General features: G+C 38.0%; 2 protein-coding genes across 4 annotated transcripts in view; one reads left to right on the forward strand and one right to left on the reverse strand.

Moving 5' to 3' along the window:
- Positions 1-3,050: 3,050 nt before the first annotated feature.
- On the forward strand, positions 3,051-34,570 carry TM7SF3 (transmembrane 7 superfamily member 3). The gene is made up of 12 exons (XM_019668057.1): positions 3,051-3,559; positions 11,330-11,484; positions 14,879-15,032; positions 17,769-17,889; positions 19,068-19,239; positions 23,132-23,309; positions 25,658-25,744; positions 27,004-27,084; positions 27,738-27,890; positions 30,960-31,057; positions 32,049-32,211; positions 33,776-34,570. The coding sequence occupies exons 1-12, from the start codon at positions 3,469-3,471 to the stop codon at positions 34,036-34,038; spliced, it is 1,716 nt and encodes a 571-aa protein (XP_019523602.1). The 5' UTR covers positions 3,051-3,468; the 3' UTR covers positions 34,039-34,570.
- Positions 34,571-40,725: 6,155 nt separating this feature from the next.
- The window catches only part of FGFR1OP2 (FGFR1 oncogene partner 2), a 25,803-nt gene continuing 13,956 nt past the window's right edge, over positions 40,726-52,572 (reverse strand). For 2 of the 3 annotated variants that reach the window (XM_019668033.1, XM_019668034.1), the window contains exons 2-7: positions 51,029-51,177; positions 50,078-50,195; positions 48,686-48,828; positions 46,238-46,351; positions 43,477-43,590; positions 40,726-42,039 (exon numbers count right to left, since the gene is read on the reverse strand). In XM_019668033.1, coding sequence (XP_019523578.1) covers positions 41,902-42,039; positions 43,477-43,590; positions 46,238-46,351; positions 48,686-48,828; positions 50,078-50,195; positions 51,029-51,163 — 762 coding nt within the window. In that variant the 5' untranslated portion in view covers positions 51,164-51,177 and the 3' untranslated portion in view covers positions 40,726-41,901. The remainder of the gene's footprint in view (positions 42,040-43,476; positions 43,591-46,237; positions 46,352-48,685; positions 48,829-50,077; positions 50,196-51,028; positions 51,178-52,572) is intronic. The other variant, XM_019668035.1, reaches the window with a different exon arrangement.

Here is a 52,572-nt window from a genome sequence, read left to right on the forward strand (position 1 = left end):
TGGGGTTAACATACGGTTCTCCAGGCTCCTAGGTGTTAAACACTTTATGGAGGTTGTTGGATTCTGAGATTTTGAAGAGTGAATTTCGCCAACCCTCCCATGTATGTATTCATTCAGCAGGACCATAAAATATATACACAACAAGCAACTCAAGAATACTTGAGAGTTGGGGAAGGGGGGGTTATCACTTTGCGAGGGGTGTAAATGCCTAACTATTGCATTGTTATGTACATCTGAAACTAATAATTAAAAAAAGAGACTACTTGAGAGTCACGTTTTATTTAAAAAAAAATCCAAATTAAAATTCAGGCAATCAGGAAGGGCTGGGTGCGTATCCTCCTGTTGCTTTTGGGTGCAGAGGGCCTTACCCAAGTGAGGAGTGGGTACGTGCTTTAATCTGAGTGTGGGTGCGCTGGGAAAGCTGACACATGTGAGATATAAAGCATTAGAAATTAAGTACTAAAATGAGCTGTATTGACTGTGTTGGAAAAGAAGGGAGGTCTTAGTGGGCAAAGGTGAAAAGAACACTTGGAGTTAAGAGGTAAGACATGAACCTAGGCAACTGATAAACATCTCTTGTTTGTATGACAGTGAGGAAAAAGAGTGAGGAACAAAGAGAATTACTGGAGAGGACAGGGGAGGTGTATACTGTGTAGTCGTAAGAGAGGAGGTTCCTGGAAAATAAGCCAGATGATAGGAAGGGCAGGTTCAATTTTTAGAAGGCTAAGTAAGCTGTGCAATTTAGATTTAGAGTTGGGACCTATTGAGAGTTTAAGTGTGAAGACAAATAGTATAAACTTTGTATTAAGGAATGTTATCCTGGGGGTAGTCTGGAAAGAAAAAAGCCTGAAATCAGCAAACGACTGATTTGTAGACTTGGAAGAACTCATATACACTCTTTCTCAGGCTGATTATCCCCAACTACCCTCCTAGGGTTGGGGGAGGGTGGAGGAAACTATACTGGCTTGTTGGGTTTACCCCAACCCTCCCTAGCTGGGAAGCTCCACTTCTGCTTCATAACCCCTGCCCCCTTCCCAAACAATACCTGCTGGGGCCTAATTTGCAACCTTTCTAGGTTAGGTACCTTCCTCCCCCCCCCCCCAGCGCTCCCCATAACAGGATTAATAAGCGATAACTTCAACTTGTTTTATCTGTAATTTGGTGTGATCTGTGACCTCACACCCCTAGTTGACACTGTACTTTATTTATTGAATGCCTACCACGTGCCAGGAAGTATGTTGAGTCATAGGTTTGCACTAGAGATGAATAAACCAAGGACTCACTAGGTGAAGGGTCTTACAGTTATCCAAGAATGAGATGGGTTTGGCTTAGATTAGGGTGTTGACCCTGATAAGAGAAGAAAGGCTATTTTTTTTAAAGATTTTTTTTTTTCATTGGGGAATCAGGGAAGGGGAACAGACAAGTTGCGGTCCTTCTGTTTTTCAGTCTAGTTGTGGAGGACGTCGCTTCACTGGCACAAGTTGGTATTATCATTGCGCTCTCCCCTGGTGAGGCAGTCGCTCACCGGCCATTGGAAGGCCGCTCACAGTGGTTATTGGCAGCTCATGCTGGCTACCAGCCTCTCACGCTTGGCTGCCAGCCACTCACGGTAGCTTCACGGCAGCCCACTGCAGCCTACGCTGTCTCCAGCGACTCACAGCAGCCCAGCTCCAGGTTGAGCTGCTGTTCACCAACTTAGCTGTAGAGGGCAGTGTCACTGGCCCTCATGTGGGATCCGAACCCGGGCTCTGCTGCTCAGAGCAGGCATCCCAAGCCAACTTCTAACCAATGCGCCACTTGGCAGGCCCAGTCCTACTGTTTTTTTAAATGAGAACTACCATTTTCTTTATGGCTTCCTCTTTTGCTTTTTTATTTAGAAAGTTCCTCCCCTGAACCCTTTAAACCACTTCCAATTTGTTACTGCCAGATTCCAATTGACTTTTGCTCAAACTCTTAAAATTTAAATCAAGAAAAATAACCATTCAGAGATCAATTTTTTTCCAGAGATCGATTTTTTACAAAACATATTTCTTCTAGCTTTTATGGTTTTATTTATTATTATACTTTGGGATTTCATTTTGACAGTGTGAGATAGAGTTCTATATAATATTCCCTCTCCAATATCAGAACACATTTTATTTAATAATCCATCACTGATTCACATGCTACCCTTATAATCTCCCCTATCATCTTCCTAGGATTTCACCTGAGAGTTACAGGAATGGGCATCTGGGAGAGTGAATAAACATCATAGGAATAGACAGCGCTACTAAAAGTGTGAAAATTCGGCTCAGGCAGAGGGAGAACAGGAAAAAAAGGAGTGACTGTTAACATATGGTGATTGCTATAGATTTTTAGCTTAACAGTGGATTAACTGAATACTGTAATTTTCAAGATAGTTGCTCATTAAAATACATAAATGGAAAATTTAAAGAGCAGGAAAAAGAAAGCAGGGCAATCTTCCCCAAATAATTTTGTCTATAAATCTAATTCCACTATCATCTCACCTGTTATATGGACTATTGTCCTTTAAACAGCACTCAGGTATGAGATTTGAGAAGAGGTCAGATTACGGTCTTGCGTCTTCGAGGATATTTTGCTTAGAGAAAACGAAACTTTACTGGTATTTTTAAATGTGGTGCTCCTCACCAGTAGTAACCACCACAGAAACTGCATTACCCCCGCACTTTCATACGAACATCAGCCTGCGAAGCTAAGGCAATTACTACGGGGAAAACAATCACTTGTTCTTGCGTTTTGAACACCAGTTTTTTTTGTTTTTTTTTTTCAAGGGACCGTTAAACTTGGTAGCAGGAGCCTGGAGACGTTAGGCCGCAACAGAAAGAGTTATTTTTACCCTAACGGTGTTTTTCGCAAATGGGAAAGATACAAAAGGGAGAAGTACAGGTTACACCACAGAACTTCCTGGGGTCTCCTCCGGGCCCCGCGCACGAGTCCCGAAGAGTGCCGCCCGCGGAGAGCCTGCCGTGCGCCAGAAGGAGGCGCACGCCGCACGAGGTACGCCGCGGTGTCGTAAAAGGGGCGGGGCGGAGGCGCAGTGGAAGGCTGCGGGGAGTCATTACCGGGAAGGAATCCTCTTGCTGGAGCTGGTGAGTGCGGCTGAGGTTGTAAGCCAGCACGGCGGACCTGGCAGGTGTGCAGGACGAGCACCTGGCGGCCGATGGCGCCGGGCACGAGCAGCTGGCGGCCGATGGCGCCGGGCGCGAGCAGCTGGCGGCCGAAGACGCCGGGCGCGAGCAGCTGGCGGCCGAAGACGCCGGGCGCGAGCAGCTGGAGGCCGAAGACGCCGGGCGCGAGCAGCTGGCGGCTGACGGTGCCCAGCGTGAGCACCTGGCGGCCGATGGTGCCCGGCGCGAGCGCCCCGGGATAGCGAGAGCGAGGAGGCTCCGCGGCCCTGCGCTCGCCCCTCTCCGACCGAGGCGTTTGTTGCGCCAGGCCCAGGCAGCTATGGAAGTCTTTCGGGTCCTGGCCCTGACGATGATGGCGTTGCAACCAGGGGTGGCTGGTGGAGCCGAGATCGTCGGGAACTCCAGCGTGGGTAAGGTCGGCGCGCCTCGCTTCTGCAACTGAAGTTGCTTTTTAATTTATCCACTCCGGGGTCTGTCCACCCAGCGGGAGAGTTGGTGAATTAAGATGCACAGGAATGGATCAGGGTCCTTTCCTGCAGAAGGAAACTCCCTTTGCTAAAGAGCCTTACTGCCAGCCTCGTAATTTAGGCTGGTGAAATGGGGAGAGATAACTCAGTTGTTCAGACACATTATCTCCTTCAGAGAGCAGCCATGTTTGTGGGTTTAATTTAATACTCTAAAGCACCTCTTTGCTCCCAAGTGGCGTTATCTGAACCTTTGGCCGGTAAGGCTTGGTGCAGAACTGAGGGCTTTAAGATTGATGGCCCTTCAGGCTGCAGCCGGTTTTTACACTCCAAAATCTAGATGCTTTTCAAATTGGTAAGCTCGACAGAGTTTGAGAGGAAAAGTGAACTCAGAATGGGACGTGAGATTGTGGGTCATGTGCTTGATGAATGGGTTTTCGCAGTACTTTGTGGTTTGTTAATGCATAAACTGTAAAAAGCACTGATTGTGCCAGGCTGATAATCATGTGCTTTTTCTGCGAGGTTAAGCACATTCTTAGTTTTGTTTCGAGCATAAGAGACTAGTTGCAGTACTGAAGCATAATATTTTCTGAGTAACGTGATTGTGTTCTTAAATGGTTATCTCTGAAAAGCTCTTGTACAAACTGAATCCTAGAATGTTTGCATAGGACTTAGGGCCCAAGCTGGAAAGGGCAATTACATGTTTGCAGAAAAAAAAGCTTTTTTTATAATAGGACATTAACACAACATTCACTGCATGCAGAGTGTGCCAGGTGCTTTTCATGGCATTATTATTTAATCTTCATAACCCTATGAAATAATTACAGTCCTCACTTGGCAGAGGATGAAGCTGAGCCCCAGGAGGATGCTTACTACACAAGCAAACAGCTAATAGGGGCACAGGCGACATTTGAACCCAAGTGTGTCTCACTCCAAATTTCATGGTCTTTAAGAAAAACTTGAGAGTTGCATGATCCCCGAAAAACGGCTGAATTTCTATTTGAGGATTCTGATAATTATACAAACTGAAGAAATTGAGCAACTGCTGTGACTTAGGATTTACCCATCTCTTAGCAGGAGCTAGCTCGCACAACTTTAGTGGCTTGAAAACCAAATGAATCTTTGAAGGTGGCAGATCTAGTTCCTAGAATGTCTGAGGAAGGTGCCTTCTGTGACCCACAGAGCACAGGAGGTGCATCATGCATTTAAACGGTTTTCCCTTATCTTGAAGTCCCACTTCTCTGCTGTCTTTAATATCTTTCATTATTGTTTCCGTTTCATACCCCAAAACTCACATGGAATTACGTAGCAATTGGAGTTGAGCAGAAATTCATTTGAGCCTTCTAATGTTTGTACTGCTGCTGTCTGTCAGGTAGCAGGCCCTTCCTCTCAAAAAAACTAGGGGAAAGGTAGTATGTACATTTTTGTGTTTCCTTTCAGCTTTTAGGGCTAATGAAAATTCATAAGAGGATGTGAATGAGAAATAGGGAGGAGCAGTTGAATGCCAACCAGCTCACGTAGCTGAATGAACTTGTTTTTAATATTCCATCTGAAGAGAATTCTGAAGACTCAGCTTTTCAGAGCTGTCCTAGAATTTGGTGGCTGTGCCAAAACATAAACAATGGACGTAAATTTTAGTAAGTTAGTAAAAAGGAAGAGTTGGAAATTTTAAGGTTGCAAGTTTAGGATCTGATTGGGAAAGCAAAGGAAAAGATAAGGATTGGGAAGCTCTTTTCAGAATAGAATTACTGGAAAGAAAAAGTGACTGGGTAGGAATGGAGGGAGGGTATGAAAAACAGAAGGGTCCCCTGCTATGGGGCAGATGGCAAAAATATTTTTGGTAGGAAAAGCCGAGACACTGCTTTTTAGAGGAGAGGCATAGCAAAAATGCTGTGTCCATGTTAGTAGCCATTTGCTCTGTAATATCATTTGATGTGCTGTTTTCTTCCCACTCCCAAAGTCCTGATATCTAATTATGCCTTGTAAAATGTTTCTGATGAATCCTTTTTCAGATGGCTTAGAGATGAAGTTAAGTTCCTATTCACTTCTTCAGGATATATTTTGGAAAGATGTCTTGATTTGCCATGTCTGCTTTTATGAGTAGAAATGAAATACGGATTCTGCTAGGCTGTACTGATAAAGTTGTCTTGACTTTCAGTATTTTTCCTTGTCACTCAATGGAAGTGTCCTTCTCAACTTGATATTTGTGATGAATATGCTGAACATTTATACCTGTTAGTCCTTTTCTTCCCACTAGTTTATTTGTAGGACCAGACAAAATGCCTGGTTTTTGTTTGTTTTGTTTTTTTAAGAAGATGAGCCTCTGAAGCACTGGAAAGCTAATGGAAGTTAATAATGATGCTTTATTGTGTAGTACTGGACAGTTTACAAAAAATTCCCCATTTGTTTGATACTTTCAGCAGCCAAAATGATTTATGCAGCACAATTACCTCCATTGTACCGTGAGGGAACTGAGGCCCAGAGGAAATAAATTGCTCACCTGCGGTCACAAAATTCAAATATCATTCACTAAACAAACATTTACTGTGTGCCAGCTAGGTGACTTGTACTGTACTAGGCTTTTGCACATCAAACATGACAAATCCTTACATAGCCAGGAGTCAAACCATACTGGTTTTTTTAATACGCAGTCTTCTATAAAAACTGTGAAATGGGTATCGGACTGCTAAGGTAACAATGCCAAAGGATTTACCACACAGAAGTTAGGTTAGAGATAACTAAGAATAGGGGAAAATATACTTATCCTTGCCTAGTTCATCAAACATTTTGTTAGGAGTTATCAGACCTAGCTAAACATTAGAATCACCTGGAGAACTTTAAAGAAAAGCATATTGGTGAAGAGAGAAATAGGAATTGAAATTTAAAAGAAAAAGTAAATTTACAGTAGCATCAAGAAACATTAACTATTTAGGGATAATTATCGGATATGTGAAGAGCAGGACAGAAAACTAGACAACATTCCTGAGATAAATTGGGAAACAGTAAATAGAGGGATATCTCAAATTCATAGATTAGAAAATTCTGTTATAAAGATACAATTTCTCCCTAAATTAATAAATTCAGTGCTATCCCTGTCAAAATCCCAGCAGGCTTTTTTTCTGGAAATTGACAAGCTGCTAAGATTTATATGTAAGTGAAAAAAGGCCCAAAATAGTCAAGAGAGTGTTGAAGAGAAAGAACACATTTTGGACAAATTAAGACAGTGTATTATTGGTGTTAGCAGTGACAAATAGATCAGTGAAACGCAAGAGTCCATAAACAAACCCTCACATATGGTCACTTGACTTATGTGAAAGGTGGAATTGCAGAGCAATAGGAAAACTGTGTTTTCAGTAATGGTTGTTACGTCAACTGGATATACATATGGAAAAACGAACCTTGACACCTCCCCCAACCTCCTCTTCCTCACACCATACATAGAAATTAATTTCAACCTCAAATGTGAAAGGTAAAATGAAGTTCTAGAAGTTAACATGGGGAATGTATCTTCATGTTAATGGAATATTTTTGGCAAAGATTTCTTTATAATTATAAAGGAAAAACTTGAAAAACTGGACTACTTTAAAATTAAAACTTTAAAGGTAACAAGAGAGTGAAGAGAGTATTAGAAGATATTTGTAAAACATATCTGACAGAATACTCATATTGATGATGTATAAAGAACTACAATTCAATATGAACAGATAATCCAGTTTTTTAAATGGGCAAAAAGACTTGAACAGGTCCTTTACAAAGAAGATATTCACATAGCAAATAAGACAAAATGTTCTTATTATCATTAATTAGAGAAATGCAAATTAAAATCACAGGGAGACACTATTATGTGTACCCAGCAGAGAAACTGATGATACCAAGTGTTGGTGAGACTGTTGGGCAACTGGAATACTTTGCCCACAACTTCACAGGGGTGTAAATTGGCAAAACCAGGTTGAATAACTGGCATTATCTACGAACATCAGTGCACTCTATTACCTGATCATTCTACTTAAAGGTTCTACCCAATAGAAATGTGTACACATGTGCACCGAAAGACATGTTAAAAAAATGTCTGAATGGAGTTATTCATAATAACTCCAAACTAGGAGTAATCCAAATGCTCTTAATAGTAGAATAAATTGTGGTGTATTTATTTCATGAAATATAATGTTAATTTTTAAAAGGCTAGACGCAGAACATACTGTGATTACACTTAAATATTTCAAAAACAGGATAAAGCCCACCTATGGTGTTAGAAGTTAGGATCCTGGTTACCTTTGGGGAGGAGGGAAAAAGTAGTGATTGGAAGGGGGCACAAGGAGACCTCTAAGATGCTAGAATGCTGTTTCTTGACCTGGCATTGTAAACTTTGTGTACTTCTCTGCATGTATGTTATTTGAATAATTATTTGTTTTTTAAATTGATGCTAGGATCCTAACTAAGCCCAGGGATTGTGATTTACCTGGTTTGGAGAGGGGCCCAGGCAACAATATTTTTTAAAAAGGATATCCAGTTGATTGTAATCCACAGCCAGGGTAGATAACCATTGTATTAGAATTTCTTCCTAATAAGTACACGTCATGAGCACTATAGAAAATTTGAAAAATAAGGAAATGTGTAAAGAAAAGAAAAAGTCATTTAAAGTACACCCCCAGAGGTGCCTGCTTTTAATATCCCTAGTTATTTTGTCAAGTGACCAGTTTTTAAAATAATAATGTACACAGTGTCTCTCTCCTTTATTATCTGGCTTCTGACTAGTTCTTGCTACAATCATTTGACTGGAGAAAGAGGGTTATTGAGGCATGATCTTCCCATAGCTTTTGGAAATTCAGGAAATAATAGATGAAAGTTGTAACTATTTCTGAAATGCCAGGTATTCTTGAAGAAGTCAGAAACAGAGATTGTATAACTCAATGTTTTTGTCCTAATCATTATATATTCTCGCATAGGCTGTTTGTTTTCATTGCTGATTTTTTTTTAAATTTTTTGCATTACTGATTTTCTTAATGAGAACAAGACTTCCTAGGTGGTTTTACCACTTATAATCAAAGGTGATCTGTTATACACTGTCACAACCAATACATATATCAGCAAATAGGTTTACTGGCTGACAGTAATACCTTGGTTTCTGCGCATAATTCGTTCCAGAAACAAACTACTCGTAATGCAAGACATTGCTCATTTACCATGTTAAAATGTATTAGAAATGTTTGCTTGTCTTGGGGAACACTTGCATACCAAGTTACTTGCAGTCCAAGGTTTTACTGTATTTTATTTTATATTTATGCTGGAATCAGCAGCCTATATATTCATGAGTAGGGGATTGGTTAAGTAATTATAGTTATGTACACAGAATGGTAAGCTTTTAAAATTGTAAAGCAAGAATTATGTTGACATGGAAAGATACCTGAGATGTATTAAGTGGGCTGTATCAAATGTATTTATATAATATTTTTATATCTACTTTTCTATCTACATAAAAATACTTACTCTGATACCTAAATCCTGAAAGATGTATACCAAACTGTTAATAGTGGTTATTTCTGTATAGTATACTTGCCAGAGGAATTAACTTCCTTTTCTTATCTTTTTTAAATAAGGATTATATATTAGCTAGGAAAATATTGTCATCTTAAGGAGAAAACAAAGCAAGTGACAGAAGTGTTGAGAGAGTCATCATTTTGTACAAGTAGGAATGTGTCCCTATTTTATAAATTGCAGTTGAAGAGTTAATGAAGAACCTGTGTTTTGAGTTCCATCAGGCATGAAATGGTTTTTTCAAATTGTTCAATTTCTTTCTGATAAGAACACCTCACTTGAGGGAGACCAGCTCCCGCAGGTCCAGGGGTTCCCTCAGGTGGTTCCCTCAGGTGGAGCCGGCGTCAGCGAGGAAAAAGAACGTGCAGAGACACAGGAGCGCTTTCAAGAATTAATGTCTCACTTTATTTTTACAGCATGTCCCTTTTATACTGGGCAGTTGACTATTTACATCATTGAGCTGTTTTTCCCAGAGTTGTTTTTCCAAGTTTAAACCTTTACCCATTAGGAAATTATTTTCTACCTAGTTTCAATGTTCCTTCCTTCCCAGGATCTGTTTTCCTTAGAACTTTGTTTTTCTCAGAGTTTTACTTCCTCACGATGTTTCTGTTACAGGGAACAGCCCGATCTGTTCTATACTAATGACTAACTTATCCTAACTATGTTTCAATTTCTACTGGTAATGGCCAGATAATGGCCAGAGCTGAGTTCCTACCTTGGCTCTTAAAGGATATTTACTACTTAGCAATTGTTTCAAACACTACTGGCTAAACAGGATCTTAAGAATTATAAGGTGCTTAACTTGTCTATCACTAAGAATCTATCACTAAGAAACTAACAGTAAAACAGAATTATTGTAATACGTCCAAAACTCACTTACTTGGTTAAAGTAAATAAAACAATCAATATAAGAAAGGGTGTCAGATCTTTATCCTACTGGGGGCATCCAAAGGGGAATTTAAATTTTCCAAGACATAAAGCAGTATCTGTTTCTCAGTCAGAGCTTCAGAATTTGTCACAATAGCAGTGTGCTAGGCCATGTCAGACACTTGAGGTGCAGCTGGCTCCCAACACTATCACTAGAGAAATTTTATAAACAATGAAATGTGCAAAGAAAAATCACTTGAAATATATTCCCAGGGATACCTATATTTAATACCCCTACTTAAAGTTATTAGTTTAATAATGTATTTTAATTTCTATGGTCCTGCTTTCCTTACTGTCTTTTAAACCACTACTAAATGTTTTTGTTCTCCAAGTATTTCTGAGTTGTGATTTGTCTTCACCCGTTTACCTATTTAGTAGGTTATATGAGAATTAAGTTGGAAAAAGAACTGGTGTGCAGCAAGGAGAAAGAGAAATAAATATGAACAGAGTGAGTGAGTGCGTGAAACACAACCAGAAATGGAAGCAAGTAGACAGATGGGAGAGGCCTAGATGAGGTGTTGGAGAACTACTGCCATACCTGTCTTTTATGTGACTGAACTTGATGCTTAAAGAGAAAGCTCTTTTTTCCAGAATGCCCATGTTTCATGACTATATGTGAAGTATTTGGCATGGGCACTCAGAAGACGTTTTTGCTAATGTTGATGGCACCTTCTTTTGCAAGCTACGTATATATTCCCATGTGACAGATAAAGAAATTGAGGTTTAAGGGAATGAAGAAACTTGCCTAGCATCACACAGCTAGTAAATGCTGGGATAAAATTGAAGCCACCCCTATGTCTCTAGGCTGGCTACAGAATTCACTAGAATGTACTGTTCTTGAATACCAGTGCGTTCGCAATTGTTAGTAGTTCCTTAGGGCTGTTAATCCTTAAATTCAGGGACTCTGTTCTGAATAGAATTGTTATTGTTGCTACCAAATGGGGAATTTTTCTTAGCCAGGCACCCTGGGCGTCCTCAGCACTTGAAGTGGTGTTTGTATCTTTTGAAATCGCTTTTTTCCCTTTTAGTTCTTAGTTCCACCACTTACTGCTAGCTGAGTCACCCTGGGTGGGCTGCTTCACCTCTTTAAGCTTATTGTCCTCATCAGTGAAATGGGGGCAATAATGGTAATATTTATCTCAACAGGTTTTTCTTCCTGAGGATTAAATCAGCAGCACTTATATTTATGTATATGATTTCTGCAAATTGATATCAGAGGTGCAAATGTTAAATGAAATGTTTCTCCCGTTGTAGGTGTTATTGAATTTTCTGTGGGGAAATTTAGATACTTCAAGCTCAACAGGCCCTTTCCAGAGGAAGCTATTTTGCGTAATATTTCCAGCAATGTGACTTTTCTTATTTTCCAAATACACTCACAGTATCAGAATACAACAATTTCTTTTTCTAAGGTAAGTACAAAGAATTATTCCCATAAACACTGTCCATATTTTGGGGTCTTACAATTAGTATAAGCATTAGAGTGTGATGACTCTTTATGTTTAACTTTATGTCTTAAATAAATAAAAAAAGAAATCAAGATTGGGTCCTGTCAAGTTAGTGATTTAAACTGGCTATCTCAGGCCTTTCTTGAGATCTGAGACTTAAAGAAGGGGTGATAAAGTGCCGAGTTTGGGGAGAGGTTGACCTGTGCCAAATGTTTCCTGTCTGCAGTTAAAGCTTTCCTCATAATTTCCCACTTTTCTTTTTCCTTCTTTTTCTACAGGGTCTTTAAAGATTTTTACTGAGAATACATTTTAATGCGTTTCCATATTTGTTCAGTCATTTAGTGTTGAAGTTTACTTAAAGACCTGTAAGTTTAATTAGAGACCCTATAGGACCAATTCCACTCTTTGGAGTCTCAGAAACAAAAGAATCCTAGCGCTGAGTTCATGTAGCCCAGTGGTTGGTTTTTAGCAGCATTTAGGACCCCTGGCACAGAAATCATCACTAAACCCCCTCACCTCAACCTCCGCTTTGGGAAGTTTGCAAATGCCCGGATCAGCCTAAGCTATTAAGGACCTGCCATTTATGTTAACCTTTACAAATCTGTCTTTATTTAGCCTATATATGATCCCTTAGACTAACAAATAAATTGCACTCTGTATGATGTTGTGCTTCTTATTTTTCCTAAGCCTATCTTATAATATTCTGGAATTTGCTAAACAAAGCTCTTAGTCCAAGTCATATATATTTTATAGACATTTGTAATGTCTTTCAAACTAAGTATTTTGTATTTTTTTATTCCTGATGTACTGCTCCTACCAAGACGATTTTGACATTGTGTGAGTGTGGTAGTTTAATAGACTAGAAATGGGAGAGTTTGATCAAAGAACAGAGGAAGGAATAAATTGTTCATTGCAAGAGATAACAGTGTCTATGACCCATACATTGGTTTTGCTTTAGTTCTTGGCAGTCAGAGCAGAAATCAAAGCATGTTAAATTTTGTAACTTTCTTAGAAAGAAGAAACATGCCAGTGATTCAGGAGATGCCAAGTTTTTTCCTGGCACTCTATTCAAAAGGAAACTTCCTGTTCAGGCCCTAACTTAACATAGGAGACATAGTAAAATGGCACGTACATAATTTCCTTTTTTTTTTCCTTTTAACTCTTTTTTTAATTGGGGATCAGTGTGTTTTTCCAGGACCCATCAGCTCCAAGTCAAGTAGTTGTTTCAGTCTAGTTATGGAGGGCTCATGTTGGGATCGAACCGGCAACCTTGGTGTTATGAGCACTGCGCTCTAACCAACTGAGCTAACCAGCTGCCCCCCATAATTTCCTCCTTAACATCACAGCATAGACAACACTTGAAGGAAGAGAAAGGATGGAGGGAAAAAAAAAAGCATTATATATATTTATTGCATGCCTACTATTTGCTAGGCTGGTGGTTTTTTGCTTCAGGGGCCATAGACTTTGAATCCACTGAAATCTTTGGACTCTGTACCTGGCAAAATGTATAGATACATCTGTATAATTTCATGGGAACCTCAGAAAACTCATTGGTCCTCTGGAGCTTCTAATTCGGAACCCCTGTGTCTAGTTTTCCATATAGTTAAATTTTCATAACAGCTCAACAAAGTAGTTATAATGCCTGTTTTTACCTCTGAGGAAACAGCTTGGATAAAGGGATATCGATATAACGTGACAAAAGTGGCCTGAGTGACCAGCATCTTGGGCCTCACTTTTCATGCAGAAAGGGTCTTAGTTAACTTTAATTATAATACTAGTCCTTTCTTGTGCCGCATTTAGTTCTCACTGTATTTATGCTACTGAGAAGATAACCAGAGCTGCACATAGCTCTGCAAGTGAGGGGGTCTGTGTGAAGAGAATTGTTTCTCTGCCCTTCCTGATGAAGTGTGGCATTTTGGAGTTTTTGGGTCATTGTGGCAGTTGGTTCTTTGTCACTGTCTACCCTATAGTTCATCAGTTAGTATTTAGATCATTGGCACTTATGGGGAAATCCTGTCAAGGAAAACTAACATATGCCAATAGTAACCATCCAACTCAGTTTTAGCTGGCTTACCTTGCCCTAAAAATAGGACCTGCTAGCCTCATAAGGAACTCCCCGACCCCCTACCCCCTCATGCCCTGTTTCTGCACTGCTGCTTCTAATGCTCTGTAAAACTTACTCTTGCCTAAATCCTTTGGGAAGAGGGCTCTGCGGGAGACCGGCTCCCACAAATCCAGGGGTTCCCTCAGGTGGAGACGGCGTCAGCGAGGAAAGAACCTGCGGAAACCCAGGAGCGCTTTCAAGAATTAATGTCTATTTTTACAGCCTGTCCTTTTTGTTCTGGGCAGGTAACTATTTACATCATTGAGCTGTTTTTCCCAAAGTTGTTTTTCCAAGTTTAACCCTTTACCCATTGGGAAATTGTTTTCTACATAGTTTCAATGTTCCTTCCTTCCCAGGGTCTATTTTCCTTAGAAGTTTGTTTTACTCCGAATTTTACTTCCTCACGATGTTTCTATTACAGGGTACAGCCCGATCTGTTCTATACTAATGACTAACTTATCCTAACTATGTTTCAATTTCTTCCTATAATGGCCAGAGCTGAGTTCCTGCCTTGGCACTTAAAGGATGTTTACTACTTAGCAACTGTTTCAAACACTACTGGCTAAACAGGATCTTAAGAATTATAAGGTGCATAACTTGTCTATCACTAAGAATCTATCATTAAGAAACTAACAGTAAAACAATTATCTTAATATGTCCAAAACTCACTTAAAGTAAATAAAACAAAAACAATATAAGAAGGGGCTTCAGATCTTTATCCTACTGGGGGCATCCAAAGGGGAATTTAAAATTTCCAAAACATAAAGCAGTATCTGTTTCTCAGTCAGAGCTTCAGGATTTGTCACAATAGCAGTGTGCTAGGCCATGTCAGACACTGAGGTGCAGCCGGCTCCCAACAGGGCTCCACTGCTTTTGAGGTACTGCACTTCCCCAACTTATGGATTGTTTCCCTTGAATGAATGACATCAAACTCACTGCTAAATTGCTATAGTTTCGTCATTTGACAGTAGTCTTAGTACTTGACATAGTAAATCTTAATTTAGGGGATTGAATAGCTTGGGAGTTTTGCTGCGCATCTGCTGTTTCTATCAAAGATCATATATTTCAAGTAGTTCCTCCATGTGTCGCATGGGCACATGCACATAGAAGTGAAAAGAATTATTTAAGGAAGGCCTGTTTTTATTCCTTTTTGTTTCGAGAAGAGTTCGAATAGGACATGCATACTAGATCAACTCTGGAATAAAAATATTTTGCTCAGCTCCCTCTTGATGATGACTCTTTTCTTCCTTACAGGAGATTGTGCTTCCTAATACCTCAGGAACAGGCACTGACAAAGGACTGGTTTTTATGCTCAGACCTGAGCAGAGTATGTGCTTTTGGTACTTGGAGACTTTAGATGCTGAGCCTGTCCAAAATGTGGCCATTCCACTCTCCTACTCAGAAAGAGGTAATCTTTTTGTCTTCGACTCCCTGTTACTCTCCAGAATGTGGAACTTGTTCATGAAAATTTAAGGAAAACTATAATCCTATTAAAAGTGTTTATTATAAGTACAATATATTAATCAGAAAGGTTTTAACAGCAAGGGAACTGGAGAATTAGCGTGATGATTGAAAGCCCAGGTGGGGAGTAGGAGAATACATTTATTCATTCAAAAACATGTAAGGAACTCTTAGAGAAGCAGTAACAGAAAAGCAAGACACAGTCCCTAACACTTTAGTTGGTTATTCTAGGCAGAGGAAGGTGCAGAAGAAGAATGGAGGATTTGGAGAGTGACATAGTGGGTGAGGTTAGAGCCAAAGTGTGAGGGCCTTGTATAGAATTTGGGGTTTGCATTTTATTCTTAGGTTGGTTCTGGGAAGCATAGAGAGTTTTTAAGCAGAGGAATGAGGTGATGCATTTCATCTCTTAGAAAGTTAGTTCTGGAAGCAGTGTGGGGAGTGGGTTGGAGAGGGTATAGCAGAGTCAGTCAGGACTTAGCATATTTTTGAGGGCTCAAAAGGAGAAATGAACTGAGGCCATGAGAGAGGAGTTGGAGAAAAGGGGCTGGATTTGAGATATTTGGAACATAGGATTGATAAGACACAATAACCAGTGGTTGTGGATTATAAAAGGTGGGAGTGTAGGCTTCCTGTTTGAGCACCTGGGATATAGTGATGCAAAATAAGTGTGGAAATAGGGTGGTTGTGGTGCTAGAAGTTTTAGGGGGTTGGAATGGGGTAGACGGTGACTTCAGTTTGGGACACACTGAACCTGAGACACTTGTAGGACATCTGGATGGAAATGCATACAGTAGGGCCTCAAATGGAGGAGTGATGTTAGATATTTCACGAATAGCCATTAGTAAAAGTCATGGCAGTGAGTGCATGTCCAGGCGTGCACATAGAGATTTAGGGGAAAAATAACAGCAAATACTTTCATAGTGCCTCTCGCATGCCAGGCACTGTTTCTGACATGCTAACTGCTGAGGAATAAGCCTAAGACTGAAGAGTAGTTGGGGAGAGAAGAGAAGGGCCTGGAGGTTCTGCCTGAAGTAAGGAGTGGTCAATAATACATTGCAGAGACGTCAAGAGAAGGGACCGCAAGTGTCCATATGATCGCTCAATTAAGAGTCGGTGGTGGCCTGTAAGAGTTATTGTAGTGGTGCCATGGGGATGAAAACTAGATGATAGTGATTGAGGAGTGAAGGGGAAGTGAGAAAATTTAGACTACACTTCACGTTTGTGGGAATGGGAAGAGAAGGAACAGTAGTTGGTAAAGGAGGTAGACTCCAAAAGGTGACTGGAGTTAAGGAAAGACAGTGCTGTCTGTAGCAGAAGGGTAAATTACCTGATCAGAAACCATGGACTTCAAGTTTCCATCAAGAACAGCATACAAAGACAAGTTATGAAAGAGCTTCAGTGACAATTCATATCATTTTCTCCAATGTGGTAAATATTCATAACATATTTGCACACCGGGTTTTTCCATTCCAGATCTGACCAGAGGAAGTCAACCACCAGAATGCCTTAGTTTAAGGAAACTAAGACCTAACTGTGGGAATGCGTGGATGAGTTGTATGAAGTTGAGATCTTACAACTCTTCAAATTGGTTTACCCTTTCTGTCTTAGCCTCTCCACTGGGTCCCCCATATATAGTTAGTTCTTTTTATGGAGTTGATCTCATGTCAAGTGACTGATTTAAGTTTGTCATGCTTAAAAGTCATGAGTCGGATTCCTAATAAGAAAAGAAGAGCTGTTTTAGCCACATTATTAGTGTTTAATTAAATATTCAAATGCTATTCTGATAGATGGTCTTGGGGAGGTCTTTTGTGGTCTTTCACTTTTATATATATATATACATATGCATATGTATATATATATATACATATGTATACATACATGTGTATATGTATATATATATATATACATATGTATACACACATAAGTATATGTATATATATATATGTATATATATGTATATGTGTATATATATATATACAAGGACTCTTCGAGAATTGAGGATGACAAAATCTTTCTCCCTGTTGAAAGAAGCATGTGAAAAGTGGAGACCCCTAACTCTATTACCCATGGAGTTCCTTTTCTCTTTGGCAGTGTTTTTTTTTTTCTTTCCAGGGTTCTTATGCTCTTTTGTGGGGTCATAGACCCTGTCCCCCGAAATCTAATAAAAACCCCTCTCCCTAGGAAATGCACACATTCAACATAAAATTTCAGGGTGTTCATGGAGCCCCTGAAACCCATTCTTGGATCCCACCTTAAGAATCTGTCTTTTCTGACCTTTTCAACTCTAGAACAGAGTTTGGTAAACTGCAGACTCAGAACCAAATCCAGCTCGCTGTCTGTTTTGTACATAAAGTCTTATTAGAATGGGCAACCATGCGCATTTGTGCATGTGTGATCTATGGCCGCTCTTGTGCCATGCCACGAGGGCAGGATTGAGTAGTTGCCAGAGAGACCATCAGGCCCGCGAAGCCTAAAATAGCCACTCTGGCCCTTTACAGAAAAGATTTGCTGATCCCTGTTCCAGAGACCTTAACCTCAGTTCATGAGGTAGCATAAAACTAGAAGCTCTGTATTTATTTAACTTCTGTACAGGAAGTTCTTGTAAGAGTAGAGTTGTGTTTTCTGAGTATAATTTGAATACATAACAATTCTTTGTTGAGTAACTTTCTTATTTTCCATCTAGATCCTATCCCTGGAGGCTGTAATTTGGAGTTTGATTTAGATATTGATCCCAACATTTACTTGGAGTTTGATTTCTTTGCAACAAATATCAAATTTGCCCCAGCAAACCTGGGCTATGCGAGGTATGTCTGTCTCTTATAATTACTTTTAGCACATGCATGCCTAGCTATTGTGAGGTTCGGTGAACTCTCTGAAAATCCATCATTCTCTTAGTAAAAGTGCATTGTTTAATGTTTTTGAATGAAAGTAATTCATACATTGTAACTAATACTTGAGTGGTTATTTACAGTTAATATTGTCCCCTCCATTCTTAGGAAGAGCCAGATGTTGAGTCTATTATGAGCTTAGAAGTACATCTTAGTTTCTGTGGAGCTTTAAATACGGAAAGCATTCTGGAGCCGTGAAACACCCTTAATTTTTTTTTTCTTGTTTTTTTAAAGATTTTATTGGGGAATCGGGGGAAGGGGAACAGACAAGTTGCTGTCNTTTTGTTCTTCAGTCTAGTTGTGGAGGACGTTGCTTCACTGGCCCAAGTTGGCACCATCATTGCGCTTTTTCCGGGCGAGGCAGATCAGTCGCCAGCTTTTGGAAGACCGCTCATGGCGGCTGCTGGCCACTCACGCTGGCTGCCGGCTACACACGGTAGCTTATGGCAGCCCACTGCAGCAGGGGACTGCAGTCCACACCGTCGCCGGCAACTCATGGCAGCCCAGCTCTAGGTCGAGCTGTTGTTCAGCATCTTAGCTGTAGGGGGCAGTGTCACTGGCCCTCATATGTGGGATCCGAACCGGGGCCTGGCATCCCAAGCCAGTTTTTAACCAACGCGCCACTCGGCCGGCCCTCACCCTTAGTTTTTTGTAAGGATTTTATTATTTTAATTAAAACTCTGCCTTAGTTTCTGCTTTAATAGGAATTAACGATAGGTAACATTTGATTAACGTTTGAATGTTATTTGTGCATCATCCACAGTGCTGAGTGCTCTGTGTTCTTGTCTTTTAATTCTAAGCTTTTTATTTAAAAGGGGCAGTTGTTATTTTACAGAAAGGTTCCCTAAGGTTTATTGAGATTAAGTGACTTGGCGACTTAACACACAGCTAACAAATGGCAAAGCTGGCATTTGACTCTAGGCCTGACATTAAATCTGTTTATTTAACCATACTGCCTGTCAGCATGTTATTTTTCTTCATCATGCCCAAATTGGAATCGTTTCGGAAGTTTGAAATTAGAGGTTTTGGTTCCTTTTCGTAGATGGGACTTGCCCAACAAGAGATTGATGTTCAGTTTTGTTGGTTGACTTTAGAGGCACAGATCCTCCGCCATGTGACATCAGGACGGGACAGGACTCTAGGTGGAGGTTGCAGTATGATGTCTATCAGTATTTTCTGCCTGAGAATGACCTCACGGAAGAGGGGTTGCTGAAGCATCTGCAGAGGATGGCCGAAGTGCCTCAGGTGACGGCCAGTGCCATCAAGGTAAAGCTGATTCTCCTGATTGGTGTTGCTGGATTGCGACACCGTTGGAAGAGCTGACTAGGGGAGAAGTGACCAGGAGCTTATTTCTTTACTGTTTGCCTGGTCTTTCTGGGATTCTCACTTTATTCTCTTATTTCGTTAACATCTTGGGAGTCTTTTCTAGTGATAACCCCAAAGTAATGCTAGCCTTTGAAGAGATGCATGTAAATTATTTTGTTATAGTTGCAGCCACATATATGAACTGGTAATCTTGTGATATGGATGGAAGTGGGTGCTAATTTTTTTATGTACTTCCATACCTTTTAGGTTATACCTTTTGGCAATTATTATTATTATTTTTTTGTTAGCTGAGCCATCCTGCTACCTGTTGGCAGCTCAGCGGCTGCTCAGCTCGGGCTGGACTCGAACCGCTGTTGCTCAGAGCTCAAACTCTTGAGCGAGCTCTTAACCAACTGAGCCACTCGGCCGGCCCCCCTTTTGGCAATTATGAGTTATAGTGTTTTGAGAAAAAAATTAGAAACTATTTAAGGATCTACACATTGGCATTTAATATTTAAACCCAAACTCAAAGTCTTTAACTTGGATCAAAACTTTTCTCTGAGCTTTGGAACCCCTGTAAATTCTTGCTTCTCCATTTGTGGGGTACGGGCCTGCAGCATTGGCCTCATCATCTGGGAGTTCATTTGAGTTGTAGACTCTTAGGCTCCACCCCAGACCTACCCAATTTTTGCATTTTATGAATGCACGTTAAAATTGGAGACTCACGCTATAGCTCATTTTTGTGCAGGGCGGGATATTATCTTTGTCTTGAGAGGTGCCTGATAGCAATCTAATAATATACAGCAAGGTCATTCTTCAGTCTCATGGTTAATGGGTAGAGTTTTTCTAGACTGCTCTGATTCTTTCCAGAAGATTGATAGATTACCAGACTATTTGGAAAGAAATGATTGAAACGGCATATGTGATTAGCCTAAGGGCTCAAACTCTTGCAGAGCGAGATCTCCTTTTGTTCCTGTGTTGCCTAGGATGTCATTGCTCCATGCGAAGAGGGAGCCTCATACAAGAAACTCATTGTGCTTCTTCACAGATTAGGAAGCTCTATGGAAGCTTCTTCTTCTTAAAATAGGAGGTTTTTGAAGACCATTTTTATGACATGAAGAATATAAGAACTCTCTGCCATTTACAATGATCAAATAAATCAAACCTAAAAATAAATTAAACCAAGGAGATAAAAGACCTGTACTTGGAAAACTGGAAGACATTGAAGAAGATAGAAACAAATGGAAGCCTATGCACTGTGCTCATGGATAGGAAGAACTGGCATTGTTAAAATGTCCATACTACCCAAAGCAACTATAGATTGAGTGCAATGTCTATCAAACTACTGGTGGCATTTTTCACAGAAAAAATATGTGAGAACTATGAAACCAGGCCTTTTTTAGGTTACTTTTTAACTTTCAGTTAAGATTAAGAGTGATATATTGTGTGCCAGAATTCAAGGAAACCCTCAATGACTGGTTGTCAAAAAAGACTGGAACCTGTTTGAAGAGTCTGTGCACTACCCAACTTAGGGTCAGTTCAATCATCCAAAATAAAATGATTGATTATAAGTCTTTTTAAAAAATTTTTTTTATTTTTCAGTTACAATTGACATTCAATATTATATTAGTTTCAAGTGTACAGCACAGTGGTTAGACATTTATATAACTTAACGAAGGGATCTCCCTGATAAGTCTGGTAGTTATCTTGTACCTGGCACCATGCATAGTTATTACAATATTATTGACTGTATTCCCTATGCTGTGCTTTATATCCCTGTGACTGTTTTGTAACTACCAATCTGTGCTTCTTAATCCTTTCACCTTGATTGTAAGTCTTGACTAAATGAAAACAAGTCCATATTGATACTAAAAAAACCCAGAAAATAGAACTTCCTAGTTGCAATATTGAAAGAGACTCTACCAAGTTACTCTGAAAAGTTATAAGGTGAAGGACTTTCCCTTGCCTTTTTAAAAGGAGAAACTGTAATTCTTCCCCAGTTGTTGGAAGAAAGCTCTTCACAGAACAATGCCAACTAATAAATGTGGGAATAATTGGAATTAGAAAATCACAATTTTGTGTCCCTCAGTGAAATGATTCAGGCAAGGACCATTAGGTGAAAGATTATTGGGGCACAGGTTATTCCCAGGATGCCTAAATAGCACTCTCAGAGGAATTCTGATTGTAAAGGGAAAACTACTTTGAGAGCAGAGTGATCCATGGTCTCCTCTTTATCCATGTGGTCAATGTTAGCTTTACTGATAGGGGGCCCACCTGCATTGTGTGGTGAATGCAGTCTCACATTATCACCATGACCTATGGAATATTCTAGCAAAACGTGCTTTACCTGAATTCAGTCCTTGGAGTTCCTGTTTACAGGAACCACAGGGGATAAAAGTACAAGTCAGACACCTTGAATACCATCTGAAAAATCCAGATTGTGGAATATTCTGTAAAGCGACTGCCCTTGATCTCCTGGGTGAGTGGGAGTCGGGAGGTGGGAGGGGCTGCTCCAGATTACAGAGATTGGAGATAAATACCATGCATGAAACTAGTTGGATCTTTGTTAAAAGGGAGAAAAGCTATAAAAGACATTGGGAAAAATTTGAATGTGGACTGTGTATCAGATAAGAAATTATTAATTTTTTTAGGTGAGCTAAGATATTGTGGGTATATAGGAGAATACCCTTACACTTTTGTACCCTGCTACTCAAAGTGTGGTAGATGAACACATAGCATCACTGGAGAGAGTGTTAGAGAAGCTGAGCCGCAGGTGCCTCCTCTGACCTACAGAATCAGGATCTGAATTTTAACAAGCTCTCCCAGTGATTGTTCGAGAAACACTGTTTGTGGACATGTACCCTGAGCTGTTTGGAAGTGAAATGTCATGATATCTGTAACTTACTTTAAAATGTTTCAGCAGGAAAAAATAGAGGGGAGAGAGGGGCAGGGGTGATAGAAAAGCAAATAAGGTAAAATATTAAAGCTGTTGAGTCTTACTGGTGGTATATAGATTATTCATTATATTTTTTTTTCAACATTTCTGGAAGGTTGAATGTTTCATAATAAAAACTTGGGAGAGTGGAAGATACTGTTAACATTTTGTTGACCTTGACCAAATCCTTCGCCCAGGAAATACAAAGGCTAAGCAATATTTTTTAAATAGTCCCACAATTATTTATTCCTGAAGTTCTAATATTTTTCTCACATTAATAGGAACTTACTATGTATTATGATTATATAAGGTTTTTTTTGTTTCTTCTGTTGTATGTATTACGTATTTTAAAAACAATCTTTAAAAGGTAGTTTTGAAGTTAAGAACTACTGTATAACAACTATACGTAATGGTTTTTTTATTTCAGAGTCTGTTAAAACAAAAGTGGCACTTTCTATGAGGTGTTAAGAGACTTTGCCTGCGTCAGCTCTGTAACTAGTAGTAATAGCTAACGTTTGTTGAATACGTACACTGTGCTGGGTGTTGTGCTAAGCACTGAGGGAAGATTAGTGAGCAAGAGAAATACGCTTCCTGCCTTTACTGTTACAGTTTACAATCTAGTAGATGAAAAATCCGTTATTTTTGCTTTGTTCTAATTAGCCTTTATATGTTATTTATATCTTATTTTACTTAACATTTACACTCTACAAAAATTTTAGAAGCCTTGTGTAAGAGCTATTTATATTAGTATATACAAATTGTATAAGACAATCTTTAGACAAAGCTAAAAAGTTTGGTGTATATTTTAAACAATTCTATTTTAATATTATAATTTATATCCCATGTAGGTGGCATTATAATAGAATAGCCTTTTAAAAAAAAATCTAAACACTAATCATGCATTATTTTTTGTTTTAGGTGGCTACCCTAACAGCTAATGATAAGACAAGTGTTTCCTTCTCCTCCCTCCGGGGGCAAGGTGTCATTTATAATGTCATTGTTTGGGACCCATTTCTAAATACATCTGCTGCTTATGTTCCTGTTCACACATATGCTTGCAGTTTTGAGGCAAAGGAGGGTAATTGTTCTTCACTTGGTGAGTATATGGATTTAAACTTGCAAATTTTTCTTTGGCTTTGCAGAGCCACATCAACTAACACAGAATTAAGACTGTTAAAAAAATTCTTTTGTCAAGTCTTCATTCATTCATTCAACAAGTGCCTTTTAAGCCCCAACATCATTCCAGTCTCTGTTCTGACCACTGGACTACAGCAGTGAACAAAACAGACAAAATTCCTGCTGTCCTGGAGCTTACATTTTAGTGAGGGAGATGAGACAGATAAGTTTGTAACATATAATACATGAGAAAGTGAGGAGCGTTAAGAAGCAAAAATGAAGTAGGAAAGGGAGATAACAAGTGGGAGTCAGGAGACTTTGAGATAGCGTGACCAGGGAAGTCCTTGCTAGGAAAGACCCAAGGTGAGGCAGGTGCCTTGTGTCTGGAGGTCCCTGCCAGCAGAGGGAACAGCCAGTGTGGAGGCCCTCAGCTGGGAGCTTGCTGGTGTGTGTGAAGAATGGCAGTGAGAACAGGGACTGGGGGAGCCTGAGGGGTCAAGAGGCGGCAGGGGCAGGCAGCTCGTGTGCGGCCTTGTAGGTCATAGTATGCGCTTTCGCTTTGATTGGGAGTGAAATGGAAAGGCAGTGGAGGGTTTGAGCCAACAGTGCCATGACTGCACTCATATTTTAATAGGATCACTCTGGCTGCTTCTTTGAGAAAAATCAGGGGCAGGAGCAGAAACAGATTGATTAGCAGGCCATTGTAATCCAGGTGAGAGATGACGGTGGTTTAGATAGAATGGTGGCAGTGGAGGTGTAGCAAGAGGTGTGTGGGTAACATTTTATTTTGAAATAGATTTCACAGAAAAGATGCAAAAATAGTACACAGAATTCCTGCATAATCTTCACTCAGATTCTTCAAATGCTAGTTAAGATTATGCTGTTTGCTTTGTATTCTCTTCATAGCTGTATACAACATCATTCTATACAGAAGTGCTTCCTTTCATTGGGGATGAATTGCCATTCCTTCTTTTTAAAAAAAGGCAGGGTAAATTCCTTCCCTTTCTCAGTTTTCAACCAGTGTCTGAAATAAGCAGAATGTGGCATAGCTTTCATTTCCTCTTCTTTGGGGGCTCTTCATTCTCGAAAAGCTGATATGTAGGTGTATATTGCTCTGAAAATACTGGCCTATCTTGTGTTTCTTAATTAAATGTAAGTCTTCGTGGTATCTCCATCTGAGCATTCTTAAGTATTTTGTTTTGATCGGTGGTGGGTTTGTAATGTTTTTCACATGAGTTTATATAGATATTTTGTGTTTGGTTTTAGTGTAGGATTACTTTCTTGTGTTTCTCTCAAAGGAGTCAAGATGGTGGTGAGTTTAGTGTGCATATTTTACTCTTCAGTAGCCCTGTCTTTCACATCATGGTTTTGTATTGAAGCTTGTGTCTGTTGAGGATCATAGGATTTGGATTTTTTGGCATCATGAAGCGTACTGTGCTTTATTGTTAGTTACAACGCTACATTTTTTTCCCAAAGCAATATGTATACTTGATAAGATTAGTAGTAATTTGTTCATGTGTACTTACAGTGCAGTACGTGTTTTTTTTTTATATGAGTTTGGTTAAAATTTTTTGTTAATGGAAAACTTGAGTCAACCTCCATATACCATTATCCAGTCTTAACAATTTGGATGCACGGATATTATCTTGTTGTAGCCATACACCCACCTGTGTCTCTGCCCCCGTCCCCTCCCCCTACCCCCCATCACTGGATTTCTTCAGAACAAATCCCTTATCATTTTGTCACAAAAGTTCAGTATGTATATCTTAAAGATGAGGGCTGTTTTTAAAAATGTAACCACAGTATCATTAACCCAAGTTTTAGTTTAAAATACTGAAGATAATTCCTTAATGGCATCAAATTAACAGGCAGTGTTTACAGTCGCCCCAGTTGCTTTTCACAGTTTTCTTTGTTCTTTTGAATCAGGGTTAAGATGCAATCTGAACGTTGTATTAGTTGATGTGTCTTTTAAATCTCTTTTAATCCATTTCCTCCTGTCCCCACCTTTTTTTCTTAGAGTTTGTTTATGAAGAAACAGAAAACACTCTCTCTTCCTCCTTTCCCACTTCCTCCCCACCCCCTTCCCCAAGAAGATGTTATATATCTCTATCAGGGATCACGTATTTTTTTTATTTCTCTTTTTGTTATACCAGCATCCAGGCCTACATAGAAGAATTAACTGGAGGTGACAGGGATATTTTAAAAATAAATTATACACGTGTGGAATAAATTAGTGTCAGTTGGCTTTGTTTTTTTCATGAAGCTTTATTAATTAAATACAAAGTATCAGATTGGATGTATTATGCACTAAATTTTTGTTATTTTTAGGAAGAGTATCTACCAAAGTGTTTTTCACTCTTTTTGCCCTGTTTGGCCTCTTCATTTGTTTCTTCGGACACAGATTCTGGAAAACAGGTATAACATTTGATCTAGTTGCTATTTACATGCCTGGTGATCTTTTTTCTTAAATGCTGCAGGGGAATTTATGACCTGTAAGGAGAGAAAGCAACTGCTTATCTGCACTACCTTCATAGATTTGTGGCTGGGTTCTTTCAGTAAAGATTGTACTGAGTTGCTCTGCGTTTTTTTGTTTTTTTATTCCTCTTTTCTCATTAATGAAGTACAAGCTCTTATTAAGAGGGGAATAACATTTGATTTGTTCAGCAACTGCTTCAATTGCTAGATTGGCTAGCTGGCTAATGATAACAGATTAGAAATCAAGATGTCAGTGTAAAAATATGTGTGGATTTTGGTGGTGATGATCAACACAGTTTCATATAAATCAGGCTATATACAGTGAGACTGAAGTATGTGTTACGGGAGGCTCAGACACCACATGGAATTCCACCGTCCTCAGTAAAACCAGTGCAGGGAATAGAATAGAAATTATGCTCACTAAAACGATGCCACTTCTTTGGATTGCCTTTTAAGTAACTAATGCTTACAATTACTAAAAAAAAAATTAAAAAAAATCCTTATGTAATTCATTAACAAGGAGTATAACAGCATCAAGGGGAGAGTGAACATAATCCTGATTTTATAAAACTCTTTAAACTTAATTTATTGTTTGAAGTAGCAACTCCTTTCCCTCCATTACTATACTTTTTTTTTTTTGAGAAGAGACTTGTGAAGAATATTTAATTCCTCAAAGTGCAGCATGATTTTGTAACAAAGAATTTAATTGCTAAGCTGTATGCAAGGTCCCAAAGATATTACTAGGTATTTTAATGGATGATGACAATGGTTGATTGTTCATTCTAAATAAGAAAGGATGAATTGAAAGAAGATATAAAAGTCATATTTTTGCTTTGGAATATTTTGTTATTTTTTTACCTTTCAAATTTTATTTTTGCTCATGTAACAAATTATATTAAAATGAGCTATGAAATTAACAACTTACCAATTGAAATTGACCTGTATATAATAAGAAAGTGTATTCTATAATTAATACTTTAGTAGTGTATCCATTTAATAGTAATATTTACTCCCAATGACTTCTAAATTTATGTATGCTCCAATGAGTTCTAATTTTCTTCTTTTAGATAATTATTTCTCTTCTCTGAATTCCCTAATGTATAAGCATGTATTTGTAGATTAGATATTTAAATTGCATTGTAAAATGAATGCCTAACCATAGCTTATATTATTTTTCTTTCCTGGTGGTTTGCTACTAGAATTATTCTTCATAGGCTTTATCTTCATGGGATTCTTCTTTTACATACTGATTACAAGACTGACAGTTATTAACTATGATGGTGAGTAAAAATAATACAGTTTAATTGGGTGTTCAAAAAGGAAGGTGCTGTTTCTAATCTACCTTTTCTTCTACAGTTTGACCAGCATTGTGTGTGATATTCCTATTATGTGTGTAAAATAATGGGCCACCTACGCTCTAAACATCTTTTCTTTTCTGAACTACTCATTGAGACCTTCTCTTCCAAGTTTTTGATCTGCGTTGTAAATTCCTTGGTACTTAGGGAAATGAAGGGCCATATTGATGATAAACCTGTGTTCCACAAAACTGGTATATTGAAACACGAGATTTACAAAAAATGTGAAGATTTTCTTTACCTTAAAACAAACACAGCCCCTCCTTCCTTGTCATGTTTAACAGAATGCTTGTCACCCTGCTTTTTCCTCAGCCCCAATTTATAGGTTGTCCCAAGCCACGCTTGTGGCTGTACTGGGAGGTTCAGCCCCCTGGCTAGTTTCCATGTGTCTGTGAGACTGTCGCCTCTCTAGAGGCAGCCCGTGCTGGTTTCTCGGCACCACCGCAGAGTCCACCAGCCTCCTGTTGGTGCTTGACCACCAGAAAGGCTAATGATGGCTCTGGTAGTGCTATCTTGTGTGTAAAGCACGCAGTCGGGAAAGCTACCTTTGGTCAAACAGTTCATCTCCCTTTGTGCAGTTCGCCTGATTCTGACAGCCATCATGGGAAGCGTTGGTGGGATTTTCCTGGTAGCTGCGTGGTGGCGATTTGGAATCCTCATGCTCTGTATGCTGTGTGTTGGACTAGTGCTGGGCTTCCTTGTCTCGTCAGTGACTTTTTTCACCCCTCTGGGTAAGAGACGTGTAACTAATGTTTGTGTGTTCAGTTCATTGTTTGAAAGGTATTACGTGGGCTCTCTAGGTGCAAGTACTGCCTCGTCAGGGATTTGGGGCCTTCTGTATAGTTTTGGAAATTTGCATTTTGCATGATGTGGCTCTTTTAGGAAGGGCCAACACAAATAAGAATCCCTCTTTCCTCAGAGGCACCCTATACCAGATGACTTCAAGAATGTCTGTATAGGTAGCTTTGTAGCTATTTGTTGTGATAAGGGTGTGTGTGAGTGTGTGTGAGAATTAATGGAGGGAAACGGGATTCTTAATATATGGCAGAACAGTGGTTTTTGTTGTTTTATTTTTTCAAACCCTGGAGCTCTTGCTTCAGATGCATCTTAAACAGAGGTCCACTATCCCACAGATACATTTACGCTGCTCTGATGGCAGCCGAGTTGGGGAACCTGGTCCTTTGTTCCCAGTCTTCTCTTGTACCCCTAACCTCCACTCCCACCCTGTGCCAATCCTCAAGTGTTCCAGGGTACCTACTTGTAGTCATCCTAGGGCTGTAGCACAGGGATGCTTCTGGTTTTGTTTTTTCCCAAGTAATTCAATTTCTGTCATTTAAAATCTGGTTAACTTTTAAGTTAACTTTCTTTGCTGTTGTACAGTAACTCAATTCTTGATTGTTGTAAAAAATTCAAAAGGAATATCAACATTCCAAAGTACTCTATTAAAGCTATTTTCTTCTTGTGATAACGTTTGGTTCTTATATTACAATATCAGATTAAAGTTGATGGAAATGTCAGATATAACTGTCCCTTGAGGGCTATCAACTCTTGAGAACGCAGTGTATAATGGAATGCAGTGGCTTTCTTTTTAAAGATTTTTTTTTAAAGACCAGAATGAATTGACAACCTGTGTGTTTTTTGACCTTTCAGACCCATTGTTCTGATTTTAGCTAACCTATAGCCAAGTTTATTCCCACAGCCCCCCCTGCAGGTAGCTTTTTATCTACCTGCAAGTTAGTGTTTAGACTTGGCTAAATGACAAATACACTGGGGTGTGTTTTGAAAATACAGATACAGGGCCCTACTCTAAAATGTACTAGATCAAATACTAAATGCGCCCCCATCTTTTGTTAATGTTTGGAGAATGGAGAAATAATAGGTTAGAATTTGCAGTAGTTAATGTGCTTTTGATGAGTAGAAATAGCACAAATTTTGAAGTCAGGAGAAAACCCCCAAACCTATGAGATGTGATAAAAAACTATGGTGAATGTTTAAAAAAAAAAAAAGAACTTATTATAGTAAGACACATTGCCATTAATCCCCCTCAAAATACTCCCCCTCACTTTAAACACACTTTTCCCATCAGTCTTGCCACTTTCTGAAGCAGTTCTGGAAGTCCTCTTTCCTGAGTGTCTTTAGTTGTGCAGTTGTGGCTGCCTCGATGTCCTAAATTGATTCAAAACGTTTACCTTTCATGGTCATTTTGACTTTGGGGAAGAGCCAGAAGTCGGACGTTGCCAGATTCGGTGAATACATTGGATGAGGACACCCCATAATGTTTTTATTTGACAGAAATTTGCCGTACCAGAAATGATGTGTGACACAAAGCCTTTCTGTTGTGATCACAAAATACAGTGAATGCTGCTGCCGAGTGCCATCCAACGGAAAGGCAGGGATCTTCAATACGGGAAGCAGCTCGTAGAACCTTAGTAACAGTGTGTGACAAGTTTCCACTTGTCTGTCGGTCCAGTCAGTTGGGTGTGAGCTACAGGTGAGAGAATGTATGTTTTAAAGTGTGCTGTAAATCATCCTCCATCATGCTAGCACTCCGTGTCACACATTGCTTCTGGTATACGGCAATTTCTGTCAAATAAAAACATTGTGGTGTGTCCTCACCCACTGTATTCACCAGATCTGGCACCATGTGACTTCTGGCTCTTTCCCAAAGTCAAAATGATTCAGGACATTGAGGCAGCCACGACAGCACAACTAAAGACATTCAGGAAAGAGGACTTCCAGAACTGCTTCAGAAAGTGGCAAGAACGATGGGATCAGTGTGTTCAAAGCAAGGGGTGGTAATTTTGAGGGGGGTTAATGGCAATGTGTCTTTTATTGTAATAAACTTTTATTTAAACATTCACTGTGTGTTTTGATCACTCCTTGTATATTTTGTGAAGGTTAGGATAATTAAACTAAAGAATGTGATGATCCATAAATTCACCTCATTGCAGCATGTTACAGTTCACTTTCTGAGAATACGGGGTCCAAGGTCAGATCCTCTCCCTGCAGAACTCCCACTCTGCCAGGTGTGGGTGTCAAGGTATTGGGCCACCTCCAGTTGGACTGAATTATGGTGCCAGTGTCAGTATTAAATAATTGTCGGGCTTATATTCTTGCCATTTCAATTTAATTTATAAATGGTAGTTCTAATATATTTGTCCTGGGTTAACCCAAGGAGTGCTGCATTTTGGAGTAAGTTTTGTAGGAGCCAATTAGTGGTTAGCTCCTATCTTTTCTGATAGATTAGGAAATCAAATCTTGCAGTATGCAGTGCCTGGGCAGGAAATGCACCAATGGCAAAAATCTTTTCAATGGATTTTGCTGCTTATATTGGGTGGGAGTTCATATGGTTAACTCCGAATGCCATTTATTTGTACCTTTGACTTTGCAGTACAAAATCATGGAATCATAGAAATTTAGAGCTAGAATGGGTGATTTGTAGCTTGGAGATGAAGTGGTTCAATCCTCTTGTTTTATGGGTTAGGGAACTGAGGCCCAGCATCACAACTAGCGAATGGAAGAGCTTGGACTGGTCTGGCCTTTTCTAAATTATCCTGGTAATAAGTGCAGAGCCTTTACCTTCTTGATTTTTCTCCCACCCTTCTACCTTCTATAACACATCCTTCAGAGGCGACCACATTGACACTTAAATGAATAAAGTCAGAATTCATTTCTAATGGCCAACATATTCCCGGTTGTTACCTTAAACCTTTGATGGATGTCCGTGTTCAGATGTTGAGAAAATGAAGTTTACCTTGTTGAATCTGTTGTTTACTCTTGATTGCTGTTTGCTTTTTCAGGAAACCTAACAGTATTTCGTAATGATGGTGTGTTCTGGGTGACCTTCTCTTGTATAGCTGTTCTCATCCCAGTAGTTTTCATGGGCTGCCTAAGAATGGTAAGTATTTCATCAGAAGAAAGATTTATTCATTATATTGTCCTTCAGTTCACTTAATAGCATCATTTTGCATGGTTTATTCACTAGGGAGAGCTTTATGATAATCTCTATGTGATGGTTGATTTTATATTGCCATGTTACTGTGAACGCAAGAGAAGTTATGATTATCACACGGTATTTTCTTTCTTTTTCTTTTAATTGGGGGATGGGAACAGCGCTGGGGAATTGGGGGAAGGGGGACAGACAAGTTGCTGTCCTTTTGTTCTTCAGTCTAGTTGTGGAGGACGTTCCTTCACTGGCCCAAGTTGGCACCATCATTGCGCTCTTTCCGGGCGAGGTAGATCAGTCGCCAGCTTCTGGACGGCCGCTCACGCTGGCTGCTGGCTACACACGGTAGCCCATGGCAACCCACTGCAGCAGGGGCTGCAGCCTACGCCATCGCCAGTGACTCACGGCAGCCCAGCTCCAGGCTGAGCTGTTGTTCAGCATCTTAGCAGTAGAGGGCAGTGTCACTGGCCCTCATATGGGAGATCCGAACCGGGGCCCTCTGGTGCTCCAAGCCAGCTCTTAACCAACGCGCCACTTGGCTGGCCCACACAGTATTTTCTTAAGTGGAGCAGGTTATCACTGTTAATATGCTTTTACTTGTGGGAGCAGAGAAGGTAGGGCTCTCTATAATGCAGCAACCCGATGGATCATTAGCTATCTCTCCAGAAAAATGGTTCTTCATTGAATTAGACTATACTGTTGAAGTTCTTACACAGGAATGATATTTTTTATTAAGGTAAACTGTGTTGTAAGAACTCACTGGATATTGAAGATTATTTTCAGTTTATCTTTTCAGGTACCCTTTATTCAGCTAATACTTGGTCCCTTTTCATGTTCCTTGAGGGAATGGAAGTGATTCCCTGTGATTGAAGCCAGTAATGAGAGTTAGACACTATTCTTGTTCTATCATAGGTGAAGCCTAAACTCTCCCACTTTTCCACAGCTGAACATAGTGACTTGTGGAATCATTGGCTCCTATACGGTGGTCTTGGCTGTTGACAGTTACTTGTACACAAGCCTTTCTTACATCACTTTGAATGTACTCAAGAGAGCACTCAACGCTCACTTCCGCGGAGCTTTCACAAATGTGCCTTTTCAAACCAATGGTAAGACTAAATCGAAGATTAAGAGTGATAGTCAACTAGGAGTATTGGCCCACCTGTGCTCACAAGAGCACTTGGTAACTAGGTTGAAAGAAGGTTAACTGGTTGGAAAAAACGTTAATCTGATACGAGGAAACTCAGACCATACAAATTATTAGAGTCCTCTGTTAATGATAACTTACAATGCCAGAAGGAAAGAATTGAAATTTGTCAGGTGGTTGAAGTTTATACTTCTAAAAATCTACTAAGTGAACTTTGTTTAGAAATTTCTAAACCAGGATTACTTAGGTTTACCTGGTCAATTCCCAGCTGTGAGAAAAATGCTAAGCATAAAGCTTGCCACCTTATGGGATGGGATGAGAGGGATAAGAATGACATCCTGATTTTTTAAGTTATTGTCCTGTTCCCCCCCTTTTGCTTATTGAAAGTGATTTTTAGTCAGTAAGTGCATTATATCCTCAGTTGTAACATTTTTACCTATTAAAGATTTTCCATTAATTTTTTTTTTTTTTTTTAGCTGAGCCATCCTGCCACCTGTTGGTAGCTCAGCGGCTGCTCAGCTCGGGGTGGGACTCGAACTGCTGTTGCTCAGAGCTCAAACTCTTGAGCGAGCTCTTAACCAACTGCGCCACTCAGCCGGCCTCATTAACTTTTTGTTTTTAAAGAAATTTTATTGGGGAACAGTGTGTTTTTCCAGGATCCATCAGCTCCAAGTCAAATAGTTGTCTTCAATCCAGTTGTGGAGGGCACATCTCAGTGGCCCATGTAGGAATTGAACCGGTAACCTTGGTGTTATAAGCCTGTGCTCTAACCACCTGAGCTAACTGGTCGCCTCTCCATTAACTTTTTAAAGGAAAAAAGACGACTAAATTAAATGTTCATAAAGATTGTAAGGTATATTGGTTTCAAAAATGTTAAAATAGGATGGAAAAGCATGCCTTAGAATTGAAGATGTATAAGCACAATCATGATGTTGTTATGAATATTTAAGGGTAAATCTTTACTATACTGAGCCAGCCTTCATTGGATAAAAGGTTAATGGTAGAGACCTTGAAATCCATGTCTTGGAAATTTAACATACAAGACAGTATTTTGCCAAGCTTTTTGCTTGCTAGAAGCCCAGTGCAATTTGTTGAACTCTTCATTCATTTCTGTACCCATTCTATGTGAAGGAGGCAGGGAATGGGGAGGAAGAGAGCATGGTGGCATCTAAGGTTCTATGATGTACGTTTGTGACGTATAACTAGATTGCTGCCTTCTGCCTGCCCCTGACTATGCCTGTGGGCATTGGTCATAAAATACTGGAATGACAAGGATCCAAACCACTGGTTCCTTTACAACCTGTCTGGACTCTCAAGTGCCTGTAATAGAAAGCTCCTGTTTTCAAATGTAAGACTGTAGCATCCTCACTCATTCCTTGGTTTGCAAGTGTTTGGACACACTCACAGAAAGTCTAATATTAGCAAGAAAGGATGACACAGATTTAGGCTTTGATAGGTGACATGTTAGATATGTGTTAGGTTTTAAGATACAGCAGTTCAAACTGTTCTTTTCTACTGTTTTTTAGACTTTATTATCCTGGCAGTATGGGGGATGCTGGCTGTAAGTGGAATTACGTTACAAATTAGAAGAGAAAGGGCGCGGCCGTCGTTTCCTGCCCACCCATACAAGCTATGGAAACGAGAGAGGGAGCGCAGAGTCACAAACATTCTGGATCCTAGCTACCACATCCCTCCATTGAGAGAGAGGCTCTACGGCCGATTAACCCAGATCAGAGAGCTCTTCCGGAAGGACCAGCCAGCTGGAGAGAGAACACCCCTGCTTTTCTAAATGCCAAAGGGCTTGGTCAGCGTGATGTTGAAGTACAGCTCGGGCACTGCCTCAGCTGTGGTGGTTATGTCCAGCCCACTTTGCCAGCCTCCAGGGCAGGTCTAATAAGAAAACGGGCTTATGTGTCTGCTTTGTACGATATTGTGGTCTCCTTATTGATGTATAGTAACGATATGCCAAGGGGATTGTGATAATTCTAAGGGAGAGAGAAAGATGACCAAAAAGTTGGCGGTGGGGAGGTTATTTTCCTTTTTTGAAATATTTAATTACCTTTTGGTTTATATGGTTAACTTGTTCCGTTATATAGATGCACACACAAAAAATAAAAAAAAAATAATAAAAGTGATTCCCCTGCAGAGCTCTGGTGTTTCTTTTTGTAACTACTTGAACAATTCTCTCACCTCAGTCTGTCTAAACCTGTGGGGCAGAGGCACAGAAGTGGTTTGATTTAAGTGTTAGACGGAATCTTTTTTGGCCATTGTTTGGAGGTTTAGGGATTTGATACTGGGCCTTTGAACTTCAGAGTACAAAAGATGGAGAACTAACTTATTTTCTTACTAACAGCAGTGTGATGACTTAGTTGCATCTTTTGTAGCCCGTATGATACATTATCAAAATGTACCCTTTTGGCTTCTTTTCAGTTGTGATAAAATACACATTTACTTTCAATCATTTTAAATGTGTATAGTTCAGTAGGTACCCTTTGTTTTTGCCTTTTATTGCTAACAGTGGTAATTTAAATAGCTAAGTTACTTTAGTTATTTTAGAATAGGTCAATTTATATATAGAACTTTTATATGCATGATTTATTTATATTCCAAATAATGGCCTTTTTTTCTTTCAAGGTCCTTTAAAATAGTTTTGACTGATCTCTAATTTAAATTGCATTAGATGACATGCGAAAAAATTTTTTTAAAGATATGAATGGCTCCTACTTAATCTATAGTCCCATTAATAAGGTAACCTTTTAAAAATTTGCATTTTGTAGCTCTTTCTGCTAAATTAGTTATTAGATATAAAAACACGTTTTCCAAAGATTATTCTTTTATATGAAGCCTTTGTACCATCTGTGTTTTAAAGTGAGGAGGGAGCCAGAAAGGATTCAGGTGTTTAATGGACCTGCTTTTAAAATTAGGACCTTGGAGGGCCGGCCGAGTGGCGCGATGGTTAAGAACTGGCTTGGGACACCAGAGGCCCCGGTTCGGATCCCACATATGAGGGCCAGTGACACTGCCCTCTACAGCTAAGATGCTGAACAACAGCTCAATCTGGAGCTGGGCTGCCAAGTGAGGCGATGGTGATGGCATAGGCTGCAGCCCGTGCTGCAGTGGGTTGCCATTGGCTACTGTGTGTAGCTAGCAGCCAGCGTGAGCGGCCATCCAGAGGCTGGCGACTGGTCTGTCTCACCCGGGAAGAGCACAATGATGGTGCCAACTTGGGCCAGTGAAGCAACGTCCTCCACAACCAGACTGAAGAACAAAAGGACAGCAACTTGTCTGTACCCATCCCCCAATTCCCCAATAAAAATCTTAAAGGACCTTGGAGTCTGTATGGAGAGTCCCTTCAATTTTCCCCGTTTTCCACCACCGGAAAGGACCTGGATGCCCTGGGCTGTATTTCCACACCAGCGTGGCCTTGACTTGAAACTGGTGCCTCTGACAGGCTTGAGCGACAGGGCCGTTGTAGTTGTGTGCACATCTGTGAGTTAACCACTACTGAAATGATGCTGCTTTTAAGTTTTTCAAAGTATAATAGATTTTTGAAATTTCGGGTAACTGGAGAACTTCAACTTTTGCTTTTAAAAGTGTTTTGGAAAGGCTGAAACAAAATGAAAAATATAAAACTAGTCATTTTGTTTGCTTTGAAAATTTATACACAGGTGTTCATTTACTATTCTGTAATCCTCACTGTTTATATAACTGCTGCAATACTTAAACTGAAAAAAATTTTTTTACAATTCACTGTTGGGATTCTGGCTTCTGCCCTACATACATTCTAACAAAGTTATATGGAATGTTTGTGAGGTATTTTTCATACCATCAAAATGCACTGCCAATGAAGAATGTAAAAACACTTTTGGAGAACACAAATTGTTTAAATATTTTATGATAATTTATGAGTAATAAAAACGCCACTTCGGTTAATTTTTTTAATAAATACTTACTTTGAAAAAAATGCTACATGTCTCATTATTATAAAATGCTTTACCAACTATATTTGTACCATAGCAACAAGACACATGAAGACATTTGCATTGCTATAAAAACAATCGGGACAATTATTTTTAAAAATCTGTTTAAGCATAAATGAAATAATAGGAAACGAAGGAAATATGAGGCAAACTGATGCCTTTAATGGATTAATTTGTGTTGGTGTCAGCACTTCAAGTGTATCAAATTGAAGAAAAGTAGTATTAATATGGGTAATTATACTGTTCTTTAAATGTTTTGGTGCTAATAACCTGTTAACAGTTAGCTACCAGGTTGTCAAACCACAGCAGCTAACCAGTGCTGGAGACTAGTTGAGTTCTGTAGAAGATGGGATGGAAAACTGATTCTAACAAAGAAATTGCTAGAATATTGGACCAGGAATGGACTTCGGAGATCATGTTACCTGACCCCTTATTTTATACCTGAGGAAATTCTTGACCAAGGAGTCAATTATATGAAGTCAGTTATAAAATATTGCCCAATCCAAAATTTGGGATAGCCGATTCCCTATCCAAATGTGCTTTATACTCTAGCATAATGAAAAATGTAAATCATTATTTTCAATTTTCTTCTGGTGAATTGGTAAGAAGCTCCAATGTTAATATTGCCACAATCTCCTCTTTGGCGTAGTTACTATTGTAATTTTATGTACTGAAAAATGTGTTTTTCCAAGTTAATACTTTGAGGTCATGGGCCATTTCTTACTCATTTCAAAGTACGTAGTACTCAATTTTCAATATCCATACATATTTATCTCCACAGCAGCACTCATATGTAACCTTTTGGTATAAATTTCACTCCTTGATGTATTTGATACCTGTAGCCATCATTAAAACCCCAGAATTCTTGGCTCTTAATTTTCTGAGAACTGGGCCTCCCCCAGAGCTTTCCCATTGTTTTCCTTTTTTTTTTCTTTTTTCATTTTTGTTATGGACTGAATTTGTCCCCCTCCAAATTTATATGTTGAAACCCTACCTACTCCCTCCCACCCAGTACCTCAGAATGTGACTGTATTTGGAGGGCTTTAAAGAGGTATTTGGTTAAAATGAGGGCATTAGGATGGACCCTAATGTAATCTGACTAGGGTCTTTATAAAGAGATTAGGAAATACCGAGACAGCAGGGGAAAATCCACGTAAGAACAGTACGAATGAGGCAGTGTGCAAGCAGAGAAGAGAAAACCAACCTTGATCTTGGATTTTCAGCCTCCAGAACTGTGAGAAAATAAAATTTTCATTGTTTAAGCCGTCCAGTCTGGTATTTTTGTTACGGCAGCCCTATCAAACTAATACACTTTACAAATCCTTTTACCCTGATTGTTGACTGAAAAATCTCTGGGCAGTTTGGCCGCTGTTTGCAAGGACCACTCTATGAAATTGAAGTCGGGAGGGGCTCACGTAAATGGAAACTTGGGCTTACCCAGGGACTAAAATAGAATTATTCACATTGGGGAGGTTGGCAGGCGTGGATCAAGCTACATTAACACAAGAGGCAAAAAATTTAAAAATAATACAATGATAGTAGTCTTTGACTTGAATCTCACGTTCACTCATTCAATAAATATTTGTTGCGTTCCTAGGTGTCAGGCATTGCCTTGGGCACTAGGAAGAAGATGGCAAACAATACAGGCAGGGTCCCGCTTTAGGGCTTAGAATATGATGAGATAATAACAATTACACAAAAGAGAAAATATACAATGAAAACGTATAATGGCGTGGGGGTTGAATCTGGAATGCCAGGGAAGAAGTCCTTGAGGAAGTGACCTTTAAGAAACTACGTAGGAGTAGCCACTCCACCAGGAGGCTAAGTGCATTCCATGGAATGGAGGGGAAGCGAAAACAAAAGCCTGGACCTGCCCTCCTCGTGTGGCGAGTCCTGGGGGAATCTCACCTGTGTGCCCAGCCAGTCATCACAGCCCTTCATCTTGGTGCGCGCTGGAGTCACTTATCCCATTCTCAGCTTTGCGCATTTTGAGCAGCTAATGCAGACAGGAGGTTTTGTTTCGCTTTTTAGATATAATTGAATCCATTTATGTATTACAATAACGATGGCCACTATAGCGTTCGCTAACACCTCTATCATATTTGACATGTAATTATTATGTTTTTGTGGTGAGAGTTAAAATCTAGTTTCTTGGCAACTTTGAAGTTTATAATATTGTTGACTGTAATCCTTAAAGGCTAAAAGGCTTATTCTGTCTCTCATGAGTTTCAAGCCTCCTGCTAATGGATTTTCGACTGCCCACACTAACTTGGCTATGCTCTGGCCTGCCTGAACTCATAGTGACTGGAGAGAGAGCATGGACGCCTATATCTGGGAGCTCCGAGGGAAAAAGAAAATGTGCCCTCAAATTTCAATTAGAAATTATTTTATGACAGTCAAAATAGACAGTGGTCACCAAAAATTAAGTTCTGGATCTATGATGTTCCATTCATCATTGAGGCAGTTTAGAAATACAAAATTTTGTAAGTGACCTTGATATTAAAGAATATCAAGTTGAGCAGAAAACATATCTGCGAGGTTGCATATAATTAGTTTTTTAGAATTGCATTCCCTACATAAGATAAAAAATAGTGGATAGATAATAAATAATAGGCATAGTCATTTCCCAGGGTGCTGTAAATTACCACAGGCTGGATAGCTTAAATTTATTCTCTCACAGTTCTGAAACTCAAGGCCAGAAGTCTGAAATCAATCAGGGTCGGTCCATTCTGGAGGACCAAAGGGAGAATTAATTCCATGCTTCTCTGTCCTGGCTTCTCTTCTGGTGGCACCTCACTAGCCTTATCGCTCCTTGGCTTGCCTGACTCTGCATTTGTCTTCATATGGCTTTCTCCCTGTGTCCCTCTCTGTGTTTCAAATCTCTGTCTCACATAAGGGCAGTCATTGGATTTAGGGTCCATTCTAAATCCAGGATGATCTTACCTGGAGATCCTTAAATCTGCAAAGACTCTAATTTGCAAATATGGTCATATTTATAGCCAAAGCAGGTTAGGACCTGGATACACCTTTTGGGGGTGGGGGGGGGCACTTGTAAACCCACTACACGTGATAAACAGGTTTGCAGTATCAGCAATAAATTGCTGGCCAATTCTTAAAATATACAGACAGAGGTTGTTGCTAAGTAATAGCTTTGTGGTAAGAAGAGATAAAAAGCCCTGAAAATAAATTTAAGGATAAATTAAGCATTGTTTTATTTTTTTTTTAATTTTATTTTTTTTAGCTGAGCCATCCTGCCACCTGTTTGGCAGCTCAGCGGCAACTCAGCTCGGGCCGGGAATAGAACCACTGTTGCTCAGAGCTCACACTTTTGAGTGAGCTCTTAACCAACTGAGCCACTCGGCCGGCCCCAAGTAAGCATTGTTTTAAAATTAACTTGAGGAGCATACCAATTTTTATTACTCATCTTTATTGATAAAATAGGCTCCTATATACCTTCAGACATAAATGTAAGGTTCTGCTTAAAAAAAAAATAGTATGGGATGGAAAACTGTTGCTATATAACAGTGTAAATGTCTATAAACCTATAAACCCAAGATCTTAAAATTATATCCAAGTAAGAAGACTAAGAATAAATTAACTCACCCTATATATATGTGTTTACGAAAATAGTTATTTACCAAGTAATGTTTTATAATAGAGCTGCCTGAATTAACTGCCTCAGACTTAATCTCAACTGTGTAACTTATTTTCTTCAACTCTAACTTGGGATAAAAATTATGTGAATGAATGTGCCATCAAATTAAGGGATACTTTCCCCAAAACCAATAGAAAAGTTACAAAATAAAAACTGCCATTTATTTATAAACTATTAAGAGGGCCAGCTGAGTGGCTCAATTGGTTAAGAGCTGGCTCAAGAGTGCAAGCTTTGAGTAACAGGATCACCAGTCTGATTCCCAGCCCGAGCTGAGTTGTCACTGAGCTGCCAACAGGTGGCAGGATGACTCAGCTAAAAAAAAAAAGAAAAGTATTTGTAAACTATTAAGGCCTCCGAATGAGAGGAAAAAAAAAGTAATGTTTGGGCCGGCCGAGTGGCTCAGTTGGTTAAGAGCTCGCTCAAGAGTTTGAGCTCTGAGCAACAGCAGTTCGAGTCCAGCCTGAGCTGAGCAGCCGCTGAGCTGCCAATAGGTAGCAGGATGGCTCAGCTGAGGAAAAAAAAAAAAAAAAAAAAAAAAAAAAAAAAGTAATGTTTGGGTCAATAGCCCTTTTCTATTCAATCAGCCCCATTAATTCCACTTACCCCAAACTTAAGATAGAAAAATTCTGAAAAGTAGTTCTGACTTTTACCAATATATGAAATTATACATAAAAATTGCCACATAAATTATTCAACAAATTATATACTCAAAATTTTCTGTTGTGTTAATTTTAATATGTATTTAATATAAATGAGTATAATATATTTAATTATATGAAACATTCTTCTTTTATCCTTTTGTTCTATAATCACCACAAAATAAGAACAATTTAGATTTCAATTGATGTTAAAGCACATTTGTATTTCTGGTGGCTTTAAAAATTTATATACTGGATATATACTTTATAAAAAAATAAAACAAATACTTCTAACTCCGTAGACATTTTTACCCCCCTTTTGCCAGAAAGGTTATAAGAACAATCTGATAAGCTATGAGGACCAAATGATGCTTAAGAATAGATCCAGAAAAAATATTTTTTTTAAATTTTAATTTACTTTTTCTGTATCTGTTAAGAGTAATTACTTAAAAAAAAAAAGGGGGGGGTTCTATGAGGCAGAGAATTTCCCAATTTACTTTGAAATAACCATACCTGGCTTGCTATATCAAACAGTTCAACTTTGTTAGCTAAATGAGCTACGTAATATCCTTAAAGATGAACCAGAGAAGAGAAAAACCTCATCTTCGTTACTGATTTAGAACCAAAACTTATTCTTTCAAAGGAGTAGTTTAACCTACTAAATATGTCTCATAAGATCTTTCTTAGAAAGTAATATTCCTTCTCTTTCATTCCTGAAATATTTCATATACTTAGAAGTTATAGACAATTGTTAGCAGAGTATTAATTATGGTAAATTAGCTAAAATCAAATTACCTCTTTTGTTTATGGTGCATATAAAACATTTCTACAGCCTTTTAAACTGAATTTTGACAAAAATTTAAATTAATGGGAAGTTAGAGAGGCAATCATTAAAGCTGAAGTCTCACGGTACATTAGCTATTAACTCTGACACCAAACAGGGAGGGTGAAATTTAGTATGATGATCTTACATGCACCAAACAGTGGCAAAATTTATATTTAAAACTGGAATAATTTTGTGAATTCCCAAACTTTTTTTGAGAATATTCATGTTTATCCAAGTATCACCCAGAAAGCCAACAAACAGCATTACTGAAAGATCTTGATATGTTCAGTAGTCACTGTGAAAATCTTCAATTTGTTCACCAATTAACAAAGGCTTAGTTTCTACGTTTCAATTATATTTTGGAATAAAGTCTACAACCATGAACTATGCATTGTTTGTTATCTCTTAAAAATATTATTGCCAGTGCGCTGTACATATTATAGAAAAAAAGGGTAGCTCGAGATTGAGTTTTCTGTTAATTCTTTCACTTTAGTCGGCCAGTCCCAGTCATTGTTTGGAGCCTTGTAAGGAAGCTCACAGACTTAGAAGCTTTTCAGCTCTTCCTCAGACTCAGGTCACTGTTGGTCACTAACGCTGATAAAGATGTACTCTCCGACACATCATCTTTTCTAAGGTTCAAAAATGATTCTCGAGTTATCTGAAGGATCTCTCTCAAGCCTTTGTTTTCTTGCTATAAGAAGGCAAACAAAAACAAAGATGCAGTCACCAAGATGGCTTCAAGAGTACAAACATGAGAAAAGCCAACATGACGAAAAAGAAGGGTCTGTAATTGGCAGAAATGTACTAAATGATATATGCAGCTGAAGTTGACAACCTGAATCCAGAAAACACTTTTTTAAAGAGGCAGGAATCATGTTCAGTGTCTTCCAGCACTGCAAAGCCTTCTCATTTATGCAGCCGGAATTGTAGACGGAACCTCAGAAATTGCCTCCTTTTACAATCACAGTATAGATGAAGAAGATAACATCTAGACTTATGCTTATATAAATTCATAAAGTTTGTGAATAATACTCTGGGACTAAAACTTAGTACTCTTAGTACTTTTATTACTTTCCATGATAGCATGGAATGAATGCAGGACAAGCCATCTGGTTTGCTTCCCTCACTGGAAATGGACAGCAGCAGGGCTGGCTGAGTAGATGGTGACGTTTTTCAAAAAGGAGAGTAAGTGACCAAATCTAGCACTGGTAAACAACTTTGCCTTTTTTTTTTTTTTTAACTATAGTTACTGTAAGAAATTTGCAGATGTTTAAAAATAACTTTCATAATTTATTCTCTAACACTTTGTCTTCGGTCTTACTTTCTAAGTTTCCATGGTATAAAACAGCATCAGCAAACTATAGCCAGCCTGGGTTGAGACCCATTACTGTAAATTAAATTTTACGGGAACATAGGTACGCACAATCTTTGTGTGTGTGTATACAGCTGCTTTTGTATTACAATGGCAGGGCTGAGTAGTGGCAAGAGAGACTGTCTGGCTTGCAAAGCCTAAAAGATTTACTATAGGGCCTTTCACTGAAAAAGTTTGCTTACCTCTGTTATAAAGAATGAGAGAACACTGTATGCTTAGAGAAATAATTTTTGGCCCTCTATAACCAATTTCTCCACCATGATTTCAAAGTGAAGCTTTTAAAGTATAAACGTCTATTCTACTGATTTGGATTATCCAACAATGACTTGTGCTATCACTACCACAAAATAAAGGACAGAGGAGACAAATATTCCTCAGAAAAATACAAGTGTCCAAAAAATATTATCTGCGGATTAAAAAAATTTTCCCTGCATCACTGTGATCTCTAATAGAATGAAGAAATTTTAAACATTGCTAAACTGAAGAAGTATTTCACCTAATGACAGAAGCAACATAGGATCAAATTTTCTCAAATACTGGTTTAAGTTACTACTGATCCTACCTAGACTCTTGCATTAGTATATAAATGGTCTTCCGTTATATATACATATAACTAGTATCCGGTATCCAGATTAAGAAAAAGAACATTACCAGTATCCCAGAAAAGCATATACACATATTTGAAAATGGGATATATTTTCTGTCATGAATCTTTACATGAACAATTTTCGCCTACAATTGCAATTTAAAACTTACTTCAAGTTGACATATTCTTTCCTGTTCCTTGCAACCGTGTTGCTCATCAATTTCAATGGCTTTCCTCATTACTGCTGCCATCTCAGTTATCTGGTCAACATGAGCTTGTAATTCCTGAAAAAAAGAGATGGGAGTTGCAAATGAGTGAAATACTTCATTATTTTTATTTTCGGATCCTTTCCTTTTTATAAAATTTGCATTGCCACTTAATATGAATGTAATATTCTTATGTTGCATTTAACATGACTGTAATATATCAAACAGATATTTACAAGCAAGCTGACTGACCATGAACGAGGTTTGGAAATCAGATTTCAGTTATAACTAAAATTAAGGATAAGCAGCACAATGTAACTAAACCCACTAGCAAGAGCACTCATATTTCATATTGCTCTCACCACAAATAATCAGCAACTTTTTCTTTTTTGCACCTACATATACTATTGATCAAAGTAATGGGAAAGATAAAAATTGTTGACACAGTCCAATCTCTTTCCCCCTGAAATTTATAAATCTTTTCTGTATTACCCATGCCTAAAAATTGATCTCAATCCAATTTAGAACCTTTTCTAGATTATAATCCTCATTGAGAGCAGGACTGTATCTTGTTTATATTTGCCTATTAGTGTTCAGTACATAATAGATAATATTGAGTAAAATAACAGTTCTGCTTTTAAATATTAAAATATTAAATGGCCTTCTTTGCCCAAACTGTTCAAATATAATTTCAGTATAAAATAGACATCCATTTTTTTTTTGCACAGCTAACAAATTTCTTCCAGTCTTATTCTCTTTTTTTTGCACACCTACAATGGACCAGACACTGTTAGGCAATAAGAATGAATCCGTTAAGACATGTTCCCTGATTTCAAGGAGCTTACAGTCAAATGAAAGAGACAAGACAAAAGGTCTAAAATCAACAGAAACTTGAGAATATTTTTTAAATGAATAACTTCTATAGACCATTGTTCACTGGTAATCGAGGGTTGTTATATTAAGGACAAAAATTAAATATAAAAGTTAATAACTCCCCAAATAAAGTTAATTACTTCCCAAAGGCTCTTCAATAGCTATATATTCTCTATTTGTAAAATGGATTTGAACGGAATCCCCAAAAACCTACAAAACTAGTACAACTATGGAAGAAATAAGATGGAGAATAGGAATATCGCAAGAAAACACACATTTAATATCTTCTTATCTAACAAAAATGCAGGTCCTTATATTATTTTAATGGAAAATCTATACAATGCTAGTATGCAGAAAGGCAGAATAAATGATTAATTGACACTGTCCAATATAGTGCTATTTAAATTTAAATTAATTAAAATCAAATACATTTAAAAACATTAACAATTTAGTTCCTCTGTTGCACTAGTGATACTTCCAAGTACCCAATAGCCACATGTGGCTGGTAGCTTCTATATTGAACACAGATAAAAAAAATTTCTATCATTTTATTTTATTTATTATTTTATTTTTTTAGCTGAGTCATCCTGCCACCTGTTGGCAGCTGAGCTGCAGCTCAGCTCGGGCAGGGAATTGAACTGCTGTTGTTCAGAGCTCAAACATTTGAGCGAGCTCTTAACCAACTGGGCCACTCAGCCGGCCCTAAAATTTCTTATCATTTTAGAAAGTTCTATTGAACAGCCGTGGATTCGATTATGGTAGCAAGAGTGATATCAGGACAAACATCTGTCATATTCTGCAACAGTTAAAAAAATGACTAAAGTCCCTCCCAATGTAAAGGACGCATAATATGTAAAAGGAAGTTAAGTACAATAAGTGCAACAACAAATTGAATAAGGGTAATAAGTAAAAATTGTGAATTCCAACAGTTTTCTCAGCTTATCATTTGGTATCCTATGGCACTGACCTAGGTTGAAAGAAGCAAGGAAGCAAATAATTCTTAAATGCCTTTAAAATGGAAGAAAATAAGATACTAGTAATTATTTTAGGACAGAATCTATTCTAATAAAACCATCATGAGAAAAAAAAAAATTCAAATGAAACAGTATTTTTATAGGTCCACTTCATGGGTGGTTCACTTTTTACAATAAAATCTTTGGGGAAGTATCATAGATCTTTTACTGGGCACAAGAGGCCAAGACCTGTGCTTTCAAAACTGTCTTAGAGGCAAGAAGTGTCAGCAACATAATCCTTGAATTGTGCTAAAATGCCTTTCATTTGTAACATTTGTTTAGGTTTATTTCAACTTTGCTCAATAAAGACCTGCCAGAAGTTTAAAAAGAAAGACATTTAAGACACAATAGAGAGAGTACTACTATACTTAATCATAACACCTGAACAAAGGCATTTTAATTTTATTGTAAACTCAAAAGACTACAAACTATTAAAAATCTGAATTAAAATAGTTCATTTAAGAGTTTAATTGAACAAAACTTTTATGAAATCAGATTAAAGTTCCTACCAAGAAAACATCTTTGAGGTGCAGAAAGAGAGTAAGTGTTTAAGGCAGCAACAGATAATAAGAGCAACAGAATGAAAAGCTGGCCTGAATAACTTTTAAAGCCTGTCACTATTTAACATGATATGTGTGGTACAATACACAGAGACTTAATGACATTTAAACTTTCCATGCTGAATATGTTTGCATGGCTATCAAAAGCACAGCATTTAAAAAGGTAATTTCATTTATTTGCTGATTTAATCTGGCAGGAAAATTCAATGTAAAAGAACTTTTTAAATGGACTCCCTCTTCCACCCACACCCCAAAAGTTGACTGTTTGATTTAGTGTACATTCTGATTTGCTTCCAAGTGCCTTCTCTTCAGTCCATGTTGAGGTGCTTCAAGGATGTGTCGAGATGCATCAAGGAAGAATCCTTCGGAGTTGTTACGATGTACCATGTCAATCTGTAGTATAGAGTCATTATAATGTTAATACGGATATTATCCGTAGTTTAAAAACTGAATATGAGTGTTAGTTCATGCGTGTTAGCCAACTGTTTGAAATGTTTGCTTTTTTAAGATTTCCAAAAAGGCATCTGTTCAAAAATAATGTAAAAATGAGTATTTGGATGAAAAGAGTACTTCTCAAACGTTTTGAATGAGAGCAAAATTCTGTATTTCTGGTGTCTCAAAAAGGTATGTTACTCCAAATGCTGTTATGTGTAACTTTGTTACTCCTAAAGGTGTTATAAAATCATTTTTGGTGTTTAGGCATATCAGAGCACTAGTGCTTAAACATGTTTTAGAATCCCATATTTCTGCACCTTTATTGTACAAGTTTCTCTGCTAATCTACTTCTGCTTGTTGACACCCACCTCCCGATAATTAATTCAAGGCTGGGTTTAGATGGATTTCTTCCTTTCCTTGACATCTTCCGAGATTCCTTTATCCTCTAATCTTGCTTCCTTTAGTATAGTAGTAATTATTCATATCTCTGTTTTAGGATTCATCATATCCTACCTTATATTAAATAGTTATGTTTGTATCTGTTATCTCTCATTATACTGTAAGCTAACGTATTCTTTCATTCATCTTATTATTAATAACTAAGCCAGTGCAAGTGTTAATAAATGTTTAATTGAGTCAAAGTCTCTCCTTTTTGGGAAAAATCAAAATCACAAACATTAATATGTATTAGTTAGAATTAATAACAAGTAACGGAATAGTCATATTATGGAGGGTAAGGATCAGCATTTACGATGATGAATTCAATTTACATAACGAAAAAAGATGGTTTACAGCTATCTTAAGAAATGTTTAACTTTGCTAATTAATAAAACAGTTCTGGTGAATGGTAAAATCTAAAGCATTTTAGAAAACGTTTGCTTTTGTCACAGCTACTACCATTGTGGGAATGACAAGCTGCAGTATCTTATTCTAAGCACTTTTGTCAGAGTATTTTTCTCTTTATATCTTAAGTTTATTTCTTAGGTTATCAAACATAAAGACTTTTGGAATTTTTCAAGATTATGTTTATTTTAACCAATAATTTTCAGTTGATTAATTTTGTACCTTAAGAAAAAACTTATACATTTAAATGTTTTTATAATAATCTCATTTAACAACAGATACATTTTATATTCAAAAGATTGCCACTTAAATAGCCAAGGTTTTCTTTCCTTTTGGTTAGGAGATGAAAAGCATAATTAGCTAACATTAAACTTTTATTTATTAATTTATTATTTTACTATTTGACACAAGAGGTATTTATTACTACCTTAATATGTGAAGTTGTCACATAAAGATCTATTTACTGGGTATTTAATTTTAATAGAATTAATAATTAATTTAAAAATACCTACAAGCACCAAGATGGAAGAAATACTTTAAAGAATCTAAAATGTGTTTCAATGATTGAGAAAGATAAAAATGTCTTAATATTTCTTAAGTAATATTAGTTATAACTAATAATAGTTAGCATACCATTATCCAATACAGATCACTATCGAGTAATCAATAACTAGTAATCACAATCTATTCTAATATTTTTATTTCACACCAGCAGTTAAAATTCAGTTTAAATCAAAAGGTGAATGGTAAAGGATTATCCTACTTGTCTTCATAGCAGCTGTTAGCAAACACTGGGACACACACAAAGGGAACAGACACAAGGATGACAACACAGAAGATGAACAGAAGGAAAAACAGTAATTTCTAACCTGTTCAGCTCCGTCTCTAAAAATGATGCTTCTAATATGTGATTTAAAGGGAGAGGAGTCAATTTTTAATACGTTAGGTCTTTTCCTCTCCCTGACCCCATGGTTCTCCCATTATTATCAGGATTATTTATAATCTGGATGAATTAGCCTCATTTTGAAAATAGTTTTAAGAAAAACAAATAAATATACCTTTAGCTACTTTCAGATTTTTAAAAAAGTTTTCAGCATTTCAATTTTTGGTTTTGCAACACATGCGAATACACAGATCTATTAGAAGAAATATTTCTTAAAAATCACATAACCTTATAAAAATAATTTTGAATTGAATAGACTTACCTTTATTTCCCAAATGAAGTTGATTTTTTATATTAAAGCTACTAGGAACAATGGGAGTTAGAAGAAGAAATCAAAACAAAATGATATATAATAAGAAATGAAAAAGATAAAGAAAAGTAGAAAATGTCAAGAAGATGAAATATTCAATATCATGTTAGATAATACTTTTGATTAAAAAAAAATCTGAACACAAGTTAACCAATTGTCCTTTTCCATTTCAAATTATGTTTATAGAATGGATTACCTTGGAGTGCTGCTCTTTTAACTTCACTATTATTCCTGGGTCATCTTTTTTGCTAGCCATTAGCAATCTAAACATTTGCTCGCGATACTTGCTCATTATAAGTTCCAAGGCAGACTGATGTTCTTCCAGGGATGTACGTAATTCTATCAAGAATAAGAGCATATGTTCAAACTTGAGTTAAAAAAGTACAAAAGATTCTCTTCTATATTACGTTTATCAAAAAAGCAACATATAAAGAGGGTATTTTAAAAAGAAGACATGATGGATAGAAATCTAGCCATATAGAAATAAAGGATACCAAATGGAGTCCTTTCTTAGTTTTTTTAAATGACCACTTTAAACTCAGTATTTGAGAATCATTTCAACAAATATTCACTGAACAACAATTAAGTATCAGATGACTCTACATTTTAGGAATACCAAAAGGCCATGGAGCTCAGAGTCTGGTGAAGAAACACATACATAAATAATTATAATACAATGTGGTTAAGTGCAGAGTGGAGCTCTACTCAGATATATATGAGAAGTCTGTGGGGAAAAATTGGTGAAAATTTCACAGAATATATATTGAGATGAACCTGCATTCCCAGAGTTGAAAAATAAAGGAAAGGGCATTCTAAGCAGGGAGGCATGTAAGTGGATGGTGTGTTCAGGAACTAGTTCGGGATGGCAAGAGCCAAGTTTTCATGGGAAGAGAGGTATGGGAAAAAGAAGACAGAATTGACTTTGAAGGCCACTGGATAAGGAAATAAGTGTATAGTAAGTCCTCACTTAACATTACTGATAGGTTCTGCAACTTTAAGCAAAATGACCTATAACCAAATCAGTTTTACCATAGGCTAACTGATATAAACAAGAGTTAAATTCTGATGGCATCTCATCAACATTATAATGAAACAACATTGAACAAACTGATGTTATTTGAGGACTTGCTGTACTATGAAGGTTCTTAGGCAAAAAATATATGATCAGATATATTTTTGAAAAATCAATGTGATGCCTATGTTAAAGGGGGAAAAAAGAATGGAATAAGGGAGACCAATTAGGACAGTTCAGGCAAGAAACTATCAACACCTAAGCTGGGACCAAAGCAGTGAGATTGCAGAGAATGAAATTGAGTTATTTCATAGGTAACAGCAGTGGCACAAACTGGATATTTACGATGAGAATCTAAAATGATTCCAGGCAAGTTAAGACATTCAAATGTAGGACAGGGTAAAGAGCAATAAATATGATTTAGACATATGGACTAGGAATGAGGTTAATGTCAAACAGTAAATTTAGTTGACGGTTTTATCATTTTTGAAAATATTAATTGATCCCAAGTTGAGAGTACAGTTGCAGACTGAAGTTCTTCTTTGATATGCTATACGTAGTGATAATATATCCTGCCTTTGTTCTCTTGCTGCAGTTCTCTGATCTGTCTGTTTTCTTGCTGGATTCCCATAACTAATGTGGACCGTGGCCGATGTCTTGCAACTTCATTAAGTTCTTGAATTTCTTCCTGATACTAGTGAAAATATTAAAAAAGAATACGTGAGAAGAAAACATTTGAAAATATCTACCTAGACATCTATCTGATACGGGGTTAGTATCCAGAATATATAAAGAACTCTGACAAAACAACTCAATAATAATAAGCGATTAAAAGATAAGCAAATAAGATAAGTTCTGGGGATCTAATGTACAGCATGGTGACTACAGTTCACAATACTGTGTTGCATACTTTAAAGTTGCTAAGAGAGTAGTTCTTAAATGTTTTCACCACACAAACGCAAAAGAAAATTACATGAGGTGAGGGAGGTGTTCACTAACCATGCTGTGGTAATCACTTCACAACATACACAGAGGGGGCCAAAAAAATGTACACACATTTTAAGAAAGGAAAAAACTATTAAAATTGTAATACTCAATATATACTGATAATAAAAGATGAATACAAGCTACATTTGACTTCTGCAATTACAAGAGGTGCTCAGAATGGTTACCATCAGCGTCCAGACACTTCTGATTACGGCGAGCTACTGCTTGAGCAACGTCGACCAAAGTGTCCACTAGTGTACATTTTATTTGGCACCCCCAGTATATACCTATATGTATACACACACACACACACACACACACACACACACACACACACACACACACACACACACACAACCACCTGAACATGACAAAATGATATTCTAAAGTAAAATTGAAATACACAAATTAGTTACTTAAATTTAGAGAACTTTAAAAACATAACTACTAATCAAGCAGAATTTTATGATTCATCAATACATAAATGTCAATGACTGCTTTTTAAAACAATGGAATCAACAAGAAAGAAAAATATCAAACCTGCTTCATGGCCTCTACTCGCTTGTTGAGAGCGGTGGTTTGTTCAATCAGAGATTCTGCTGCATCGTCATGATCTCTCAGCCGTTCAACAAGCGCTTTTGCATCAGCGAGCGCCTTCTCAATTGTGCAACTCATTTCTAAAGGAATACCTACAATTAAAATTAAAATCAAGGCTCAAAACAAAGCCAGCAGGTCATCTTATTTTAGTTTCGTGTTAACGCAGATATGCTTCTGAAGCTACATTTGTTATAGTATTGTTCATTGGGAAGAAAAAACATCTAAGAACACCTGTGGTTTTTGCTTCTGTTAAAATGGCACAGGCTTGAAAGTGAATTTATAATATTGGAAAAAATTAGAACACATATATAAACAATTTGCAGACATATTAGAATGTATTTAAAATACCCTCAATTTATGGTGGGGAAAAAAGTATACATCAAATGAATACATTTCATATTGTATGGAAATTGTGCTCTTCATGAGGGTAATCCGGATCTTGTCATCTGTGAAAAAGGCCACTTTGTCTGTATTCTATAGTCAGCAAATGTCAGTCATTGACTATAGATCCTTAGTCTCTGCTTGGTCAGGTGATTTAAGACAAAGTTCACAAACACACTCTATTGACTAGCCCAAGTGACCTCTATGTCATGCTATGTCAAAGTATCAACCCTCTCCTGGAGGAACTTCTGCTTCTTATATAAAGCTGCATTATAATCCTAACTCTTGCACTTTCCTTAGTAAATAAATGGTTAAAGAAAAAAAAAAGTTTTGACTTTGAACAACATTGGCTATTACAGGAAAATGTTTTTTAAAATTCCCATGCCACACCCACCTCCTCTTTGGCAACCATCAGCTTGTTCTCTACATCTATGGGTCTGTTTTTTTTTTTTTAGGTTCCATATGTAAGCAAAATCATACAGTATTTGTCTTTCTGCCTGACTTATTTTACTTTGCGTAGTTCCCTCTTAGCATAATCCATGTTGTTGCAAATGGCAAGATTTCATTTTTATTGCTGAATATTCCATAGTGTTCATGTGTGTGTGTGTATTTACACACAAACACACACAAAATGTTGCAATGAACATATGGGTGCATGTATCTTTTTGAATTACTGTTTTTGTTTTCTTTGGATAAATACCCAGAAGTGGAACTGCTGGATAATATGGCAGCTCTATTTTTAATTTTTGAGGAACCTCCACTGTTTTCCATAGTGGCTGCCCCCATTTACAATCCCAACAACAGTGTATGAGTGTTCCCTTTTCTCCACATCCTCCCAGCACTTATTTATTGACTTATTGATGATAGCCATTCTGACAGGTGTGAGGTGATATCTCGTGGTTTTAAATTGCATTTCCCTGATGATTAGTGATGTTGAGCATCTTTTCATATGTTTGTAGGCCATCTGTATGTCCTCTTTGGAGAAATATCTATTCAGGTCCTCTGCCCAGTTTTTTTTTTTTTTAAAGATTTTTATTGGGGAATTGGGGGGATGGGAACAGCTCTGGGGAATTGGGGGAAGGGGAACAGACAAGTTGCTGTCGTTT

The sequence above is a fragment of the Hipposideros armiger genome, unplaced genomic scaffold (assembly GCF_001890085.2).
Source record: "Hipposideros armiger isolate ML-2016 unplaced genomic scaffold, ASM189008v1 scaffold_513, whole genome shotgun sequence".
Lineage (NCBI taxonomy): Eukaryota > Metazoa > Chordata > Mammalia > Chiroptera > Hipposideridae > Hipposideros > Hipposideros armiger.

Excerpts from the sequence above, each read along its gene's own strand:
- TM7SF3 (XM_019668057.1), top strand. The coding sequence starts at position 3,469 with ATGGAAGTCTTTCGGGTCCTGGCCCTGACGATGATGGCGTTGCAACCA. Across the intron at positions 11,485-14,878 it reads CAACAATTTCTTTTTCTAAG|GAGATTGTGCTTCCTAATAC; the intron begins GTAAGTACAAAG and ends TCTTCCTTACAG. Across the intron at positions 27,085-27,737 it reads GACAGTTATTAACTATGATG|TTCGCCTGATTCTGACAGCC; the intron begins GTGAGTAAAAAT and ends CCCTTTGTGCAG.